Below are 72089 nucleotides of genomic sequence, written 5' to 3'. Positions count from 1 at the left end.
TTGCAACAAAATTTCTTCAACTATGATTTCGTGTTGTGGGCTTGCCTGCAACGGATCGCTTTCTATCGACTTCAGCTCATTATCTAGAAAGATGATCTAGTGATCGTCAGTACCTTGGGATCTGCATGCCTCAATGGCAGGTTTCTCGCCTTTGATGACAGTTTACATCATTGACTTTCGATCAAAGGATTCCATGATATGTTTGACATCAACACATTTACTCACATCTCATGGATTGTACTGGGTACTTTGAGAGCCATTGACATCACTGGTGGTTTCTCTCACACTTGTTAACAGTTTACATCATTGACTAGTAATCAAGTGGTTTCTACCATGTTCGACATAAACACATTTATTCTCATGGATAGAATCGTACTATTTCGGAAAGTAGAAATGAAGACCCTGGATCTAGTTCCTACCATCCAGGCTGCGAGGAATTTTGTACTCATTATGTTGTGGACTATTCATAAAAGACGGTTGTGTCCATACTTTGTTCACACAAGTCTATACTTATGATGTTTTACAAGATCGTTCCTATATCAGAGCAGTAGATAGATTTCTAGTTAGTTTTGATTTGAGTATGGAAATGCCTACCTCAACGATGATATGATCTCATATATATATCTTGCATTGAATGTTTTTACAGGTTCCGACTGGGCTCTCCACAAGATAATCCTCGAAATGATAATGTACTTCACTCTTCCTATATGATAAATGAAATCCTCATCTACTACAGACTTCACACTTTAGGGGGCAATCTGTTACACAAAAATATTGTCACCATGATTATTTGCAGTCAGTATGGGTCTATCATCACTTGTATTGTCCTCCTAAGCAAGTCTTGAACCTCAACTCTTCAAATCAAGCTTTCGAAGTGGGAGAAAGACATTAAAAATCAATGTAACTTTGGTTCCACACTTTCTCTCATGGTCACCTGCGGTCCCGCACCTTCTGTGTACAAAAGCTGCGTACCTACCCGCTCTGTTCCTAATGGTGCAGGTGCGGACCCCTGTGAAAGTCAAAAGGCGCAATTTTTATCTTAAAAAACTCACTTTGGGTTAATTCTAGAGTTTTCTAGAAGGCATTTTGACGTGGATAGTTCGCTCTGAGGTGGTTCATGCATCCCAAAAGAGAAGGAGCTAATCCCTTGACTAAAGGAGCTATCCCTTTGAAGGAGGGCTTTATCCCTTTGAAGGAGGACCTAGTAACTTCCCTCCATTGCACTATAAATACAGGCATTGGGGTGAGTACTAGGGAGGTTATAAGATGAACATTTTGAGGGTAAATGCTGGTGAAATTGAGACTCTTTGGTTGAGATTGAGAGGAAAGATCACATACCTCTTCGTTCCATTGGAGAGTGAGTGAAGCTTGTCAAAGTAGAGGAGACATCTTGTTGGACCCTGGGAGGAGCTTATACAGTGTCAAGGCAAAGGTTGTAAAGTTCTTCTTCTTTTGAATTAATACAATCAAACTCATTTTTCTCAACAAGTATCTTATGTTATTTGTTTCATGAACTCCTTGACTTTCATGTTAAATATGTTTCATGCAATTAGTTTTTCAATTGGTTTTTCAGGTGCTATTTAATTTGTTTGCCTTGTTTGTGTTTGCAGATTCGTGAAGAGGAGCTCATTTGGATCAAAAGAGCGAGGGCATCCACAAGCTTCCATTGGACCAAAGGTAGGCCTTAGAAACCATTGCTTGCTATTGTTTATTGAAGCATATTTAGAGAAAGATAGTGTCTGGTTGGTTTTCTTGTTGTTAGGTCTTCTTTAGATTCTAGGAAGGTCTATCTTGTCTGCAAGATCGACCCATTCCGCGCGACACCTCATGTTGATAGGTAAATCCCCTCTGCGGACAGAGGCGATCCCACTAGCCTAAGATAGAACTAGCCACAATCAATTCACGCTGCTATGCAAGTTCCTAGTTGTACACTAAGTGTGAATTAAGAAGACCAACCTGGAGTCCAACGCTAAAGTCGATGCAGAGTTGAAATCCTCGCTCCCTTGCTCCAGCAGGTCACAATCCTAGCGATCCTCGCGAACGGACACCTACACACACAAAGGACAAAGCAGATACAAGCATAAAATCCACCAATAGTACAACTATATTTCAGTCAGAAAGGAAATAAATCAAACATCATTATAATAGACAATGAGATTGGAACCATAACAGCAGTCGTTCATTAATAAATAATAGACGGGAAAAGATACAACCAAGGTTCTGACGTTGAACCTCTCCTCTGGCTGGGCGCGCAGCTATGTGTGTCTTGCAATACACCTTCTCTCCGTCAGCATAACCTCTCTATGCTTCACTATCACTCACGACAAGTATGATCACAACTAGCATTACTCAAAAACTCCCTTGTCTAATGCATGAGGACAGACATTTATAGATGGAGAAGGGAGGAAGATTCAATGAACCAGGACACCCATTGTGGATTGGCATTATATCTAAAAGGATAGATGTCAAGGATAGATGATGACTCTCGACCTCTATCTGATGGATTTTACCCTCAAAAGACTTCGTGATCTGAAGGGAAAAAACATATGGGCACGCGTTTGTCAAAAATCATTACCAAACTAGGTTGGCGCGGGTGTTGTTCTGTGACAGAGCGCCAATGGTCACACCCCCTTTTGAGGATCTCAGTGATTGGCGCAGGTAGGACACTGTGGACCAACGCCAATGGAAAAAGAGCACTTTTGAGGGATAATTTGTAGAAGGTGTCTTCAGGGAACATGAAGTACATACTCAGGGGAAGATAATGCAAGTATTTTTGGGTTATGTCACTGCTCACAGGTCCCGAAATGCGCCCTCCAATGTACAGAAACGGGGCGATAGGGACGGTGACCAATGGTGACAAATTACTGTGTAACAGATGCCCCCCAAAGCATGAGGCCCGAGAGGGAGAGAGGGGTGAAATGCTTTACAAGAACACATACAGCTGCCGTCGAGGATCTGCATTGAGAGGAATGACTGATAGTTCAATTACATGATGTACATGGTATGGTCGCAGCCATCCATAAGAGAGTACATAAATAATCTGGATCCATAGTATGGATGCAGCCATCTGGTTAGGATCAATGAATTGACTCAGGTATGGTCGCAACCATCCAGTGAATGAGTCATGTATCAAGAATCACGCCTGGATTACAATAAACACAATCCAGGGTCTTGCGCTCCATCTCGACCCGAACAAGAGTACAAGTTCAAGCATGCGAATATATGAGCTGAAGTCGAACATGCATGAACATCGTCTGATTACCAGTCAATAATGGAAACTGTTAACAGACGCGAGAGGTACCACCAATAATGACAATGGCCCTCAAGGTACTATAGGTACAATCTACGGCGTGCGAATTAATGAGCTGACGTCGAACACCCGTAGAATCATTCGATCGGAGGCCAATGATGAAAACCTCACGTCGAACACGAAGAACCTGCCATTGAGGCATGCAGGCTCCAAGGCACCGGAAGGGAGTCTCTAGATTAGCTTCCTGGATAATGAGCTGAAGTCGACAGGAAGATCTCGAAGGTGGGCCATAAGGTGGGCCACGTCATTGACACGAGACAAAGAGATAATGTTGTGAATCAAGATCATGTGAACTATCAGATGGAGATTGTTTCTTTTCAGAGTCAACTTCTCTTGAACATATCGGCGGCACGACAGTGGAATTGGCAGTATTTGACATCAATGGATCAGAGGTCATGATGACGAGGCAATGAGCAGATGAGAGGTCAAATAGGATTACCCAAATCCATGGAGGCCAATGAAAAATGAGATGAGATATCCCCACCCAGACACGAAAGCAGACAAGTGCCATGTTCAAGAGCGACATACTGCCGACACGAAAATAATTATGGTTCCAAATTTTTCTTTTTCCCCACCATTTCTGGTGAGTACCCTGATTATTTTTAACAAGCTTGATGGGGATAGCATATGCTTGTGGTGTGTCATTTCGACAAAATCTGATGTCATCAGGTTTTAACGAGTCTGACAAAGGAAGAACTCGGCGTCTTTTCATGTTTAGAGAGTTTGAAAAGACAGCAGAAAAGGAAACTCCAGGGGTGTCCTTTTTCGTAAAGTTGTGTCTCTCGAGCCCGAAAAAGTATAAAACAATGCTTGAAAGAACCGCCCGACCATTACGATCGAGGAGTACTTTTCATAAATAGTGATTCTGACCTAAAAAAGTAAAAAAGCGGTCGAAATCACGTCGTTTCATGACCATTAACGAGTTTGAAACGACAAAACCCGGTAATCTTTTTATGTTTTAATGGTCGATAAAAAGAACTTAAAACGACCGCCCCTTATTAGCGTTTAACGAGTCAAGAGGAGTAACTCGGCAATCTTTTCTCTTTAAACTGTCAGAAAAAGAGCTAAAAGCGGACCTTAGAGTAACCTTTTCATTTGTTTTACTGAGCCTGAAAAAGTGGGAAAATGAGCTCGTTTCGTTGCTTGAGTTGCACCAAACCCTGTCATCATTCAAAAACAGCGTAAAACCCACTTTGACATAAAAATACCAACAAAAACATTATTTTAATGTATTTTTAGGCCAAAAGAAGTTATAAATAGTGAAATGGTAAAAAATAAAATTACTTTTCACTTTTTACCTTGTGAGTTTGCCATTAGAGGGTTTTGGGTGCAAAGTTCAGCTGCTGATTGCGATCAATCCAGGAGACCATTCGAGCCGCCGTCTGAAGCAGGTAAGAGGCCTCATCCTTAGCTTTATTTTCATTCCATTTATTCAGTTTTCCATCCACAGAATGATCCTCTGCAAGGGGGATTGCAAAAACTAGGGTTGTGCCCATTGGCGCGAGTTTCCCGCGCGGGTTCGCGCCAATGGGCTATTTTCCTAAAAGGAGTCGCGCCATTTTCGCGACTGTTTTGAAAACAGTCGCGCCAATTGCGCGAACGAAATTTTCACATAATTTTGACCGTTTAACCTGCAATTTTTGTTGATTTTTGGTTTCACCATCGATTTATTGATGACATCTTCGGTTTTTTGGTTGCAGGGATTGGTCAGAATGGCTATAGAATGGAGAGAAAGGGAACATGAGGCCATAGATGGCATGGCCTTGGAGGATGATGCATGTATGGATGCTCTGAGAGGTTGCGGCTTGAAGAAATTCTTTCTTACCTCGTACTTACGTGCACAACCTGAGTTACTGAGATTTATTACGGATGCTTGGGACACAGAGGATCAGGTATTCTGCCTGAAGGACCAGACATTGGAGTTGGATGTCTTTGATGTCTACTTTATTACAGGATTATCACGGCGGGGTGCACGGCCCATCTTGACTGGAAGCAGGCCTTCCGGGGAAAAGATGGGAGAGGTGATGGCAAGAGTTTGTCCTGGGGCACAGACTGGATCCAACAGTGCCAAGGTAGATATTGTCACTATTCCGGACTTGGTGCTACGAGTGGTACTATTCACTATCACTCGGATGACTGGGGTACAAGCACCCCACGAGGCCAGCAAGAATCACTTGCTGCTGGCAACTGAGTGTCTGAATCCTACATTGTTTGATTGGGCAACGACAGTGACAACAAATATAAAGAGGCAGCTTACCAAGTGTAAGCGTGATGGCAACAAGCAGTTTGGATATGGATCCATCATAGTATCATTTTTTCTGGAGCGACTACCGATATTCCAGATCCAGGGAGGTTTAGTGGCAGATCCAGTGCCACGGGAGCCGAGGTTGGCTCGATGGGCAGCACTTATGCCCAGAACAGGAGGGGGCTAGCAGATGGCCTGGAGGCCCGAGTTCTTCATTTGGCTCCGACACCAGATGATCGTCATGGAGGACTGGCCTTATGCGGGCACTGATTTCACTGGAGACCCAGATCTTCCATTGCCTGCAGGGGAAGACTGGGACGAGGAGCTAGGTAAGAACTCTCTGTATTTTTGATGTTTTTATGTATTTAGTTTTTTTTTTGGTAATACATGCCAGTGTCTGACGACAAATATATATATGTATGCAGATGTTGGTGCAGAACGACTAGCTGACCTGTCTCATATAGCACGGAGGGCACTTGCTGCCGACCCTCAGGTAGAGGGTGCTGCAGACGATGACCTAGTACAGAACCTCGAGGCACTTACTCGAGGGATCCTAGATTATGGCAGGTTGGCAGACATGCCCAGAGCATATCAGAGGCACACAGTGGGAGTATCTACTCGCGTCCATCGTCTGCTGAGACGTGTGGTGCGAGCGGTGACATGCTATCATGAGCACCACCGTGCTTAGACGCCTAGGTTTCATTTTTGTATATTTTTGAGAGACATGTTGTCAGTGGCCGTATGGGACTTGGACATGTATTATTTTTTGGGTTATGTAATGTGCGTGGCGCAAACATTATGACACACACGTATATATATACATATGCCTATGGTTCATTATTGTGTCTTCATGTGCTTGTTTATATACTGTTTTGATTACAAATTATGCAAATGTCTATCTAATACATGATTGGCCAATGCATCAGATAATGTTTTTAATTGTCTTGGAACATGTTGATATGTGATAAAATCAAAATGCCTTTCTAACAATCTCACACGTAAATACAACCTTAGAATATGATGATTTCTGACGGAATATTTCCCGTTGAGCTGGTGGACAACAAGTTGAGAGTCCAGGTTCACTACCAATGCACGAATGCCGAAATTAATTGCTTTAGCAAGTAGCTCGATTATAGCACAGTATTCGGTGACATTGTTAGTAGTACGACCTAAACACACACCCTGACAATCTACTAGCCCGCCATGAGGATCGTAGATCACCCATGCCGCAGAGGACAAATCGCGAGTACTGCGGCAGGCACCATCAGCGAAACCAACATAAGGTGCATCTGACATCTGCACAAGAAGCGAAAAACACAATAAGTGGTTGTTATGCCTTTAAAACTGACACACACACACAACACACTAAAGTACATGTATGTACACAACAAAATGTACTAGCATCACGCATAGTACTTTTTTAAGTACAGCCGATTTTGGGGCTTCCCAAGAGGGTTCCCTTCGTAATCAATCAGCTCGTAGGCCCCTTTCTATAGAACTTTCTTGACAATGTAAGGGCCTAGCCACATAGACTCGAGCTTTCCTGCTCCTAGCTTATCTTTTGCCTGATCATAGAGCAGGACTAAGTCTCCCTCAACGAAAGAACGCGGACAGACGGTCTGATCGAAGTGAGTCTTAACTCACTTCTTCTGCGTTTCAAGGGCCAGAGAGGCCAGGCGAAGAGTCTCATCTAGTCGTTCTAAGTAAAGGAGGTGTTCTTCTAACGGAGTGGTGTTGGGAAGTAGCTCGACAGCTAATTTCAATGAAGGGATCTCACATTCAATTGGAAGGGTAGCCTCTAGTCCATAAACTAGTTGAAATGGAGTGAAACCAGTGGCATCCTTAACGGAGGTTCGATAAGCCCACAAGGCAGGGAACAACATCAAATGCGAGTTAGACTTATGCACGCCAACGATACATTGAAGCATTGTAACCAAGACCTTATTGACCGCTTCAACTTGACCATTGGACTGAGGGTAATATGGGGTTGAACTATCGTGTTGTAAGCCTAGCTGAGTTGTTAATTCCGACATCATATGATTACGAAAATGCTTTCCGTGATGAGTGACAATGGCTTGAGGGATGCCGAATCGTGAAATAACATGATTGAATAAGAATTGCGCCGTTGTGTGACCGTCTTCAGTTAATGTAGGCATCGCCTCGGCCCATTTAGTAAAATAATCGACGGCAACGATGATAAACCCATGCCCCCCGGCCGAGCGAGGGTTACAGATCATATAATCAATGCCCCATTTTGCAAAAGGGCCGACGGTGACAACAGGGTGCAATGGAGCAGGAGGCGCTCGCATTTTGTGCTGGTATATCTGGCACTCATGACAAGAGCGGACGGCAAGGATGCAATCCTTGAAGATAGAGGGCCAAAAGTAGCAAGCACGAAGGATTTTTTGGGCAGTAGCATATCCGGACATATGTCCGCCACAGGCACCAGAGTGGCAGTCATTCAAAACCCGCTCAGCTTCCTCGAGAGTAGGACAACGGCGGAGAACAGAGTCAGCGCTGAGATGATATAATGTATCTCCAATGATACGGTATGGTTGAGATTGATGACGAATCCTTCACCGAGCGTCTTTAGACACACCCGGGCGAAAGGAGGACGTTTGCAGATATGTGATTATATCTCCATACCATGGATCGAGGGTGCTAATGAGGAACAGAGTTTCATCCAGAATTTGATCCTCTACAGGCGAGGTCGAGGAAGAAGATGGCAAAGAGCAAATTAACTTAGCAAACACAAGGGATTTCTTAGACTTGGCAGTGGTAAATTCCAAGTCAAACTCCTGGAGGATAACAATCCACTTCGAGTATTTGCCCCCCAGCAACTGGCGTGACAATATATATGTCATGGGGTTGCAATCAGAAATCACGGTAGTTGTTCGTAGCAGGATATAATGACGGAAACGTTGGACAGCACAAACCACGGCTAAAGCCAACTTCTCGACATCAGCATATCGAGTTTCCGTATCTAGAAGGTTGCGGCTGAAATAATAAATAACATGTTCGGTGCCATCATCATCAGCTTGAACAAGAACCATGCCGATAGTGGTTTCAGCGGCAGCCAAATACAGCGTGTAATCGTGATAATAATTCGGAGGACGGAGTAATGGAGCAGAGACAGGGAGACCCTTGAGACGCTCAAAAGATTCCTGAGCAATGGTATCCCAATGAAAAGGGACATCGCGTTTTAATAACCGTGTAAAACCTTTGGCTACCTCAGCACAGTTTGGAACGAAGCGACGTAAAAAATTTGCTTTACCCTGAAATCTTTGCAATTGCTGTAAAGAAGCAGGGGGAGGAAGATTCACTATGGCCTCAACTTTAAGGGGATCCAAACGGATTCCCTCTCGGGAAACAACAAACCCGAGAAGTCGGCCAGATTCAACGCAGAAGACACATTTGTGAGGATTAAGCCTAATGCGGTAGTATCGACAGCGAAGAAAGATTTTGCGAAGGTGTTTAGGGTGGTCCTGACGTTTAGCTGAATGAGCAGGGAGATCATCCAGGTAAGGCTGTACAATGTGTCGAATGTCATGGAAAGCATAAGACATTGCACGCTGGAAGGTAGCACCGGTATTTTTAAGACCGAAAGGGAGCTTGTTGTAGGCAAAAGTGCCCCATGGGCAAATAAAGGCAGTCTTGTGTTGATCGATGGGAGCAATATTAATCTGGTTATAGCCAGAAAAACTGTCCATAAAAGAATACATTTCACTTCCTGCACACTCGTCAATAATCTGATCAATGAATGGTGTGGGAAAATTATCTTTAGGAAAGGCTCGATTTATATCACGATAATCAACACAAACCCGGATTGTACCCTGTTTTTTGGTCACAGGTACAATATTAGAAACCCAATCTGTGAGAGGAATAGGATAAATAAAACCGGCGTTAAGAAGCTTCTCTACCTCGGCCTTAATCGCTACAGCCTTTCAGGGATGTACAGGGCGTAAACGTTGACGAAAAGGCTTAGCTCCTGGGTACGTGATTATCTCATGCACCTCTATACTAGGATCAATGCCGGGCATTTCTTCATAGGACCATGCGAAGACATCACGAAATTCGCGAAAAAGGTTGGAATAAAGTTGAATCTCCTCTAGAGTACAAGTGACTCCAATGTGAAGATGCTCGACAATCCCTGGTTTGACAGAGATGTCGATGGGTTGGGTTTGCGTAATGTTCGCCATATTCCCTTCAGAAAACACCTGATCAATCTGAATAGGCGTTTGAAGGATTTATGATGGGAGACAAGGAGCAAACCGCTCGAGGCAAGTCAGAAAATTCTGCTGGGCAGGTAGAAATGAGGAACGATGGTGAGAATCATGCCAAGGAGGTTCCTCTAGAGACATGGTCTCAATAATGGCTTCGTCGGAGAGGAATGTTTCTCTTAAGGAATCCGAAGAAGCCTCGTCTAGAAGCCCTGAGGATGGAGTAAGCGTAGAAGAGGGAGCCGAGGCAGCAATGATTTCAACATAATTAAGCTCGGTAGGACTCAACGGCATCCGGTCGCCCCAGGAATCTACTTGGTATGTGGTAGGTATGATCCACGGGTCAGAACTAGTACTGATCATATTGACAGAGGCGATATTTGGAGCAGGGAGTGGAAAAACAACCATAAGAGTGGGATCTTTAAAAAGTCCAGCTCCCGGACTTTCAGATAATTTGGAGGTATGCTCCACAAACGGGATGGTGCCTTCGGAAGAAGAAGCAAAGAAGGATAGCTGGTCAACGGTAACGATCTTCCCTTGATGAGGGAAACGAATGATACGAAAGAAAGATGAAGCGACAGCTTGCATCGCGTATACCCAGCTACGTCCAAGAAGGAGGTTGTAGGTTAGAGTAGCATCAACGACTTCAACTTCCATCTCGGCCGTTTTCCCTTCCAAAGAGATGGGTAAACGTTGGAGTATACCGTAAGGACGGGACACTCTTCCATCAAAAGCTTCCAAGGTAGTAGGAGACTGGCTTAGCGTTGGAGATCCAATAGCTTTCCAACAGGCAACAGACATGATGCAAGTTGAGGCGATTTGGGGAGGCAGTCTCTGAGTATGGCGTTCTAAGTCAAAAGTGATTAAATCCGAATCAGCCAGGTCTATGCCACCAATGGCAGATAGCAAGGACTTCCTCTGAGAAGGGCAACTCTGGAGAACTTCTAAGGCGGACATAGCTGACGGAGTCTGTGCTAAGTCCTCAACGATATTGTAGTGCTGTGCAGCACGAGCATTCGAATTGTAAGAAGATTTCCGGAGTACTCCTTTTGGAGGGGGTCAAAGAGGCGTCTCAGTGGTAGGCCTCTCAATGTGGAGTGGACCTGAACTGAATGGAGGAGCACTAAAGGGAATCTCAGGCTCCTTCCCGGCAGATGGCGGATAATATTTAGTTCGAGTACTGATATTGATAGGTACTGTACCAGCCATAAACACTTGAGAACCAAAGGAAGAGGGAGGCTGAGAAGGGTCAGCCACCATCTGAGTCTTTTGAGTTTGTTGGGTGGGAAAGGGCTCTTTGAGCACCGCAGGAGTCCCAGGGGCACCTTTCAAAAAACGACTAACTTCGGACCGCCTCGGGTAGTCCTTGGTATAGTGATCCTCATCACAGATAAGACAAGGATACTTGGGTTTGCGTTTAGTGCCATCTTCGGGTGGAGGTTTCGGGGCTTCCTGTTTGGGTTGCTCTGGTTTATTTTTTGCTTTCCCTTTCTTCTTTTCTTTTGAGGCCTTGTTTACCATATTGGATTGGACGGCATTAACCTTGGAAGTGACATTTGAAACAGGTGGCACCTGGGAAGGTTGTTCGTTCGAAGCAATCGATTTTTGCTTCCCAGGGTTCGCGGGATTTTTCTTTGAGGATGAACTAACTGAACCAATGATATCGTCAACAGTTGGTGTTGGCGGGGCTTTAGACATTCCTGGTCTTGGGGCATTAGGCAAATAATCATATAATGTACCTGATTGAGAATAAACTAAATCAAGGTACTGAGTGTGCACAATAGCTTGCTCTTTAGTGACACACGCCCCCATGGCGATATCCCGGGCTATCGGAGGAACGAACGAAGTCGTAAACCAATCAGTAAGAAGCTGGTCGGGAATCCAAAATTTGATCATACGTCTACGCCGTCTCCATTCATGGATATGATCAGAGATATGCGTAGCCGTCGTTTGTCTTAAGGAAGTGAGGAGGTGTGTACCCATTTCATATCGAATGGGTAACTGGAAATGAGTGAGAAATGCCATAGCTAAAGAATTGAAATCCTGAAAGGACCCGCGATTAAGTTCGATATACCACTTAGCGGCAGAGCTAGTGAGAGTCCTTTGAAAAAGGCGAAGCCGAATTGAATCATCAAGCCATGAATTGGATGAATACCACAAATGATAAGTCATGACATGCGCTTGCGGATCTTCATTAGCTTTGCCATCGAATTTTGGACAGTCACCAGGAATTTTGGTTGGAACCGGAGGCCAATAAGGGTTATGAAGAATAGGATCATTGGTCAATTTGGACACATCCGGTAATTCTAAAGTCACTAAGAATGGTAATTGAGGATTGAAAGACATCTGGGGCTGCTGATAGGATGGAGCACCAGGGTTCCAACCAGGTGGTGGTTGCCCCCATGGGTTCTGCCCGGACGGATTTGGCCCCATAGTGTATTGGCCATAGGGATTTGTATTTTCCCCCCAGCATAAGGATTACCAAATGATACTGCAGATGCACCATATGGCTGTTGATACGTCTGCGAAGGATTCACCTGCAGTTGTTGGTAGTTCTGGTATGGGGCGAACAAAGGTTGCTGGTAGCCATACGGTGGTGGGGCTCCAAATTGAGTTTGAGCACCAGGCTGGGTTTGATAAAAAGTTTGGGATTGAGCTCCAACCTGCATTTGAAGACCAGATGGGTTTTGGGGTCCCGCTTGGGGCCACGGACCGGATTGAGCAGCGCCAGTAGTCTGTCTTGTAGGTTGGGTTATCTGGCCAGAAGGATAACCCTGTTGATACTGAGGTTGGCCTACCTGCTGGGAAGGTTGTACCTACTGACATTGAGGTTGGCCAACCTGCTGGGATTGGAGCTGTTGTTGCGCAGCTGAAGGTTGTCCTAACAGAATAGATGGCTGAGAGGGATGGGCAGTTGGTTGGCCTAACTGTGGTTGAGGCTGACCGGCTTGCCCAGAAGGTTGAGTATACTGGACAGTAGGCTGACCAAGTGGTTGAGTAACTTGTCCAGATATTGGACCATACTGAACATTGGGTTGATTTAGATTAACAAAGGATTGACCAGTGTGTCCAGTAGGGGAACCTTGCTGGATACCAGGTTGGGTTTGTTGCATAGAAGGTTGACCTGGGTTACCAGTAGGTTGAGAGATGAAAAACAGACCACCAGAGGCAAAAGGATTTCCTTGGAAGGATTGTCCTTGTAAGTTTTGCTGAGGTGGTTTGTCGGGTTGAGCATACGAGGCTTGACCACCATGAAAAACGGTGGAACTCCAATCGATTGACAATGGAACTGAGACCTCAACCATCGGTTGACCTGTCAAATACCCATGAGGTGGCAAATACTGATCGTATTGGCCTTCAGGTGGGGCGTTCGATGTAGGATCAAAACCTCCGAATAAAGATTGACTAAACATAGGAGTCGATGAAGCCACAGACACCGTTGGAGCGGTTGTGACTGAGGTAACAGATGCACTGTAACTTGGTGGAGTCAAAAGTCCCGTGTTGGAAAAACTGGGTTGCGACCAAATAGAGGTCGGAAAGGGAGAAGACATAACATGGCTTATTGCTCTGTAACCTGGAGGTAGCCTCTCAGCAGTAAGAGTACCACTGACAGGTGTAGAGACCATGACGGTGGGATTTTCACCACCTGGCATACCGGATTCGTCAGTCATAGTAGGGGATGTGTCTTCCATGTCAGAAGGAAATGGAGGTGGTGGAACCCGAGGAGAAGTGTATTCCCAAAAAGGGATACCATTTTCAGAAGGTTCCCAAATAGGGTTCCAATGAAACTGATAAGTCTCGTCGCCTGGAGCACGCGAATCGAGCGGTTGTATACTTGGAACAATAGAAAGTTCACTCACAACCGGTATCTCGGAAGATGAAATTGGTAATTCCGCCAGGATGGGACTTCACAAAATCCTAGGTAGTCTAACGAGACAAGACCCTACTCAGACTAACGCAAACAAAGTCTAACCAGGTAATGTTATCCTGGAAAATAAATTTTAAGACACTGAACTTAACCTTTTCATTTTTTAAGAGTCGAGAAAAGGACAAAAAGATGACTCTAGTCTCCTTCGAATATTTAATGAGCACGAAGTGACAAGAAGCTCACTCGCACCTTTTCTTTTAGAGAGTCCGAAAAGGATCAAAAGTGACTGCTCTGGAGAACTAGGCAAGAGGTTTACCAAACAATCCGTAAAACTGCTTATACACCTTGGCAATCAGATGAAAACCAAGGACTTCCCGTATGGCAGTCAATCTTCTCGAATGCTATGTTCAGTGCATTACGGCTTGTAAGGTGGTAGACTCGGCTTCCTATGGATAAAAGGTTTTAATCCTATAGGGGTCTCCCAATGTATACGCGACGGTACGTGGGAGCACAATCCGTACTGGCACCTATCGTTTCACCGTGGAGGAATCACCCAACCACTCAACGGTAAGCTACTAGGTTTAAAGACGCCGGAACACGTCTCTAACCTAGACCTCTAAAATTTTTGCGTTAGGTTCCAATGCGTTGTTATGTTCATTCAGTGGATTTTAAAGTTTATCTTCAATTATGTTTCAGTTTTTTGGTCCTACTGTATGTGATCTCTCAAAATTTCCTAAATGCAAACTACATGCCAAAATTATGTCATTTCATTCAATGAATTCTATCTACAGGAGGGTTGAGATCTTTACACAAACAAAATGATCACTCAGCAAACAACAAAGATCTTAATGTAGCTAATAACAAGAAATGAAAATTTTTCTTTTTCTTTTTAAAAGCAAGAAATAACAATAAATGCTAACTAATATGATGCAAAAGATATTTTGTTTTTCTTTCTTTTAAGATGGCATGATGCATTTAAACAAATCTTAAGAGATATTCACAAGTATAAACAAACCAAGTTCACTCATTGAAATAGAACCAATTCTGAAACACCAAGATGAACTATCCAAGCAAGGAGAAACACAAAGACTTTTAATGAACCATGTGATCTAAGTTCAAATGAAGTCAAATAAAATCCAACAAGCTAGAAGTGAACTGCTCGAAGCACAGAATAACAAGCTTTAACAACCACTAGTTATGTGCGAAAAACAACCAAAAGGTTGACTAGAAAATCAAAGAACCGGCACTTCCCACAGAAGGCTCGACATGCAAAGTCACTAGAAATAAACAAAGTCGATAAAAATAAGCAAACAATTGAAGGATAAATGCACAACCAGTCAAACAGAGTTTCAACACACTTCCAGAAGCTGCAAAAGATATAAAAGGACAAAAATCCGAGTCGAAAGAGCTTCCAAAACACGCACAGGCAAAATTCACAGGGCTGGCGCGACTGTCAGCCTGCAACTTGCGCTACCAAAAGATTGGCGCGGGTTGCTGTTGGGCAACATGCGCCAACTGGCACGACTGTCAGAGTAAAAAACCCGCCAACAAAGCTTGCCGGCTTAAAAAATAAATAACATGACCCCATGTCGGGCCGACAGTGTTCAGATGGATCAAACAGTAAATAACAATCTCAAAACCGACCCAGAAAGCTCATTCACTCAAGCAAGCAAGAGAAAATTAACATGCAAGACAAACTCCAAATAGCTTCTCCCCAGTGGAGTCGCCAAATTGTTGGATAGGTAAATCCCCTCTGCGGACAGAGGCGATCCCACTAGCCTAAGATAGAACTAGCCACAATCAATTCACGTTGCTACGCAAGTTCCTAGTTGTACACTAAGGGTGAATTAAGAAGACCAACCTGGAGTCCAATGCTAAAGTCGATGCAGAGTTGAAATCCTCGCTCCCTTGCTCCAGCAGGTCACAGTCCTAGCGATCCTCACGAATGGACACCTACACACACAAAGGACGAAGCAAATAGAAGCATAAAATCCACCAATAGTACAACTATATTTCAGTCAGAAAGGAAATAAATCAAACATCATTATAATAGACAATGAGATTAGAACCATAACAGCAGTCGTTCATTAATAAATAATAGACGGGAAAAGATACAACCAAGGTTCTGACGTTGAACCTCTCCTCTGGCTGGGCGCGCAACTATGTGTGTCTTGCAATACACCTTCTCTCCGGTAGCATAACCTCTCTATGCTTCACTATCACTCGCAACAAGTATGATCACAACTAGCATTACTCAAAAACTCCCTTGTCTAATGCATGAGGACAGACATTTATAGATGGAGAAGGGAGGAAGATTCAATGAACCAGGACACCCATTGTGGATTGGCATTATCTCTAAAAGGATAGATGTCAAGGATAGATGATGACTCTCGACCTCTATCCGATGGATTTTACCCTCAAAAGACTTCGTGATCTGAAGGGAAAAAACATATGGGCGCGCGTTTGTCAAAAATCATTACCAAACTGGGTTGGCGCTGGTGTTGTTCTGTGACAGAGCGCCAATGGTCGCACCCCCTTTTGAGGATCTCAGTGATTGGCGCAGGTAGGACACTGTGGACCTGCGCCAATGGAAAAAGAGCACTTTTCAGGGATAATTTGCAGAAGGTGTCTTCAGGGAACATGAAGTACATACTCAGGGGAACATAATGCAAGTATTTTTGGGTTATGTCACTGCTCACAGGTCCCGAAATGTGTCCTCCAATGTACGGAAATGGGGCGATAGGGATGGTGACCAATGGTGACAAATTACTTTGTAACACCTCATTAAGATTCAAATTTTTGTTGTAAAAATCTAAGTTATTTTCGAGCTTCAAACTTGTGGAAGATTTTTATGAAAGTTTTTGTTTTGGTAATAAGAAGGAATTTTGTTTTGAGGCAGCACTAAGTTAACTTAGAGGGCTGAACCTCTTAGGTTAGGCCCCAACCCTAGGAGAGAAGGCTCCTATTATTGTATCTGTATGTTTACACTGTAGAATTTCCCACTGTAGGTCAACAGATTATGCAATATACTAAAGCAACATACAAGATGTACTTCTACTACAAACTTGCAGAAGCTTAATTGATTATGAGCAAGATCAAATAGAAAATATATAATTGAGAATGAGAAAGCAATCACACATGAACACAGAATAATACTCTCGAGGAAAGCCTCAGCTAAAAACCCCAATCTCTGTAATATCATACAAGTGGAAATATGTTCGGATTACAAAGCCTTAGCTCACAAGCTATCCAGCTCTGAGTACAATCCAACAATACAACTCACAGACTGAATAGACACAACATATGCCTTCCTCGAACCGTCCAAGCCTCCTATTTCCTTGCGTACTTTCTCTTGGGGTCCAATGCTGCCACCTATTTGAATTGGCCTCATTACACAACAATCAAACTCAAAAGTAACTACGCAATCTCCAAGGAATGAATTCCTTTTGCATGCAAGAGATATACTCCATGGAATATTCCTGCAACTGATAGTACACTGTCCCATCATTTGATCTCAAGTGGGTCTCTGACTGAAATGACATGCATGAGTTATTTATGAGATAATATTCAGTTATATGAAGTGCAGCAATTACATGCATGCATGCATTAACTAACAAAACTCACAATCAGTTCCACAAATTGTTGGAACTAATCTAACTGGACTTAACTCAAATAATTGAGCTAACTAATTTCAACTCAATGTACAACTCATCCTGATCTCCTTAATTAAGGGATAACTTCCTCGGTCAATGGAGAAACTGTTGCATGTCTTCACATAGACTTCATGTTTGATTTCCTACAACTAATTAACTCAAGATGAATTAATTAATTAGTTTACAAACAACTGCTAAGTCAAATTTAAATTTGAATTCTCAATTGTAGTTCAGGGACTAACTAAAATTGGGATCTATCCAAAAATTCTATTTATAGCAGTGTTATTTTTAGCACTTCTATTTTTAGCATTTCTTATTGCTATTTTCAACATAAAATTAGTTTCATAGATTCATTGTTAATTTGTATTTAGAGATATTTTCATTGCAAGTAGTATAGATTTGATTAGTCGTTTAATTAGTTTTCTTCCATTTGTGACACACTCTAGTAGCAGGTTAGTAGGGATAAATGAATCACCACGAGGCTATCAGTAGGTGTCTTGGCCTCACTTCTTCCCTCTAGGATCATGATTTGAGGAAGGGACCCTTATACAGCCCAAAAAACACATATTTCTATTTCTTTCATAAGCTATAGAGTTCATTGTATTTAAGCTAACATTTGATCAGTTTTGTGAAGGAGGATTTCATTACCATCTCTTCTATCTTCATTCTTGTAGTAGACCTCATCCATGATTTCATTCCTTTCAATAACCTTCCTCATGCATAAGGTAGACAATTAGTTCAGTAATTCTATTTTTCTAGCTTATGAGAATGCTCCTTGTTTACATGATGTTTTGGAAATAATACATGTTTTATGTAGAGAAAGTTCTTCAAGAGTAGACAGAGACCTTATAGCCAACAACCACCTTCTACTTCACCCACCATAATCTTTCCTTGCTTTCACCATTGTGTTCACTAATTTCATCATTTTACATAGAAATTATTCCAAGCACATTGAGCAAATCTAGCCATCTCCTAACCTTGTTGTTGACTTCTGAGTTACCCTAGGCATTTTCTTTCTCCATTACACCCATCAGACACCTACCCTAAGACTTCAATCACCTGCAAGACCTCTCATTCCCCCCAGCTATATCTTGTAGGTTTACAGGGAATCCTGTAGCTTTCTAGTACATCCTATACGTTTTCCTGTACTGGCCTGTTTTGAGGCTGAATTGAGCAAAAACCTCTAAGAAGGTCACAAAGGTCACTTGAAGGTCTCCCACACCATCCAACCATCTCCTAAGCCTTCCATACATCCTCAAACATCACCAAAAGAGGTCAGATTTCACACTTTTCCATAAAAAAATACAAAAGGAGAAACACATTTATTTTATTCATTTACATGCACAAGAGTATAAGGTTTGATGGTTTGAATCTGCTTGCTTAGGATAGTATGATTGCATACATGTTAACTTAGCAATATTTTGAAGCAAATCCTCTTAGAAGTTATTTAGAAAATGGTGTGTTTTAGCATTTGATTTCAATCTCTTTCCTTGTACTTTCCTTGTTGCAATAGGTTAAGGTTCCATTTTTAATATTTCATTTGCTGCAATTAGTTTAGGATTTGGCTTAAATACATGCACGCCATTGCATCTGAAAGAAAAGGAAGGAAAAATTGTATGCCACACATATAGTTTCGATAACTCTTAAGTTTGTACGAACCCTGTTCAACACTAGAAAATGTATGTAATTACCACTTATTTTGTCATACTTTCCTTAAATTCATAACTTCCTTGCATTATGAAATGAGCATGTGGTGAAAGATTATGATAAAGTTTAGAAGATTTATGAGCAACATAAAATGACTAATAATTACATTTTCCTAAGGAGAAAAAGAAGAAAACGGAATATCGCCATTCCAAAGGAAAAGACAAGACAAAATTAATTGTTGTCCCTTTGACAATGAACTACATCCAAACGAGGCAATCCAAATTGGAGTGTATAAGCTGGTAAAAGGAAGAGGAGATACCAAATCGTTGCAAGAGAATGAGAAGATAACTAAGAGGTAACAATATGGCAAATCCATCGGGATCCTTTGATCCTGAGGGATCGCTACCTCAAAGGTTATATGTATCATTGATATTTCCGCTTGGCTGCTATAAGAAGGGATAGTGTTGCCTGCCCAAAAAAGGGGGACTATTGTTGTTTTTATGAAATTCACTATTGTAATTGAAACTTTGATCATCGACTCTCTTTAAAAGATCAGTTACTATAACTCTATTTTGATGTTTAATATATTAATTCCATTAGCATTTCGTCTTTGATTCTGGAGTAATCATAAGTAGTGTGTCCCTGGAGGCTAAGGGCCTGGCCCTGGTGGATCACTTTCTTCCTATACCATTATTTATGATTCTAAGTTGTGTGTGCTTTGATCTCTCTTATTCGCTTTGTTTAGTAATTTGTTGTTCCTTATTATTTCATGCATTGGCTCTGTTATATTTCATTCATATTTGAATAGTAATGTTGTCTTCAGAAATTGGAATGTTATGCTATTCATTTTAAATTTATATTGCATTGTCATTCCTTTATGGATTTATATTATTGTATAACATTGTGTTCCTTCCATATTGCTATTGTTGTTCAATTACAGAGTAACAATGCAGTGTATTTATAAATCAGTATTATTGTGTATTTATCTATGGTTTACTTCCAAACATGATTGCTGTTCATTTGGGATTGTTGTTCCACCATGACTGCAATTGTTGTTTCTTCATAACCGTGATTAATCATTGTCATGCCGAGACTCAGATTACTATTTCTTTTGATATAGATGTGTTGTGTGCTATAATCAGTTTAGTTGCTGTGCATTTACATTTGATTCAGGTTGCTGTTAAATATTTCATAACTTCCTTTAGTTTGCTGTCCCATTTCTGTTTACTGTTCAATTCATTTCTGAGATAAAGATTGTTGCTTAATTCCGGTAGATTGCAATTACTACTTCATTCATTTCTGTAGATTAAAGATTTGTTGTTGAATCTTGTTAAATAGATTAGTTGTTGTTCCTTTTCCTATTATTTGAATCATCATTGCTTTGGTGTGAACAGAACGATCTGAAACTGTAGTGAACACTAACTATTGTTGTCAAGTTCCCAAATTGATGATATTTTCCTTAATTGCTTCTCAATTACATCAGTTTACAAAGGGAGGAGTTATTGTTAATGCACCCTTGACTGATGAAGTATTGTAGTTTCTTCATTGAATGATTTAGTTACAAGAATTTCTAGTTCTTGCCATTACATTTAGAGGTTTGTTTTCATCATTTAGTTACTTTTGCAGAAACACTATACTACCAGCATTACACTGAAAAATGACCACCTCAAGCTGAGTACACTCTTTAAGATAACAAATCATAGCTAGATTGATAATTAATGTAGGGTAGATAGAGGTGAAAAAGACCCTTTTTACTGCTCGACATTTTGGCATCGTTGCCAGGTAGAGTGTAGCCATTTGTTTCTTTTCAGAGTAGTGTAAGTACCTGCTAGGAGAGAATTGGGTTTTAAAAATGGAAGGTAAGAATCTGCTTACGAAGCATGTAAAAGCCTTGCTCCCCTGCCCACATTCCTGTAGATTTGTTGTTGTTTTGGGTAGAAATCAACATTTGATTTGTGTGCATGACTAAGTAGAAAAAGCCTGAAAAGAATCCTAAACCACTACCCAAGCCTGATAAAGCTAAGGGGTCGGTGACCCTTGGTCGATCGACCTTTATAGATGAAATCCTCAAAAAAACAGAATCTCAAACTTTAGTAGGACCTAGAAAATTTGCTTCTAGACAACCTACAAGTTCCCTTCAGGCCACAGGATCGCCATTTGTAGCCTTTGCTGAGGTGCAGAGCTAAACCGAGGAGCAAGACTTTCAATAAATTGAGAATTCTAGCCCAAAATCATTGCAAGAAGGGAACCTTAGTAATCTTCAAGAAGGGGGAGGAGAAACAGGGGAAACTGAAGAAGCAAGATCTCCTCTTGGAGTAATTTAGCCATTAAGCAGCCCAGATAAGGGAAGTGCTACAAAAATCATTCATAATGAAGTTGAAGAACCTCAAGAGCTAAAATCTCCCTAGACATTAGGAACTCTCATCATCCTAGACAAAGGAAGTTCTGTTAAGGCCATTCCTGTTAAGGCCATCCCTGCTCTGTCTAACCAACCTAAGAATACCCTCCTAGAAATCCGGAAAGGTTTTTGGCACATAATTAACCAAATGGCACAGAACTAGCCAAACACTCAAACCTCCACATTGTAATATCCCATTGTAGACACTACAGTCAATGCACCTATGAAGGCAATTCCTCTCCAGCATATGCCTACATTTCATGGCCTAACATTGGAAGACCCAGATGCATTTTTGTTTGAATTCGATGTGCTGTGCAGAGGATATGACTATACCAATGATCCCCAAAAACTGAAACTATTTCCCTCTACATTAAAAGGAGCTACTTTATGATGGTTTATGGGGTTGGGTGGAGGTGTTATAAATGACTGGGAATAGATGAAAGGTGCTTTCTTGAAGAAATATCAGGATTATTATAGATCTAGAGAATTAAATGATGAAATATTTCAGATGGTAGCTAGACCTAATGGAACAATAGAAGAATAGTTGAACGTTTTCAGTATAATCTTCAAATATTTCCTTATGCATCATTACCCTTACCTGACAATGTATTAAAAACAACATTAATTAAAGGTATGAAGGAATAATGGATTGAAACATTGAATATTATGGGAAAAGGGGACATCTACCAAGAAAATTTTGCCAACATCATTGATTTATGTATCAGGGGCTCACGAGGAAGTACAAGGCTAAGACCAACGGAACATGATAGGTTTACAAGGGACAACAATATCTCTCGAGAAGGAGTAACTCATGCGGAAATTGGAAATTTATTAGAAAATTTCAAAACTGATATATTGGGAACTCTAACAACGCAGCTCGATATTATGCAAGCCAAATAGAAACAAGCAGTGGCAGAGCAAAATATGGCAATATTTTGTCGCAGATGCAGAAAGAAACATAGCCAGAAAGAGTGCCCATTATATGAGTTCAAGTTTGCACCATTTGTACAAAAGACCACTCTACAGAAAGTTGTCCCTCACTTCCTTGTTTGAAAGCACCATACAAAGGAGTGGAAGAAGAACCAGAACCGGTGTACCTACTTAATCAGTGCCATTAACGACAGACGTGACAATCAGGTATGCTCCCTGATCCAACTTCTTCTTTCTAGCCTTCACAATATCATGCTCAACAATATAACACAATGTGGCAAAATCAACCCCCCTTCTCAAATTGGTCACAACAACCATTTCCTTCATCATCACCATGGCCGAATCAAGCCAGCCAATCTAATTGGCCAAATTTTCTTTACACCCCACCATATTGGCAAAACAAGGCGTACCCAGCACAATGGTCCCCTCCCAATTCACAAATTCAAGCCTGGTAGACAAACTGGCAAAGACCGATGAATCAGCCAGTAGGAACCATTCTGCTCCCTCAACCTACACTACTAGCACTACAACAAAATCCCCAGTCCAATTTAAGACCGCAACTCCCAGCCCAACCTAACCCAAACACAAATAATAGACTGGTCCAATATGTTCAAATAATTGAAACACCAGAGCTAGGAACCGATCTAAGGGAGTGCAACGATCTTCAATTAAGGTCTGGGTGCATTATAGAAACCGAGGGAGATAAAACTTTTCAAGTTGAAAATTAATTACCTGTACAACAACCATTACAAGAAGAAGTTGTGGCCAGAAAACAGACTCTCGATCAAGCAACCACATTTTCTCCCCCATTCCGAGAACTATTAATTATACCATGATCTATAGAACATCTTGACTTTGATATTCTGAGAGAACTTAAGAATTTGTACATAAAAATTTCACTCCTCAAAGCTATCCAAGATATCCCAATTTATGGAAAGACCATCAGAGAACTATGTTTAAAAATCCAAGGAGGAGAATAACAAATCACCCAATAGTCAAAGTAGTTGTTACCTTATCTGACCTATTATCAGGTAGAGAAGCACCTGTTAAATATGAAGACCCAGTAAATCCAATAGTGATAGTACAAATCAATTCACAAACCTTTTCAAATGCCTTAATTGATTTAGGGGTTGCAGTTAATATCTTAACAACCACCACTTGTCAAAAACTGGGCATTACATCAGTAGAACCGACCTCCACTTTATTAGAATTGGCCGACCAATTAGTGGTTAGGCTAGAAGGAACACTACATGATGTCATGGTATCTGTTGATTCCTGGGAATATCCTGCCGAATTTATGATAATAAACCCCAAAATCCGACTTGATGGACATCTGTTAATTTTAGGCATACCTTGGCTTGCAATCACTGATGCTTACATTGGTTGCCGACAAGGCAGTATGACCAGAACTAGAGGGAGTAATATCAAGAATCTAGCCCTATACCCTCCAGCCTAGCCAAGTGTAACAATAATAAAAACTAAAAAAAAGCCTGTATTATACCTTATTGAAAATATTAGATCCCCATTAACTATAGAAGATGCCCTCAATTTCAAAGATCAAACAGAGGATGATGTTATTAACAAATTTATTATCCAAGCTGAATCCAGATCTCACATACAATGTCACATGATAGAGGCAGCATTAGATAATGAATTAGAAGAATATCCTCTCAAATACACTCATGATCAGACAATACCTACTACCTTTGTTTCAAATAGCAAAATTGTGGAGATTGAGATAGGGAAAATTTTAAAAATCAATAGTAACCTGACTCCTGAACAAGAAGAGAAGCTGATCCAACTACTGAGAAAATACATGGAAGCATTTGCATGGGATTATCTGGACATGAAGGAAATCGATCCCTAGTTATGTATGCATTGCATTTATACAAAAAAGGATGCAACACCTATTCACCAACCCCAAAGAAGACTTAACACTCATCTAAAAGACATTCTGAAAGGTAAACTACAAAAACTTTTAAATGCAAAATTTATTTATCCTATCTCTGATAGCAAATGGGTCTCTCCACTTGTAGTGGTGCCAAAGAAGAATGGGAAGTGGAGGATTTTTGTAGATTACAGATAATCAAAATAAAGCAACCCAAAAATACCACTTTCTCCTTCCATTCATTGACCAGGTATTAGATACATTAGCAGGAAAGAAATTCTTTTCTTTCTTGGATGGCGTCAATGGATACAATCAGATTCAAATTGCCCCTGAAGACCAAGACAAAACTACTTTTACCTGTCCTTCGGGAACATTTGCCTACAGATTTTTACCCTTTTGCCTATGAAATGCCCCTGCCACATTTCAAAGGGCTATCCTCAGCATCTTTTTAGATTTAATAAATTAAGGGCTTGAAGTATACATGGATGATTTCACACCAGACGGAGATGATTTTGACCCAGCACTAGACACATTGGAAAAGGTGTTGCAACGATGTATCACTACCAGGCTTTGTGTGAGCCATGAAAAATGCTATATGATGACGACTGAAGGAATCATCCTAGCTCATTATATCTCAGCAGATGGAATACAGGTAGATCCAGCCAAAATTCAAATAATTTTGTTAGTACCTATTCCTACCACATAGACAGAGGTACGCAGTTTTCTTGGATTTTTTGGTTATTATAGGAGATTTATAGAACATTTTTCTCACATTGTTGCACCTCTATACGAAATAATGGGGAATGTTGACTTTGTTTGGACAGATAAATGTAACCATGCTTTTGAGGATCTGAAAAAGCTTGTGTCAACAGCACTAGTACTCAGAGGTCCAAATTGGGACCTGCCATTTCAAATTTCATCAGATGCTTCAGACACAGGTATTGGAGTAGTCCTTGGGTAGGAAGAAGACAAAAAACCATATGCAATTTATTATATTAGCAAGAATTTGTCTCTTGCTGAGTTGAACTATACTGTTACTAAAAAAGAATTTTTAGCTATAATACATGCTGTAAATAAATTTAGGCATTACATCACTGGATATCCTATTGTTTTATATACAGATCACTCTGCCATAAAATATTTAGCAAATAAAACAATCATAAATGGTAGAGTAAGAAGATGGATGATTTAATTGCAGGAATTTGACATCACAATAAAAGACCGACCTGGAAAAGTAAATCCTGTAGCTAACTTTCTCTCATGATTGCCAAAACCAGTGGATGTAGCAGCAGTCAAAGATCAATTTCCAGATGAACATTTCTTCGCTGTTACTATCAAAACACCCTGGTATGTTGAGGTTGCGAATTATTTAGCAGTAGGAAAATTACCAAAACATCTGACTCCCAATGAATGAAATCATATTGTCCAGCGTCGTACTCGATTTTCTTAGATTGGGGGCTACCTATTTCATACAGGAGCAGATATGCACATCAAAAGATGCATACGTGAAGATGAAATTTTTGATGTTTTGAAAGCCTGTCACGATGGACTGTGTGGTGGACATTTCACATATTGAATAACTGGTCACAAAGTTTTGTAAATAGGGTATTATTGGCCCACAATCTTCAAATATGCAAAGAAATTTGTTCAAGGTTGTGACAGTTGCCAAAGAGTAGGATGCCCTGGACAGTCTGATGAAATTCCCCTGAACCCGCAGTTAGTCATTGATCCATTCAAGCATTGGGTGATAATTTTTGTTGGTCTAATCAACCCATCATGAAATCAGAAAACATATATTTTGGTAGCAATGGAATATGTGACCAAATGGGTTGAAACATAGGTGCTGCCAAGAGCTATAGAGGATTTCGTCATTCATTTCCTGTTCTAGATATTTGTGTAATATGGCCTCCTAAGAGACATAATCACGGATGGTAGACTGCAATTTGTTGGTATTAAAATTGCTGAAACACTAAAGAACTATCATATTCAGCATAAAATTACGTCTCCATACCACCCACAAGCAAATGGCCAAGTAGAGAGAATGAACAAGGTAATAGAAGCAATACTAACAAAAGCCATTGCGTCAGACAGACACGATTGGGCTAAAGATTGTCAGAATCCTTGTGGGCATACAGAAAAACATGGAGAAGCACTACTAGTTATTCACCATATCAGCTAATATTTTGAAAAGAGCCCATATTTCCAATATAATTCGAAATATAGACCTTGAGAACATCACAAGAAGTCGGTCTAGATTTAAACGAGGCCCAGATTAATAGACTACAACAAATCAATGAGCTGGATGAAATCAGGCTCTCCACTTTTCAACACACCGTGTTAATCCAACAACAGAGAGCCAAATGGCACAATGCCCTCATCAAAAAGAAAGTCTTCTGCAAAGGAGATTGGCCGCTCCTATACAATTCGAGGTTTCAGGATTTTCCGGGGAAACTCTAGACTCACTAACTGGGACCATACGAAATCGAGAAGGTACATGACATTACTTTAACCACCATTGATAGATCAGGACATACCTTTAAGGCAAATGACCATCAAGTTCAATTGCACCACAAACCACTTACTTGGGAATCCTTCTACCAGCAACTCTAGGAAGACTCCGACATGTAGATTCTGGTTGAGGAAGAGAGCTCTTCCTCACTGTTGGTTCATTAAGTGATTTGATTGCTTTTAAATTTTGTACATAATTCTTTTGTTTTCTTTGTGTAAATTAATTTGTACATAGATTTCTGCGTTTCTGAAACTTTTACGTTTTTTTGTTCCTTTCGGATGGAATAGCATTTTCATCGTTCTGCTGTTCATTTTCGGAGGAACAACATTTTTTCATTTTGTTGTTCCTTTCAGAAGGAACAAATTTTTAACCACTGTGTTGTTCCTTTCGGAGGAACAACACTTTTGAATTTTGCTATTCCTTTTTGAAGGAACAACATTTCCATCATTTTCCTGTTCCTTTTCGAAGGAACAACACTTTTTCGTTCTACTGTTCCTTTCTGAAGGAACAACATTTTCATCATTTGTTGTTCCTTTCCAAAGGAATATCATTTTTGCATTCTGTTGTTCCTTTCAGAAAGAACAACACTTTGACGTTTTGTTGTTCTTTTTCGAAGGAACAACACTTCTGCATTTTTGTTGTTCCTTTCCGAAGGAACAACACTTTCATTTTCTGCTGTTCCTTTCCGAAGGAACCACACTTTCATTTTTTCTGTTGTTCCTTTCCAAAGGAACAACACTTCCATTTTTATGTTGTTCCTTTTCAAAGGAACAACATTTTCGCATCTCTTTGTTTTGCGCTTGTTTTCTTTGTTGTTCCGATTAAGGGACAACTGTTGTTCCTCTCAAAGAACAATGGTTTTGAGCATTTTGTTTCCTTTTGCTTGCGTTTTTTGTGTACAATAGCTATTCTATCTTAAGAACAACATTTTTGAAGTGCATTTTCTTCTTTGTGTGTTTTACCATTTAGATCATTTTTGTGAGTCATGGTCATTTAAAGCACATCTATACATTTATGCGACAATAAAAAAACTAGAGGATACTAAAATCAACAGATTACATAAAAATTGGTATCTTTAGAAGAAATTGCTTTGAATTGATAAGAGGAAAGAAGAAAGGACACAACTATTATCACTTTGCTGTTGTTATTTTAGTAATACCAATATGATTGATTATTTTTATCATGATGGTTCTTCCTAAATGCCATAATTCTCTTTGATCATTATTACTGAATAAGAATAAGGGTATATTTTTCTCTATTGAGATGTTAAAACCTCTTCCACCATCCCTACTCTTAAGGAGTGTTGAACCACCCTCTGTATATAAAGAGGAAGAGGTGCTATATAAAAGAACAAAAAGAAGAAAAAGAAAAATGTTTATATAATTTCTAACATGATTTCTCAGATGAAGGATAGGGGGTCTCATCAAGAGCTAGCCTACAATGATCATAAGGAAGATAGTGAAGTGGCATTCCCACTATGGCCTCCATACCAGGGATATGATCCAAGCAGCACATCAGAAAAATAAAAAGTCCATGGAACAGGAGGTCTCATAACGAGCTGGCCTACCCACCTTTCACTCCTTCCTGGTGAATGGCATTGTGATTCATCTGGTCACCAATCCAGCATAATGGCCTCCATTCTGATACTACACAACACTTTCCTAGGCATACACAAAGGATTATGGTTCTAAGGGTGAAATAAACAACTCTATCAATGTTATGAATGTTAGAGTCAGTATTTTCACCACTCCGTCAGAGATCAAATCCTCTTGTTGCATTTCATATTAGGTGTCCCACCCAGTCATTTGAATTCCATTAGGTGCATGGATCATCTGATGGTAGTGGAATTCCTACAGTTTCCGTCATGTTATCTACCCGCTGGCTCATGTTTGTTCTTTAAAAAAAACATATACAGTCTTCTTTTTATCTTAAGATTGCAAAGGCTGTCTTTAGGGTTTCATTGTCAATTAGGTCTACGGTTTCATTAGGGCTTTTTCAAAAAATATTTCAAAGTGTCCAATAACAACCAGCAGGCCATGAGGAGGTTCCAACATCTATTTAGTTCATCTTCAATTGTTCGAAAATGTGTTTTTCCTCAAAAATCTATTTTGAGGAAAAAAAACAGAGTATTTAGCCTTTATTGTACAAAAGTCATGAAATTTTTTTTCTTCGTTGTATATCACTCCATCTACAACCATGGTTTCTTTCCTTAGCCCCAATAGCTCCAACAACTGCAAAACAATCAAAGCTTAGGTCATTTAGTTCATCACAAAGTTCAAATAAGTGAAAAAGTACAAAAAACAGAGTTTGAAAATAAAGTCATTTGCAAAACATTATGAAAGTGGGTTTGGCAAAATTAAAATTGAAAAGCTCCATGTATAAATCATTTCTGCAAATGCTTAAAGCTCATTTTCACTCCAAGAACAAAGAGAAAACAAAGCAAAGTGGTTGTGATGAGCAAGTAAGAAGTTTGGGTGAAAATCGCTCCAAGTTGACCGGCGCGGCACACTAGGCAGGAGGCGCGGTGCACTCACCAAGCGTGGCGTATTGGGCCACATTTCACAGTGTAAAAAAGAACGGGCGTGGCGCATACGCTGGGCATGGTGCATTGGGTTGGACGCAAGGTGCTCAAATCACCCAAAAACGCACGGATTTGTCTTGTTACAAGTAGTTAGAGCCTCCAATACTGTTTTCTATCCAAGTTTGATGCTTGTTTAATGGTTCTTGTTTCATGGTGCTTGTTTAAATAAACCAAACCCTACTTCTTCAAAATTTCTAGAGCTACTATGATAGGGTTTCGATTAGTTGTTTTGATACCAAGTCTATCATTCCTCCATCACTCCCTTATGCCATTTGTCCATTGATTTCCTTCTTCCCTAAGTTCTCATATCCCCTAAATTCACTAATTCCCTAATCCCCTATCACGATTTCCCTTTCCCAAAATCCCAAATGCACTAAACTCTAGTCTCATACTTAAAGTCCCAAACTACATTCTAAATCCATGTTCCCTTAACTAACCCTACCCTAACAGTCCCGAATTCCCTATTTCCCTATATTACCCCTCCATATTCCCTCATTTCACTATTTTCGCTTGGTGGTAGAGGTCAAACACATCACCAAAAATAGTTCAAAACAATTTAACATATCAGCACCTAATTCTCCAAGGCAGTTTATCTACCAGCAGCCATGGCATATGATCCTTCATATGATTATGAAGTGGAGACCCAAAGTGACTCACCTGCAGAGTGACATGCACCCAAGAGGCCTCATAGAGGTGGTAAACATATCAGAGAAGAACCAACCACTCTTTTCGAATTACAGGCCTACCCCCTTGCCATCTTTTATTTCTAGCATTAGTCATGTTATGAATTTTGTGAGAAGGTTGCTAATATTCAGTTTCATCATGAGTTGGCCCGCTTGTTTGTACTGCATTTACATGGTGATCAAGTCACTCTAGCTGGTGTCACTTTCACATTAACACCAAAATCCATTTCATTAGCGACCGGCATACCTAACATTGAAGAGCCATGGAACAAGAGGTAGAAAATTGACCAGCAGCATTATGAACCGTACCTCAAGCCCGACTTTTTGAGATAGCTCAAGAGAGTGTTTCCTTTTCAGTATCTCAAAGATGAATATGTTCCTTTAATGAAACTCATCATGAAGTATTTCAGCTGTGAGGGTTGGTTCTCCCACTTATATGCTTATCATATTAGGCTTCTGATGCATTTTACCCAGGTACGGATGATGAACATCCCTTACTTCATGTGCCAAAACCCAGAGAAGATGACCACCCTTGTGCAACACAAGAATCCTTAGCAGCAGTTGAATAGTATTTATCATTTTGCTCTCATCAAAATTGTGGTCATTCATTAGCTTGGTTTACAGGGCATCACTTGGGATGACTTCATCTCTCGTGAGCTTTTCAAAGCTTCACAAGGAACTTCAGAGACTAAGCATGAGAGAGGTGGACCTTCCTATGAGCATGAGGGCCATGAGACACAGACCGCTAGTGTGCCAATGTTCATCACCTATCAGAAGGGCACTAGATGGTTGTTTGCAGCAGCAAAGCGAGTGTTACCTCCACCTAGGGTGTAAGGGGCCTCGCTTCCATCATTAGCACATCAAGTTTAGGACCGAGGCAAGAGGCCACTATAGGAGGAATGACCATCAGGTGAGCGGGATACTGATTTCATCCTCATTGAGCATGATGATACTGATATGGGCCCGCAAAGCACAAATCTTAGAGAAATCATTAAGGAGCAGCAAGCGGACATTGATGCCTTATCAACCAACTTGGATAGAGCCAAATGGACTATACAGTAGCTGGAGCAGAGGAATAAACAGCTTGAGGACCAGCAGGTGATTATGGAGTTGCAAAACATTCGGGAGAATCGCCAAGCTGCCCAACAGAGGTTGGTGGAGTTCACTTCATTGGAGCAAGAGATCAATGCTGATAGGGAGTCATGGCTTGAAATATTCAATATGCACTTAGAGAGGAAGCTGGAGAAGGCCATCAATGAAAAGAATATTCTTAGAAACCTATCATATCATTACTTGTCATGGAACTTGGTGTGCCAAGCGAGAATCAGGAATTTGAAAGCAAAGTTGAAGAGAGCATCAAGGAGGAAAAAAGAGGATGAAGGACTTTAGATATTGGTTGAGGCTTCCTTGGCCCAAAATCATGCTTGATAGAGAAGACTCAGCCCAAATTTCAAGAAATTTGGAGCAATTTTTTCATTTCGGAAATTTTTGGCACAAAAAACAGGTTTTTCTGCCCTATGCGCCACACCATGTGGCGCTCGCTTTTGCTAGGGGCCTCCAAATCACAAAAACTTAGTATTTTTGGATTTGGCATGAAAAATTACAATTGCCTACCTATGGCCAAGAAATTTGGGCAGATTTTGAGCTCTCAAAAAGGTCAAAAGCACTCAAAAAATGACCTCATTGCCCCTATTTTGACACACAAGAAGCAGTGTCGGGAGAATGGACTTTTGGAGGGGAAAATTGAGTCCAAATTGAAAAATTCCACTTGGATTGGAAAGTAGACAGGAAACAATTTCTAGAAAGCACACCTGGAGTTCATTTGGACATCGTGAAGGCCTCCAAAAGTGGTTCCAAGCAGGTACGAAGCATAGAGAATCAGGTGTGGCGCATATAGGAAAAATTGCCAGTTTGACAAAGTTTTGCTCTGTTTTTCACCCATCTTTGGCTAGTTTCACTTTTTCACTTTCCAGATGGAAAATGTATGATGTAATTTGATGAAAAATAATGGATCATGATGTAAATATGTTATATTTTCACTTGTAGAGGTAGACTCATTAGTTTAGAGGTTGTTTGAAACTGAATGAATCAGTTCACTTGTTTCTAGAGGCATGCTGTTAGTTTCCTATTTTCTAGTTCCCAGTTTAGAATCAGTTGGATTAGCTCCTAAAAATGTGAGCTCGACCCCTAGAGGAAAGGATGAGCTATGTTTTTCTATATTATGTTGTTTTTCGGTCATTAGCATGGTTGGACTCTTGAGAAAGAGAAGAGCTTCATTGTACACTCATATTTTCATTTTCGTTAAGGAATTGAGACCAAGATTTGCTGCACTCTTTGGGATTCATGTGGCAATTTGTCTTGGTACAGTGATTTCTTTTGTAATTGTGAATTTTCTTATGTGTTATGTATGCCATTCTCTATCTTGTTTCTTCTGAACTAAAAAAACAAGAGTGTAAGTAGAATCCATTGAAATTGGAGTGCTTTACTTGAAGTTTGCTTTAGTTATTTGATGTTTTTAGCTATTTGGGGAGGATCAATGATTTCTCTTGCCCTCTTCAACACCTCACCTATCTATTCATTCCATATCATTCAATTCTAAGTGCCAAAAACAATTGCCTACCTTGCCCCATTGAGATCTCTGTAGGACTAAGCCTCAAACCCCGCACCAAAAGAAGTCTTTCCATCTGAGCCAACAAAATAATCATTTTATGAAATCAAACACTCTTGCACATATACCTAGCATAAGATCAGAAGATATTTCAGTCATCTCAAGCCCTCATCGATCATAATTTTCTGAGATTGACTCGGAGAGAGCCCTCTTCTGTCCTCGTAGGGCTAGCTACCAGGCTGAGCGTGGTTTGATGTTGGCCCTGGATCGTACCTTTTCAGCCTGAGGTAGATTTACGCACTAACATAGTGGTGACCATACTAGGGAAGAGATTGTTTGTTTGTTATTGTTCTTCATGTTATAAACTATAGACGAAGTCTGAAGATTAGCTAGGTAGGCTTCGAAACGCTTTTGCTTTGCATTAGCGCAAGTAGATAAAAGCTACTTCAGTCAATCTCTGGTCTAGTCTTATAAACGGAACATTTGGCATGAAAATTGCATCAGTACATGTATCAAGTCAGATCTGATTGTTGATGGTGGACAACGATCAGACACAGGAGGGTTGAAATCATTCACCTGGGACTCTAGTGTCGAAGAATCCAAAGCTTCAAAATTTTATGGTGACTCTACCCTTCAAAAATCAGTAGCCTAAAGAATTAATTGGTGAATTCATTGTTATCAAAATGGTTTTTTTGGATCGAAGGTATGCTCCCATGAGCCAGGATCACATTCCAGGTTTTCCAAATAAAATTCCTAAGGTAGATTGGCAAAGGAATTTGCCTACATTTAAATATGATGATAGGAAGGATGCTGCTTTACATATGGTTATATTGCACATACATATTCGGAAGTTGAAGGTTGATTTTCTTGAAGATTGCTTAATGAAGATATTCATGGCCACTCTGGAAGGTGAAGCCTGATCTTGGTATGAAAGTTTTCCACCTGCTTGCATTTACTGTCTGAAGGGTTTTCATACCATGTTCTTTGAGAAGTATAAAGAATCTTATCCATCCTTAACCTTAGATCAAAACTTTTGTAGCCATAGTTTTATTGAAAATCTTGCAAAGGTTTATGAAGACGATAACTTCATGGACGATGAGATCATGTAAGCTCTATACGAAAATCCATTTCAGCAGCATAAAGAGAACTTAGAGGATACTCATCAAGATGCTCAGGAAACATTGCAGCCAGATCAAGATCTTAGCATAGTGGAAAATGATGAAAGAGAAAGTTTTATTTCAGATATGTCCATAGAAGAAGACAACATGCATGAAATTCAAGTTTCAGTTTCAGATTGTGATAAAGTCAAGTCGGTTATTTCAGATCTAGATTTAGATCATGATGATCAAGACAACCTTGTTCTAAATCCCATGAAGGAGAGCTTTGTTGATGAGATGATCTGGAATGAAGAAGACAACGTTACTGACCCAAGCGTTCAAGAGCAGGTAATCTAGTCCTTTCATGAAAAACAAGATGAGATCTTTGTTCAAGTAAGTGAAAAATATTCTTTCAATAACTCAGTGGTAAATGATAATTTGGTTGCCATGTCATATGAAGATGATCAACAATGTTTTCAAATTTCAGAAGATTAGGGAATTAAGGACTGTCAGTCAGGTTCTTCATGTTTAGAAATGTTATTTCAAGAAGACAATACTTGCTTGAGAAAAAGGAAATAGAAAGTCTTATCTCCTCTATCTAAAGATGAGACAGATCAACTCCTGAAAGGTCATGTTACAGCTCAAGTTAATGTAGGTCTGCAGTGTGCAGATGGTCAAGAAGGTGATGGTGGAACTTCTTCCTCTTTTGAAAATGATGACAGTATTGTAATTAGCTTTATAGATCAGCAAATAGATAATATTTTCTTTCATGAATATCATAAGGCTGTCATGTTTGACAATCTTGAAGATTGTTTTCTATTTAAGAATGACCTAGACCATGAAGTTGAGGAATATGAGCTTGAGAGAGACAATATGCCATAATTTCTCATGGTCAAGGAATTTACAGTTAACACTCATATGGCAAAAGCTTATACCTCTCTGTGCCTTCCTATCACTCAACAAGCAGTTGTTCTTTAAGATCAGAATGAAGGGAGTACTTGTATTTTTGATGTTCGATCTCAAGACAAGCTAGTGCTTCAAGATTTTCAAGATCCCTTTGGCATTCTTTTGCAAGCATTAGAGAAAATGAATGTTTCCTGGCTTGTTAGCATAAGCCTTGGTTTCAGTTGTTATAGTGAGTTGCCTACATGTACATTTTTCTACTTGCTCAGGGAAAGTGAGAGCATAATTTCAGTACGTAGCCATTTGTTGGATTGGTTACATTTGAAGGCCCGCTTCACATGGTTGTACATATTTCATTAGTAAGAAGGTAGTTGTTATCATGATTTGAAGCCCTCAAATCTCGATGGACTGCTGCCCTTTGAAATATTTGTAAGTACTTGTTTCACTTAAGTAAGTCTTGAGTCATATTTTGTTTTCGTCAGTTTTGAGTGTCTAGTTTCAGTGGCTAAATGTCTAGTTCTAGCTTTTGAGAGTCTTGTTTCAGTTTTCAATTAGTCAGTTCAACTATGAGTCTTGAGTCAAAGTTTGATAGTAATTGGTTTTTGGTTAGTCGAAGCTATTGACTCCATAGCCCAATGGACGAAGGCACTGCCCACTTTCCCAGAGATCTGTAGTTCTTGGCACCTCCAAGGAGCTACCATCCCCATTGGAGCTAATGTTAGAGTTGGTATTTTCATCCCTCCGTCAGAGATCAAATCCTCTTGTTGCATTTCATATTAGGTGTCCCACCAAGTCATTTTCATTCCATTAGGCACATGGATCATTTGACCGTAGTGGCATTCCTACAGCTTCCCTCATGTTATCTACTTGCTAGCTCATGTTTGTTCATTAAAAAAAAGCATATACAGTCTTCTTTTTATCTTAATATTGCAAAGGCTATATTTAGGGTTTCATTTTCAATTAGGTCCAGGGTTTCATTAGGGTTTTGTCAAAAAATGTTTCAATGTGTCCAATAACAACCAGTAGGCCATGAGGAGGTTCCAACATCAATAAATTTCATCATCAAGTGTTTGAAAATGTGTTTTTCCTCAAAACTCTTTTTTGAGGAAAAGACAGTTTATTTAGACTTTATTGTACAAAAGTCATGAAATTTTGTTTTCTTCATTGTATATCACTCCATCTGCAACCCTGGTTTCTTTCCTTAGCCCCAATAGCTCCAACACCTGCAAAACAAGCAAAGCTTAGGTTATTTAGTTCATCACAAAGTTCAAATAAAGTGAAAATGTCCAAAAAACAGAGTTTGAAAATAAAGTCATTTGCAAAACATTATGAAAGTGGGTTTGGAAAAATTAAAATTGAAAAGCTCCATGTATAAATAATTTCTCCAAATGTTTCAAGCTCATTTGCACTTAAAGAGAAAAGAGAAAACAAAGCAAAGTGGTTGTGGTGAGCAATTAAGAAGTTTGGGCGAAAATCACCTGGCAACGCACTGGGCAGGAGGCGCAGTGCACTCACCAGGCGCGGTGCACTGGGCAGGAGGCACGGTGCACTCACCAGGCGTGGTGCATTGGGCCGTATTTCACAGTGTAAAAAAGCATGGGCATGGCGCATACGCTAGGGGTGACACATTGGGTTGGATGCACAGCGCACACAGCGAGAGAGTCCAATAACTTCCAGAACTCGCTCAAATCACCCAAAAACGCATGGATTTTTCTTGTTAGAAGTAGGTATAGCCTTCAATACTATTTTCTATCCAAGTTTGATGCTTGTTTAGTCGTGCTTGTTTAAATAAACCAAACCCTACTTCTTCAAAATTTCCAAAGCAACAGTGCTAGGGTTATGATGAACTGTTTTGCTACCAAGTCTATCATTCCTCCATCACTCCCTTATCCCATTTGTCAATTGATTTCCTTATTCCCTAAGTTATCCTATCCCCTAAATTCACTAATTCCCTAATCCCTTATCCCAATTTCCCTTTCCCGAAATCCCAAATGCACCAAACCCTAGTCTCATACTTAAAGTCCCAAACTACACTCTAAATCCCTGTTCGCTTAACTAACCCTACCCCAATAGTCCCTAGTTCCCTATTTCCCTAAATTACCCCTCCATAGTCCCTCATTTCACTATTTTTCCTTAGTGGAAGAGGTCAAACACATCGCCAAAAATAGTTCAAGACAGTTTAACATATCAACACCTACTTCTCCAAGGCAGTTTATCTACCAGCAGCCATGGCATCTGATCCTTCATATGATTATGAAGAGGAGACCCAAAGTGACTCACGTACAGAGGGACATGCACCCAAGAGGCCTCATAGAGGTGGCAAACATATCAGAGAAGAACCAACCACTCTTGTTGAATTACATGCCTGCCCTCTTGCCATCTTTTGTTTCCAGCATCAGTCATGTTATGAATTTTGTGAGAAGGTTGCCAATATTCAGTTTCATCATGAGTTGGCCCACTTGTTTGTACTGCATTTACATGGTGATCAAGCCACTCTAGTTGGTGTCACTTTCACATTAACACCAGAATCCATTTCATTAGCAACTGGCATACCTAACATTGGAGAGCCATGGAACAAGAGGTAGAAAATTGACCGGCAGCATTATGAACCATACATCAAACCAGACTTTTTGAGATAGCTCAAGAGAGTGTTTCCTTTTCGGTACCTCAAAGATGAATATGCTCCTTCAATGAAACTCACCATTAAGTATTTCAGCTATGAGGGTCGGTTCTCCCACTTATATGCTTATCATATCAGGCTGCTGATGCATTTTACCGAGGTACGGATGATGAACATCCCTTGCTTCATGTGCCAAAACATAGAGAAGATGACCACCCTTGGGCAACACAAGACACCTCAGGAGCAGTTCAACAGTATTTATCATTTTTCTCTCATCAAAATTTTGGCGTTCATCAGCTTGGTTTGTAGGGCATCACTTGAGATGACTTCATCTCTCGTGAGTTTTTCAGAGCTTAACAGGGACCTTCAGAGGCTAGGCATGAGATAGGTGGACCTTCCTGTTAGGATGAGGGCCATGAGACACAGACCGCTAGTGTGCCAGTGTTCATCACCTATCATAAGGGCACTAGACGGTCATTTGTAGCAGCAAAGTGAGTGTTATCTCCACCCGAGGTGGAAGGGGCCTCACTTCCATCATTAGCCCGGCAGGTTCAAGACCGAGGCAAGAGGCCACTACATGACGAAGGACCATCAAGTGAGTGGGAAACAGATTTCATCCTCATTGAGGGTGATGATACCGATATGGGCCCACAAAGCACAAATCTTAGAGAAATCATTAAGGAGCAACAGACAGACATTGATGCCTTTTCAACCAACTTGGATAGAGCCCAATGGTCTATACAGTACCTATAGTAGAGGAATAAACAGCTTGAGGACTAGCAGGTGATTATGGAGTTGCAAAAAATTCATGAGAATTGCCAAGCTGCCCAAAGGAGGAGGGTGGAGTTCATTTCATTGGAGCAAGAGATCAACACCTATAGGGAGTCATGGCTTGAAAGAGTCAATATCCACTTGGAGAGGAAGTTGAAGAAGGCCATCAATGAAAATAATATGCTTAGAAACCTGTCATATCATTACTTGTCACGGAACTTGGTGTGCCAAGCGAGAATCAGGAATTTGAAAGCAAAGTTGAAGAGAGCATCAAGGAGGCAAAAAGAGGATGATGGACTTCAGATATTGGCTGAGGCCTCCTTGGCCCAACATCATGCTTGATAGAGAATACTCAGCCCAAATTTCAAGAAATTTGGAGCAATTTTTGCACTTTGGAAATTTTTGGCGCAAAAAATAGGTTTTTCTGCCCTATGCGACGTGCCACGTGGCCCTCGATTTTGCTAGGGGCCTTCAAATCACAAAAACTCAGCACTTGTGGATTTGGCATGAAAAATTACACTTGCCTACCTATGGCTGAGAAATTTGGGCAGGTTTTGAGCCCTCAAAAAGGTCAAAAACACTCAAAAAATGACCTCACTGCCCCTATTTTGACACACACGAAGTAGTGTTGGGAGAATGGACTTTTGGAGGGGAAAATGGAGGCCAAATTGAAAATTCCACTTGGATTGGAAAGTAGAAAAGCAGAACTTTCCAGCAAGAACACCTAGAGCTCATTTAGACATCAAGAAGGCCTCCAAAAGTGGGTTCAAACAGGCATAACGCATAGAGAATTAGGTGTGCCGCATAGAGGAAAAATTGCGAGTTTGACCAAGTTTTGCTCTGTTTTTCGCCCAGCTTTGGCTAGTTTCACCTTTTCACTTTCCAAATGGAAAATTTATGATGTAATTTCATGAAAATTGATGGATTATGATGTAAATATGTTATATTTTCACTTGTATAGGTATATTCATCAGTATAGAGGTTGTTTGAAAACAAATGAATTAGTTACCTTGTTTCTAGAGGCATGCTATTATGTTGCCTATTTTCTAGTTCTGAGTTTAGAATTAGTTGGATCAGCTCCTAAACATGTGAGATTGACCCCTAGAGGCAAGGATGATCTATGTTTGTCTATATTATGTTTTTTTCAGTCATTAGCATGGTTGGACTCTTGAGAAAGAGAAGAGCTTCATTGTACACTCATATTTTCATTTTGGCTAGGGATTGAGACCAAGATTTGTAGCACTCTTTGGGATTCATCTGGAAATTTGTCTTGGTACAGTGCTTTATTTTATAATTTTGAATTTTCTTATATGTTATTTATGCCATTCTCTCTCTTTTTTCTTCTGAACTAAACAAACAAGAGTGTAAGTAGAATCCATTGAAATTGCAGTGCTCTACTTGAAGTTTGCTTTAGTTATTTGATGTTTTCGACTGTTTGGGGAGGATCCATGATTTCTCTTGCCCTCTTCAACACCTCATCTATCTATTCCTTCCATCTCATTCAATTTTAAGTGCCAAAAACAATTGCCTACCTTGTCCCATTGAGATCTCTGCAGGAATGAGCCTCAATCCCTGCACCAAAAGAAATCTTTCCATCTGAGCCAACAAAATCATCATTTTATCAAATCATACTCTCTTTCACATATACGTAGCCTAATATCAAAAGATATTTCAGTCATCTCAAGGCCTCATTGGTCATAATTTGCTGATATTGACTTAGAGAGAGCCGTCTCCTGTCTTGGTAGGGCTAGCTAGCAGGCTAAGCATGGTTTGATGTTGGCCCTCGATCCTACCTTTTCAGCCTGAGGTAGATTTAGGCACTAACAATGGACACCTGTGGGTAATAGAGCTCTTTTGATGGTATTGAAGCCATATTACTTATACACCAATAGTAATTATAAAACCCTTCTTCTTATATATTTATCAATGGTTCAAATGAGATTATGTATATAACCCTTACAAACCTTTGATACAAGAAAATTAATTACAAATGAATTATGACAGTAAAAGTTGATAATGACCACACAAGACATTTTATTCATGTCAGCTATCCTATCCTCCAATTCTCGCATCATATCACCACATTTCCTTATTTATTAAGTGATGCTATTATATGCCTCGATTTCAGAAATTCGCTCATCATTGTAAACATGGCATTTCTATATATGATGTTCCTTTATGACTCTATATTAGGGCAGTGCAGCATGCTGCTCCTTCATTCGACAACTGAGGATGGCCTATCATATTGCAAGGGGGGCACAGGTGATCCCCATAATTCGCTGACATATGTTTCAAGTCATCATTCAGAAGAATTAATGACTTGGGAATAGAAATGCTTAATGGTATTTTGTTTCCCAATATGCATGGCTTACGGTTCCAAAGCTATTTCTGTGTTTTGCTCTACAAAAATTAGCAGTAAGTTTGAACTTCGAATAGCTTGTTGTTCCATCATCTTCTCTGTGTTTGCTAACTATGAGATAAAAATTTGAAGAGCCTGATATTCCATTATCGTCTCTGTGTTTTTTACAGTGTGCTAAGATGGGAGGAAGATCAATTCGTAGTAAGCCACAGGTGTTGATGGTCTCTGACACTGCACGAGAGATCCTAGTGAGGGTAGGATGCATAACTTATCTTAACTTTCTACAAAAATCTAGTGAGATGGTGGCAATTGAGTTTCTACAGAACCTGCATGAACATTATTCCATGGTAAGAGGGAGAAAGATAACAGTCACTGATGACATAATTGCAGAGGTTTCAGGACTGCCAGCCATTGGACCTATGTGGACTCTGAAAAAGGTGAGACTGCGAGATGCCATAAAAATCTTCTAGGATGAAGGGCAGAACCTGACTGTAAAAGGGAAGGGAGTTCTGCCAGCAACCTTGGGAGAACCATGGGTAGAATTGGCAAGAATTATCCAGAGTTACATCACTTGTGATGGTAGGAAAGACATGGTAAAACCACGCCATATTAAACTTTTAGCTATGTTAAAGCAAAAGTGCACTGTGAATTTTCCTGTGTTTTTAAATTCTTTATTACACGATGTTGCTCGAAGTATGAATAAATCTCTCCATTTACAGTCAGTAGTAAGCCACCATGGGTTAATACAACTTATAGTCAGCCACAGTCTTGCCCAACAATAAAGAAGTTGGGAAGAATTGATTTTCGCAATAGATAGGGGACTGGCTTTGCCAGCCCCAAAACGAAAACATGTTGCCTGTACATCGAGCAGACTACTGAAATGAAGGAAATCTGTTAGACTAGCAAGGATCAAGGGAATGCTGATAAATTTCCAGGAATACAGTATTCAGCCTGTGGAGATACACGATTCAGGAGACAAACAACCCCCACAATTGGAAGCTGGGGAGAATGAAAAATAATTGGAGGAAAATGATGAAGGAGAATTAGAAGAGGAGACTGAGCAATACGATTAGGAAAAACAGGGGCCAGAGCGACACAGTGAAAGTCCACTGCAAAACCCACCACAAGAAAATGAATTGGCCCAGATTTTGGCCAATATTGGTGAATATGTCCAAGCTCATAGGCCACCTAACCCCCACACCGAAGAAGGACTGCAGGAGCACTCTGGCCATGATAAAAGTGCATCCGAGGAAGTGTGTGATGAGGAGGGAGGAGAAGAGGACAACTCTGCTCATAACGAGAGCATATCTAGGGAGAAGAGTGATGAGAATGAAGACGGGGAAAAATCTGTTCCTAATTAGAATACACCAGAAGAATTTCTCGATGAAGAAGGGGTAGAAGAAGAGGTTACCCAGGAAGTAGCAAAGCAAGCTAGAGTTTCTACCCCTGGACAACTTGATCAGCATAGCATTGAAGAAGCACCCCAAGAAGAAAATAAGGAAATTGGGCAAGACAAAGGCACAACACTTGAGGTACAAAGCCCATGCCCTAGTAAACGAATGGTTGTTCCTTCCAAGAAAAGAGAGGAAATTAAAAGATTGCGAAAGGAACATCAGAGATTGCTTAATGTAGTTAAAAAACTTTGACAAAAGTTAAGGGTTTTGAAAATGGGGAAGAAATCAAAAGGGACTATTGTGGCAAAGAATGCAATTTCCCAAGAAAAATCCCTTAAGAAAAAGATCAAGAGGACTCAAGTCCTACCTGCCATTCAAAACTGAAAGGTACAACATCTAGTTGTTGGCCATGTCAAAGTACAAATGGATAACGTATTGGCCTGTGATAAAAAGATCCAAGTAGATCTCCCGCCTACAACTATTATGTTGAATAAGGGCCCGAGGATAGTAACTCTGTCGAAAGATTTTGCACAAGCCCAACAATGATCTGGATTTAAACAGGAACGCAACAAATTACAAAGATAACCATATACACAAAGATGCAGCGGAAATAATACTTCATTTCATTAATGGAAAACACTGAAATATGCTTACAATCAGAAATGGAAATAAACTAGCTAGGGTAATGGTAGCTTATCTCTGAGAAGAGATGTGGTGGCTACATGCCTCTGAACTGTGTTACAATGAGGCTCGAAGGCCTATTTATTGTTGAGAAACAATGGAAAACCCTTAACACTCCAAAACATAACCCCAGGAGATGAAACGCCAAACTGTGGGCCCCGTTTGGGGTAAATTGGTACATCAACTTCCCGGGGTCGTAACTTTGGCATATGATCTCCGTTTGACGCGTACAATAGCTCATTAGAAAGATCTATCTGAGCACTATCATTGTTGGAACAGGCAACATCGGTCCATTCTATGGACCGATGTTGCCCCCGGATTCCCCAAAAAACGTCGTTTATGGCCTCAAAACGGCTCCGGAAGTTGAGGACCCGAAAAACTTCTAAAAATAGTAAGTTGTGCTACAATTAAGGAAACTGAAAATGCTGAGAAAGACAATGGTGGGGGTCTAGGTGGACTTGGTAGGTGGCCACCAATATCCACCTGGATCATTCCTCCCCCCTTAGGAAGCAATGGTCCCCATTGCGTTGAGCTCCTCCATGAGATGAGGAAACTTCTGCTGAACTTGTTCCCTGGTGAGCCAGTTGCCCTGCTGAAGGAGTTGGCCTGCTTTGACAACTCGATACAGTTGGATATTCTATTGGTGAGTGTTCTTGATCTGTGTGTCCATGATCCGATCAGTTGCAGCTTGTTCCATGCAATCTGGATTTAATTCTGTGGGTTTGAGCTGTTCTGCAATGTCAGATGTGTCTAGCAATGGTGGAAAGTATGGCCGAAGGCCAAGGATAATTTTAGGGGCGAATGTTCGCCCTTTGGCAAAATTAAGGGGTTTTAAATTTTTAGTGGGCGAATATTTTGTATCATAGTACATTTTTACAAATCACCTCAAATAGCCCACCTTATTTTAAGGGAGAGGGTAAAAAAGGTAAATTTAGCCCTTCAAATTAGGACTTACAACCTTCCATTCACCCATTTTCAAGAATAGGTTTTATTTAAGTGAATCCATTCGCCCATTTTTCAAGAATAGGTTTTATTTAAGTGAATCCTATGGGCCAAATACCATATTTATAAAAGAGGAATGGTAAATTAATAAAAATATAAATAAATGAGAGGTATGGTAAATAAATAAAACATTTTTTATATTTACTCCATAAATCACCTTATATACATGTAAGGGTGTAAACGAATAAAAATATAAGTAAAGTGGAGGTATGGTAAAAAAATAAAACGTCTTTTTATACTTACTCAAAAGGTATGGTAAATAAAAAAAAATATAAATAAACTAGACGTATCGTAAATAAATAAAACCTCTTTTTATATTTAGTCCATAACTCTCGTTCTATTTATGAAGGCTCAAGAAAGAGGTTTTATTTAAGTGAATCCTATGGGCCAAATATCATATTTGTAAAAGAGGAATGGTAAATTAATAAAAATATAAATAAACGAGAGGTATGGTAAACAAATAAAACATTTTTCTATATTTACTCCATAAGTCACCTTATATTTACGAACACTCAAAAAATGGGTTCTATTTAGGTGAAACCTATGGCCAAAATACTATGGGACAAATACCATGGACTAGATTGTTATTAATACCATGCAAAAAACCATTATTAACCCTAATATTAGAATTAATAAAAATAAAAATGGCACATGGTATTGACCCATGGTATTCACCAAAATGGCACATGGTATTGACCCATGGTATTCACCTGGAATGTAGCCTATTTAAATGGGGGAATTAAACCAACATGTAGCCTATGCTAAGATTCACTAGGACTTTACAAAGTTTTATTATTTAGTGAAAGACTCGCCAAGATCTTACAAGATTTTATAATTGAGTAAAATATTTGCCATGCCTGGTGAGGGATTCGCCAAAAAATTATATATACATATTATATTATTGATAAAATCGCCTTCCATTTTTCCTATATATCATGGAGATTCGCCCATTTATTATATTTATAAATTTAGGGGGGGTTCTTAAAATTTTCCCTGCCGAAGGCGGTCCACATTGAACACTGGGTGCAGGCCAAGGAATGGGGGAATGCTGAGCTCAAATGCATTGTCTCCCATAGCCTTAGTAATGGTGTAAGGACCATATCGGAGTGGTCTCAATTTCTGATAGGCTCCAGTAAGGTGTTCCTTTTGCAAATGCAACCAAACTTTGTCGCCCACCTGAAACTTGTGTGGCACCCGATGTTGATCATGTCGCTGCTTGTACTTGGTATTTGATTTCTCAAGAATGTCATGGACCTATTGGAGAATATGTTGGATGCACTCAATGAAGCTGGTGGCCTTGTCTGTTTCGGACTGGACATGAGCTGAATTCATGTGAGTAGCCGCAAGTGGCATGGCCACATCAATGGGGCATAGTGGAGCTGGAATCCCAAACCCACCTGAAAAGGGCTATGGCCAATGGAGCTGTGAAGAGCTCGGTTGTAGCTGTGCTGAACATAGGGGAGGCTCTCGTCCCATGTGCGTGGATGCTTTGAGTTATACATGCGCAGAATGTGCACAATCATCCTATTGACAACCTTTGTCTGGCCATTAGTTTGAGGATGGAAGGCTGTGGAATTCGTGAGTTTGGTGTCCAGCATTGACCAGAGACTGGACCAAAATGTGCTGAGAAACCGACTGTCCCGATCTAAGATGATAGACTGTGGGATCCCAAAGTGCACCCACACTCGTTCAAAGAAGAGTTTAGCAGTGGCTTCTGCTGTGATATTCTTCTTGTAGGCCACCATGATGGCCATCTTCGAGAACCTGTCGACGACCACAAAAGCATAGTCATTTCCATGCTTAGTGGAAGGAAGGCCTGACATGTAATCCATGGAGATGGATTCCCACGGTCGACTAGGGGTAGGCAACGGGGTATAGAGGCCGTGCTTCTTAATGGTCGGTTTGGCAATGGCATAGGCAGTACATGATCAGATGTACTTCCCAACATCCTATCGAAGATTCGGCCAATAGAAATAATTTTGCAGTACTGCCACTGTTTTCTCAACCCCGAAATGCCCAGCAGCCCGACTATAGTGTGCTTCCAAAATCATCTTGGCACGCTCGCTTGAAGGAACACAAAGGTGACTGAGGTGGCATAATAAGACATCTTGGAGGTGAAAATCTGCAACATGCCGACCCTCCAAGAGTGTCTGGTATGTGTGGCCGAATTCTGGGTTGCTTTTGTAGAGAAGTGGCCAATCAGAAGTCTCGTGCCCACAAGAGTTGAGCACGGTGGTTAGCGCCATGATCGGTGGTCGACTTAGGAAATCTACAACATTATTGGTGCTGCCCTTTTTATACTTGATATTCAAGTGAAACTGTTGCAGGTATGTAGACCACTTCAGATGGCGATCATTCTGCAATTTCCCTTGGGTCTGTATGAACTGCAGAGGTCGATGGTCTGTGTGGATGACCGTTTCCTTCCCCAATATGTAATGCTTCCATTGTCGGCATGCATGTACAATGGAATACATCTCTTTATCATAAGTGGGGTACTTCTGGACTGTGTCTGAAAGTGTTTCACTGTGATATGCCACTGGATGTCCATGTTGAGTAAGGACTGCCCCAATAGCATAGTTAGAGGCATCTGTCTTGACCTCAAATGGTTGTTGTAAATCTGGTAACGCGAGCACTGGTGCCGTGCAGAGGTGATCCTTCAACTCCCTGAATTCCTTCTGTTGAGATTCAGACCAAAAGAATTTTGCTTTCGCCCCGCCCTTGGTGACTTGACTCAAGGGCCAAGAAATATGAGAAAATCCCAACACAAACCTGCGGTAGAAGTTGGCAAGACCTAGAAAGCTGCGGAGCTTTGTTAGAGTGGTTGGAGAGGGCCAATCCCAAATGACTTGGATCTTGGCTGGATCGACATGCACCCCCTGTTCATCAATGATGTATCCCAGATACTGAACCTGGGTCATGCCAAAAGTGCATTTCTCCAAATTGGCACACAGCTTGTGTTGCCGCAGTGTTTGGAGAACCTCTCGGATGTGGTGAAGGTGCTCTTCCCAACTCTAGCTGAAGATCAAAACGTCATCCAAGTATACTACTACAAAGGAGTTGGTGAATGGCCGCAAGATGTCATCCATTAGCCTCATAAAGGTTGTAGGAGCATTCGTCAATCCGAAAGGCATGACCAACCATTCGAAGAGGCCCTCCTTGGATTTGAAGGCAATCTTCCACACATCGGAGGGTTCGATTGGTACCTGGTGATATCCTGACTTCAGATCGATCTTGCTGAAATATTTCGCCCCCTTTAGTTGGTATAGGAGGTCATCAATCCGCGGGATCGGGTACCTATTACGGACAGTGATCTTGTTCAGCGCCCGATAGTCAATACAGAGTCTCCACGTCCCATCCTTCTTCTGTACCAACACGATCGGGCTCCCACAGGGCGATGAACTCAGACGGATGTGACCTTTCTGCAGGAGCTCCTGAATCTGCCTCTTGATTTCATTGTTCTCCAGAATGGAGCGCCGATAAATTGGTCCATTGGGTAGCGGCACACCTGGGGTCAGATCGATGGAGTGCTTGACTTGACAGTGCAGAGGAACCCTTGCTAGGGAGGTGAAGATGTCCTCGTACTCCTCCACAACCTTGTCCATCTGTAGTTGTCGTGCAGAGGGACCCCGTTTGGAGGCCGCGGCCACTGTCTTCTTCTTTCCTTGAGGGCGTATCATCAGGAAAACAAATTTCCTGGTTTTGGAAATGATCTTACTGCATTGTTTCACAGTAATCAAAGAGATGGCGGCAGGTGGTGCTATCTCTGGTATCCTGAACAACTTATTTCCCAATGTAATAATAACAGCACGGGGCCTTAATTCATACACAGCATGTCGCTTCCACAAGTATAGTTGTCCTAGTAATACATCACAAACTTCAAGGGGAGCAATGTCACACAATACCTCATCCGTGAAGGGCTTGATGTTGTATGGAAGGCGACACTGCTGGCTCACGCGAAGATCTCGTCCTTGGTGAAGCCACCCAATGGTGTATGGTTGTGGATGTGTTGTGGTTAGTAAGCCCAACCGCTTCACGACCTCTGCCGAAATGAGGTTCGTTTGACTCCCTCTATCAATAATGAACTGTATCGGGGAGCCCTTTACCCACATCTGGGAGTGGAAGAGATGCTCCTCCTCCTCTGGATCTTCGGGTTCATTTTTCTGGATCTTTGTAGTAGCAACAGTGGCGCTGGGATCTGCATCAATGATCTGCTTCCCTTTTTCATACCCCTTATCGGGTTCTGACTCAGAGTCGGAACATGCATCTGATTCTGAAACCTTTAGCTCAGCCACCAGTGACTGCTTGGCCTGACACTCACTTGTGTTGTGAGTGGAGCTCTTATGGAAGTCACACCATTTTCTAGTGTCCTTTATCGGCTTCGTGGCGCTGTTCTTTGCTTGTAGCTTCGGCTGGTTGTCTTGGGCTGTCCCACCTTGGCTTTGTCCTTTCTTCTGTGGTTTCAGGGCACCTTTCCCCTGCTTTGGATTCACAGATCCAAAGTCTCGCTTCTTTTGTTTAAACTTCTGCTCGACCTTGACGGCATATCGGTATGCTGCGCCGAGCGAGGGGATGTTTAGGAATTGTATTTCTTCCTGGATGTACTTATGCAGGCAGCCACGGTATTTGAGTATCAAATGTTGCTCCGAATCCTTGATACCCAACTTTTTGCGAAGGGTATGGAAAAGATTGGTGAACTCCGACATGTCTTGGTCCCTTCCCTGCCGCAGCGTGATCCACTTTATGTATTCATCCTCATAGCTTCCGATAGGGTAGTATTGCTCCTTGATGGCATCCCGGAATGAATCCCAGGTGGGTGCGACTGAAAATAGTGAGCCAGTACTTTCATCCTTCTGCTCGCAGTAGGTTTCCCACCAGTCCTTGACGTGGGGGGCTGCTTTGAGAAGAGCAAAAACAATCTTTTCCCGACTCGAAAATTCATGAACAGAAAAATAACCCTCTAGCAGATTTAACCATTTATCTACGGCATCTGCGTCTATCTGACCCTCGAATATGGGGATTTCAAAATTAACTTGTACCTTAAAGGGTGTGGCATTTCCAGAGTAGCTTCTGGAAGCCGATGCACCGCTTCTGGGTAGCCGCTCAAGGATCTAGGCAAAGTTGTCCATCATCGCGTTCTGTTGTCGCTCGAGGGCTTCTTCGAGCAAGATTTTGATGGGATCTCCTGCCCCCTCGTCTTTCTTCTCGTCCGCCATGGGAGGCCGTCGGGATTTGCGAGGCTGGTCTTGCAAAGGTTCAACCAGTTCAAGCCCTAACTCCTTATATCCCGACCTTGTTGGGGACATGCAAAGAAAAACAAAGAAAAAGCAGACCGCTCTGATACCACTGATCCGGATTTAAACAGGAACGCAACAAATTACAGAGATAACCATATACACAAAGATGTAGCGGAAATAATACTTCATTTCATTAATGGAAAATACTGAAATATGCTTACAATCAGAAATGGAAATAAACCAGCTAGGGCGATGGTAGCTTATCTCTGAGAAGAGATGTGGTGGCTACATGCCTCTGAACTGTGTTACAATGAGGCTCGAAGGCCTATTTATTGTTGAGAAACAATGGAAAACCCTTAACATTCCAAAACCTAACCCTAGGAGATGAAACGCCAAAGTGTGGGCCCCGTTTGGGGTAAATTGGTACATCAACTTCCCGGGGTCGTAACTTTGGCATATGATCTCCGTTTGACGCGTACAATAGCTCATTAGAAAGATATATCCGAGCACTATCATTGTTGGAACGGGCAACATCGGTCTATTCGATGGACCCATGTTGCCCCCGGATTCCCAAGAAAACGTTGTTTAGGGCCTCAAAAAGGCTCCGGAAGTTGAGGACCCGAAAAACTGCTAAAAATAGTAAGTTGTGCTACAATTAAGGAAACTGAAAATGCTGAGAAAGAAAATGGTGGGGGTCCAGGTGGACTTGGCAGGTGGCCACCAATATCCACCTGGATCAAACAAACAATAGAGAAACTTACGGAGCAGACTATCCCTCGAGAAAAACATGAGAAATTACATCAGCAGCTGAAGAGCATTAACGTATCAAAAAGCCAGGCCTTTGAAGGATGGAAAAAGGCAAAAGAAAGAGTAAAAAAGGTAACCCATAGACTAGACATAGTCATCAAACAAATGGATACCTTATGTTCTTTATATACTGGCATTCTAGCATGTAGGGCACCTGCTAGGAACTATGCTTTATTTTTAATGGAAAGATATTTACAATTGAAAGTTAAAGTTGTCAAAGCAGGAGTACATATAGAGATAAAAACCATTGATGACTTCATAAACTATTGTAAGAATTACGGGGAGAAGGTTCAGCGACCGTTATGTGAATTCTATTTGCACAATCTTGTATTAGAAGGAGAAACAAAAAAAAAACCCTAGCCCTTTTGTGGGTGATGTCCAACTGCAGGTATTCATTTCTTTTGGTGTTAATCAAATAAAGTGGCTTAAAGCCTACAATGTCTTCCAAAGATAGGATAATGGATTAGATTTATGGGTGAGAGGTGAACCTAGAGACCCACAACAATTATGGAATAAACATAGGAGCCTAATGAGAACTCAAGGAATGATCGAGGCATTGGGACCTATTCATATAGCACTCATCTAGCAAGGTCTAGAATATTTATTTACCATCAAAGACCTTGCCATAGCATCAGCCAAATTCCTATACCAGACTTCTAATTGGAACATCCAAAATCGAGAACCATTCAATTATGAGAACTTTAAGCTAGCTGCTGACTGCTTGGGTATCTACGGTGACCTCATTTCGAGAGAAGGCCTGTCTTGGTTAGGCTGTAGGTTCAGAAGTCCAATTTTTTGGCACCCTGCACCAGGATATCAAGCTTTATATGAAATGCCTGAAGGTCAAACAGGACATTTTTTTGAATTCCTAGCTAGCCATTATGGTTGTAGACCACCTCATGAGATCCCTTCTCCAGCCTATTCCCTAAATTCCTTGCATGTAAATTACAATGTTTTCATGAGGGCATGAAAAAGGGTAAGGAGGGGGTGTGTTGAGCACTAGAGAAGGTATGTAATTACCACTTATTTTGTCATATTTTCCTTAAATTCATAACTTCCTTGCATTATGAAATGAGCATGTGGTGAAGGATTATGATAAAGTTTAGAAGATTTATGAGAAACATAAAATGACTAATAATTACCCTTTCCTATGGAGAAAAAGATGAAAATGGAAGATCGCCATTCCAAAGGAAAAGACAAGAAAAGATTAACTGTTGTCCCTTTGACATGGAACTACATCCAAACGAGGCAATCCAAATTGGAGAGTATAAGCCAGGAAAAGGAAGAGGAGCTACCAAATCAGCGCAAGAGAACGAGAAGATAACTGAGAGATAACAATATGGCAAATCCCTCAGGATCCTTTGATCCTGAGGGATCCCTACCCCAAAGGTTATCTGTATCATTGATATTTATGCTTGGCTGCTATAAGAAGGGACATCATTGCTAGCCCAAAAAAAGCGGTACTATTGTTGCTTTTATGAAATTCACTATTATAACTGAAAATTTGATCATCAACTCTCTTTAAAAGAGCAGTTACTGTAACTCTGTTTTGATGTTTAATATATGAACTCTGTTATTGTTCCATCTTTGATTTAGGAGTAATCATAAGCAGTGTGTCCCTAGAGGCTAAGGGCCTAGCCCTAGTGGATCACTTGCTTCCTGTACCATTATTTTATGATTCTAAGTCGCGTGTGGTTTGATCTCTCTTATTTGCTTTGTTTAGTAATTTGTTGTTCCTTATTATTTCATGCATTGGCTCTATTATATTTCATTCATATTTGAATAGTAAGGTTGTCTTCAGCAACTGGAATGTTATGTTGTTCATTCTGAATTTATATTGCATTGTCGTTCCTTTACAGATTGATACTATTGTATAACATTGTTGTTCCTTCCAGATTGCCATTGCTGTTCGATTACAGAGTAACAATGTTGTGTATTTATAAATCGATATTATTGTGTATTTATCTATGGTTTACTTCCAAACGTGATTGCTGTTCATTTGGGATTGTTGTTCCACTGTGACCGCAATTGCTGTTTCTTCATAATTGTGATTAAGCATTTTCATGCTGAGACTCTGATTACTATTTCTTTTGATATAGATGTGTTGTGTACTATAATTGGTTTAGTTGTTGTGCATTTACATTTGATTCAAGTTGCTGTTAAATATTTCATAATTTGCATTAGTTTGTTGTCCCATTTCTATTTACTGTTCAATTCATTTCTAGGATAAATATTGTTGCTTAATTCCAATAGATTGTGATTACTACTTCATCCATTTCTATAGGTTAAAGATTTGTTGTTCAATCTTGCTAAATAGATTAGTTGTTGTTACTTTTCTTGTTATTTGAATCATCATTGCTTTGGTGTGAACAGAATGATCTGAAGCTATAGTGAACACTGACTATTGTTGTCCAGTTCCCAGATTGATGATATTTTCCTTTATTGCTTCTCAATTACATCAGTTTACAAAGGGAGGAGTTATTGTTACTGCACCCTTGACTGATGAAGTATTGTATTTTCTTCATTGAATGATTTAGTTACAAGCATTTCCAGTTCTTGCCATTAAATTTAGAATTTGTCTTCATCATTTAGTTACTTTTGCAGAAACACTATACTACCAGCATTACTCTGACAGATTACTTCCTCAAACTGAGTACACTCTTTAATATAACAAATCGTACCTGCATTGATAATTAATGTAGGGTAAATAGAGGTGAAAAAGACCCTTTTTACTACTCGACAAACCCCGGGTTGATAATTAAAGTCAGCAGCCTTGGGAGTTACATCATTCATGTTGCAATACTGAGGCTCATCACTTAAATCTCTTAGCTTGGCATTAGGGTCCCATAAATTCATGTCTATTAATGTCATGTTATGCAAATAAAAATCAGACATCTTGGCCCTATATTCTAGTGTGCTCTAATAAAAATGGTCGATGAACTTCCTGTAGTCCTGAAATGGCATAATGTCCCTCTCTACTATGGTATTAATTTGGAACTACAACCTTTGTTCCTTAAGGTATAGGGCATAGGACTTAGATAGCATCTTGCATTGGATTTCTTCCACAGAGAGACTAGCCATGAATTCTAATTGATTCTCTCTTTCTTGCAATTGTCCTTTCAATAATGCATTTTTTGTCTCTAACTGATTCTTCATTATGGCCTCTTTGTTTCTCAAGCTACTTAGCCCTCTTCCTATCTCTTTGAGATTCTCCTCCATGTGACCAATATCTTCCACCCCCTTAGATTTGGAAATCTGCATCCATCAATGTGTTCTGGTTCTATCATTTCGTTTATAAACCAACTTACTCGTAACCTTTACATGTTTTGATTGCATTATGCAAATGAGAGAGTGAGAAGGATACTTACCTGTCGTGCTCATACCTTGATGCAGTTGTTGAAGACCAAATGTTCTTGCTATGTGTTGGATGCATGATTTTTTTCCTTCTTTGTTGTTCTGTGATTACTCCTTTGATTTGCAAGTACCTAGTGTTCAAGATGATGGCATTGTTGCTGCTTTGGGGATCCTTCTGCTCTTGGATCATCATGCTGGAAGCTTTCTATTCTCATGATTTCTATTTTGTGGGATAGGTTGCTATAGGATTTCCTACAGGATGTCCTATAGTTTCTTCTCCCTCGAAACACTCAATCATACACTCTGCTGGATTTTGAGGATGGTGAAATGGATTGGGAGGGAGACTATGATTGTGGAGGATGTGATGGTATCTATTGACTCTTGGGAGTACCCTACAGATTTCCTAGTTCTCCAGCCTAAGCCTAAGATTATTGGTTACCCTCTCATCCTTGGGAGGCCGTGGCTGGCCATTGCAAATACTTACATTAGTTGCAGAGCTAGGAATATGACCATCAAGAATGGGCATATGTCAAAGGAGTTAGTCCTATACCCTCCTGCTCAACCATCTCTAGAACATGATTTTTCTTTATGGTTGGAAGAGGAGGAAGAAGATGAAGCTTATATTTCCCAATTGTATACCTTAGAAACAAACATGGGAGGAGGAAAATAGGATGAAGACAATTTGATTGCACACCTTCTCCAAAGTCCAACTCTGAATACATTTTCCTTAGAATATGTAATAAAGGAAACCCAGAACAATCTTCCAATTGATCTGTACTTGGCCAAATCCAACCCTCTCCATGTTAAAACCATAGAATTCGACCCTAAGAAAACTTTGAAAGTCAATCCATCTCTTTCTACTCTCCAAGAAGAGATGTTACGCAACATGATAAAGGAACATCTAGAGGCCTTCACCTGGAGTTACAAAGAAATGAAGGGAATACACCCATCAGTGTGTACTCAGTATATTTATATCAAGGAAGGTTGCAAGCCAGTCTGAAAACCCCAAACAAGGATGAATCTAGCTCTTAAAGATATCGTCAAAGAAGAACTACAAAAACTGCTAGATGCAGGATTCATTTACACTATCTTCGACTGTGAGTGGTTCTCTACTTTGGTGTTAGTTGCAAATAAAAATGGTTAGTGGATTATTTTTTTCGATTACAAGGAGTTGAACAAAGATTAAAAAGGACCATTTTCCTCTACCTTTCATCGAACAAGTGCAAGATGGCTTGGCAAGGAAAAAAAAATTCTCTTTCCTAGATGGATTCAGCGGGTACAACCAAATCTCGATCAGCCTGGAAGACCAAGATAAAACCACCTTCACTTATCATTTGGGTACTTTTTCCTATAGGGTCCTTCCTTTTGGCCTATGTAATGCTCTTGCCACTTTTTAGAGAGCGGTCTTGAGTATCATTGTTGAGTTGGTCCATGATGTGGTAGAAATCTATATGGATGATTTCACACCTTATGGGGGTGATTTCGAGGAGGCTTTGTCCAACTTAGGTAAGGTATTGCACAAATTCGTTGAGATGAGCCTATCTCTTAGTCTCGATAAATGTGAGTTGTCGATGACTAAAGGGACCATGCTGGGTCATTCAATATCTCAATAAGGACTACAAGTGGACCCCAACAAAATATGTATTATCCAAAGGGTCCCACCTCCTTAAAAGCAGAGAGATGTCAGAACTTTCCTAGGATTAGTTCGATATTACTGAAGGTTCGTAAAGTACTTCCACAAGTTGTCCTCTCCTTTATTTTGGTTGTTGGCCAAGGACACTAAGTTTATATGGTCAAAAAGTTGTCAAGAGGCCTTAAGACATCTTCAAGAACAAGTTAACCACTGCCCCAATTCTACGACGACCAAATTTGGCCCTTCCTTTTAAAATTCATTTTGATGCCTCACACAAATCCATAGGAGAAACCCTAGGTCAGATGGATGAAAAAATTCCTTATGCCATTTAATTTATCAGTAAGAATTTGTCAAAGGCCGAACTGAAGTACATAGTGACCGAAAAGGAGCTCCTAGTTTTTGTGCATTCATTGAACAAATTTATGAATTATATTATAGGCTACCAAACATTTGTCCATACTGACCATGCTACAATCAAATATTTAATTAATAAACCCAATTTGAATGCCTGTATTATAAGATGGTTTCTTTTATTACAACAGTTTGATCTAACTATTGTTGATAAGCCTAGTAAGGAAAATGTTGTTGTAGACTTTTTGTCCAGATTAACTCTTCTTGCAGGTGAAGAGGGAATGGCCGATGACCAGTTATGGGATGAGCACTTGTTCACCATTTTAGTTCTCTCCCAATGGTTTTTTTACATAGGAAACCATTTGGTATCTGCACAGTTCCCACTAAACGTTTCCTCCAAAGAGAAAAGCAAGATTATAAGGAAGAGTGCCCCCTTTGCTTGGATTGGGGGAGATCTCTTAAAACTTGGACTAGATCAAATCTTGAGAAGCTGTGTCAGGGATGAGGAAGTCTCTGACATCCTTTTGACCTATCATGATGGGCCTTATTGAGGCCACTTCGCAGAAAAGAGGAAAAAATTCAAACTATTACAAGAAGGCTATTATTGGCCCACTCTTCATAAGGATGTGAAAAGATATACTATTCAGTGTGATCAGTGCAAAGGATGGGAAAGCCCACTCTAAGGGATGAAATGCCCCTGCATCCTCAAGTGACTTTCAAGCCATTTGATAAGTGGGGCATGGACTTCATTAGGCTTATTGACCCTCATTCCAAGAAAAAACTATACATCATTGTGTGCATTGACTATCTGACTAAGTGGGTGGAAACCAAGGCAATTAAGGCAGAAACTGAGGAGAAGGTGGCTGAGTTCTTAAGAGAGAATGTATTTTACAAATTTGGGTACCCTAGAGAACTCGTCACTAATCAAGGAAACCAATTTACCTCCAACATGATTGAAGGGTTGCTCAGCCAGCACAAACACCGGGTTTATAATTAAAGTCAGTAGCCTTGGGAGTTGCAATGTTCTTGTTGCAATAATAAGGCTAATCACCTAAATATCCTAGATTAGCATTAGGGTCCCATATATTCATGTCTGTTAATTCCATGTTATGCAAATCAAACTCAAACATATTGGCCTTATCTTCTAGTGTGCTATGATCACAAAGATCAATGAACTTCCTCTAGTCCTCAAATGGCATTGTGCCCCTCTATGCTAGGGTCTTAATTTGGAACCTCAACCATTATTCCTTAAGGTATAGGGCGTAGGACTTGATGGAATCCTACATTGGATTTCTTCCAAAGAGACACTAGCCATGAATGCTAATTTGTTATCTCTTTCTTGGATCTGTCCTTTCAAAAATGCATTTTCTGTCTCTAACTGATTCTTCATTATGGCCTCTCTATCTCTCAAGCTACTTAGCTCTCTGCCAATCTCTTTGAGCATCTCCTCCATGTGACCAATATCTTCCACCCCCTTGGATTTGGAAATCTTCATCCATAGATGAGTTATGGATCTCTCCTTTTTCTTCTAAACCAAGTTACTCATAAACTTTACATGTTTTGACTACATTATGCAAATGAGAGAGTGAGTGGGATACTTACTTGTGGTTCCAATACCTTGCTGCAGTTGTTGAAAACCGGAGGTTATTGTTGTGTGTTGGCTGCATCACATTTTTTCCTTTTTCGTTGTTCTCTGATTATTCCTTTGATGTATAAGTACCTAGTGTTGAAGATGATGGTGCTGCTACTACTTTGGGGCTTCTTCTACTCTTGGGTCATCATGCTAGAATCATTTTGTCCTATAGTTGGTTCTCCCTCACAACTCTTAACTATACACTCTGCTAGGATTTTGAGGATGGTGACATGGATTGAGAGGAAGACTAGGATTGTAAAGGATTTGATGGTCTCCAATTAATCTTTGGATTACCTTGTTGATTTCCTAGTTCTCCAGTCTAAGGCTAAGCTTACTGGTTACCCTCTCATCCTTGGGAGGCCCTAGTTGGCCACTGTCGATGCTTACATCAGTTGTAGGGATGGAAATATGACCATAAGGAATGGACATATGTCCAAGCCATTAGTCCTATACCCTCCTGATAATCCATATATAGAACATGATATACCTTTATGGCTGGAAGAGGAGGATGCCCAACTATATACCTTAGAAGCAACCATGGGAGGAGGACAAAAGGATGAAGACAATTTGATTGAACACCTGCTTCAAAGTCCAACTCCCAGTACATTTTCCTTATAATATGTACTAAAGGAAATAGAGAAAAATAATCCAATTGATCTATACTTGGCTGATTCCAACCCTCTCCATGTCAAAACCATAGAGTTCGGCCCTCAGAAAACTTTGAAAATAAATCCATCTCTTTCTTCTCTCCAAGAAAAGAAGTTATGCAACATGCTAAAGGAACGTCTAGATGCCTTCACTTGGAGTTACAATAAATGAAGGGATTACAACCCTCAGTGTGTACTCACCATGTTTATATCAAGGTAGGTTGCAAGCCAGACTGACAACCCCAAAGGAGGATTAATGTAGCTCTTAAAGATATAGTCAAAGAAGAACTGCAAAAACTGCTAGATGCAGGATTCATTTACCCTATCTCTGACAGTGAGTAGGTATATCCTTTGATGTTAGTTCCAAAGAAAAATGGTATGTGGAGGATTTGTGTCAATTATAGGGAGTTGAAAAAAGCCACAAAGAAGGACCATTTCCCTCTACCTTTCATCGACCAAGTGTTAGATGGCCTGGAAGCAAAAATGTTTTCTCTTTCCTATATGGATTCAGCAGGTACAACCAAATCGAAATCAGACCGGAAGACTAGGATAAAACCACATCCACTTATCCTTGGGGTACTTTTTCCTATAGGGTCCTTCCTTTTGGCCTATGCAATTCTCCTGCCACTTTTCTGAGAGCAGTGATGAGTATCTTTGTTGAGTTTGTCCATGATGTGGTAGAAATCTATATGGATGATTTCACACCATATGGCCATGATTTCGAGGAGGATTTGTGAAACTTAGGTAAGGTACTTCACAAATTCATTGAGATGAACCTATCTCTCAGTCTCGAGAAATGTAATTTTTTGATGATTGAAGGGACCTTGTTGGGTCATTTAATGTTGGGTATATGACCAAAGTCCCACATTGACTAGAGGTGGGGAGGATCATGGATATATAAGGATGGACAAATATCTCCATTGGTATGAGGCCTTTTGGGGTAAGTCCAAAAGCAAATCCATGAGGGCTTAGGCCCAAAGTGGACAATATCATACCATTGTGGAGATATGTGGTGTCCAGAGTCCTAACAACTGGTATTAGAGCCGAAGGTCTATTTGGCTAATAAACTCGCAGGAAAGAAGGGTTCCTGGTTCGAGTGGGAGCAATGGCGGAAGATGGTTTCCTGACATAGAAAACTATTTGGTATCTGCATAGTTTCCGCCGAACTTGTCCTGCAAAGGGAAAATCAAGATTATAAGGAAGAGTGGTCCCTTCACTTGGATTGGGGGCAATCTCTTCAAACTTAGCCCAGACCAAATCTTGAGAAGGTGTGTTAGGGAGGAGGAACTCTTTGACATCCTTCTGACCTATCATGATGGGCCTTGTGGAGGACACTTTGCAGTAAAGAGGACAACATTCAAAGATTTACAAGCAGGCTATTATTGGCCCACTCTTCATTAGGATGTGAAAAAATATACTAGTCAGCGTGACCAGTGCTAAAGGATTGGAATGCCCACTCCAAGGGATGAAATCCCCTATAGCCTTAAGTCACTTTTGAGCCATTTGGCAAGTGGGTCATCTACTTCAGTGGACCTATTGACCCTCCATCCAAAGGAAAAACAATACATCATTTTATGCACTGACTATCTGACTAAGTAGGCTGAAACCAAGGTATTTTTGCTATAAATAGAGGAGAAGGTGGCTGAGTTCTTAAGGGAGAATGTATTTTAGAAATTTGGGCACCCTCAAGAACTGGTCACTAATCAAGGCAGGCAGTTTACCTCAAACATGATTGAAGACTTACTCAGCCAACACAATATCAAGCATAGGACCTCCACTCCCTATCACCCACAAGCTAATGGGAAAGACGAGGTGACCAACAAAGCATTGGAGGGAATCTTGATCAATGTGGTTAACAAAAGCAATAAATATTGGGAATATAGGCTAGTTGAGGCCACTTGGGCCTATAATACCACCTGGAAGACCACCACTGGATTCACAGCCTATGAACTGGTCTATGGGAAAAAGGCCTTGTTGTCCATTGAGTTTGAGTATAACACACTAAGTATGACAACCCAACTAGATCTAGATATCAGCAGTGCATAAGAAAAGCGATTGTTGTAGTTAAATGGTTTAGATGAGTTTAGAATGCAAGCCCTCCTACACATAGAGGTAACCCAACTTCAGAGGAAGATATAGCATGATAAACAAAATCAAGGATAAATAATTTCAAGAAGGTGATTGGGCCTTGTTATATGATTCTAGATATAAATTCTCTAAGGACAAGTTGAGGACATTATGTTATAGAGAGATGTCATGAAAATGGTGTAGTGTAGATTGAAAGTTTACAAAAGACCATTGTCAAAGCAAGAGCTCATTGATGGTACCAATAAAATAGTGATGGTAGTGGAGCAAGTTTCAAATCCTACCTCATCAAATCACTGAGAGAGGAAAAAGAAAAATAAGGACTCATGTGAAAACCTCCATGAGGTGCCTGAGTCCCACTATTAGGTTGAAAACCTCCTGGGGTAGCCCAATGGTGTCAAGAAAAAGGAGCAAAAAAGGAAAATAAGAAGATCCCTAGGTGAAAATCTCTCTTGAGGTGCCCAGGGCAAACAACTAGGATGAAATCATGTCAAAGGTAGCCTAGTTATTTTCAAAAACGTAAAAGGGAAAAAGGGAAAAAAAGGAAAAAGTCATGAAAATTTCTATTTGTAGGTCAACAAGGAGGACGATCAGAGGACAAAGGAGGATCAAAAGGGGACCTATTTCAATCACATTTTACTTTTCCACTCATTGTCATTCATCACTCCACCATTTCTTTTATTTTTTTTTTGCTCCTTTAGTTTAGTTTACAAGGGGAGTGTGTTTTCTATTGGATCCTGTCTAAACCTACAGGATCCCTTGAAAACCTACAGGATGATCCTGTAGGAATTACAGTGACACTGAAATCCTATAGAAAATCACCCTAGAAAAAAAAATTTGACCTTCTATGTTAAGGAAATAACACCCCTACATCACCATTTCATTACCATACCTACATCCACCTTCATCACCCCTGCATTCACCATTCAAAAAAATTAGTTTCATTTTTTTTTCACTATATTTGGAAAGAGAAGGAAATAGAGGGCATAAGGGAGCATCACGTGAGTATTTCTCATTATCCACCTCCTAGTCTCCCTCTCAATCCATGTCACTATCCTAAAAATCCCAGTAGAGTGTATGATTAACAGTTCTGAGGGAGAAGTAGCTACATGACATCCTATAAGAAGTCCTATAGCAGCCTATCCCACAGAATACAATTCATGAGAACAGCAAGCTTCCAGCATGATTATCCAAGAGCAGAGGGAGGCCGCAAAGCAACAACAACACCATCATCTTCAACACCAGGTACTTTCACATCAAAGGAATCATCAGAGAACAAAAAAAAAGGAAAAAATATCACGCAACCAACACAAAGAAAGAACCTCCGATCTTCAACAACTGCAGCAAGGTATTATCACCATAGGTAAGTATCTCGCTTACTCTCTCATTTTCATAATGTAGTCAAAACATGTAAAGGTTACAAGTAAGTTGGTTTATAAGTGAAAGGTGGAAAGTTAACTTGGCCACCTTTGTTCAATCAACAAAGAAAAATCAATTTATCTTCTCACACGTGGCAGTAGTCAAGTCATAAATAGAGAGGAGAAGGACAAAAGCAGTTAAGGCTACATATGCATGAAGTGGGATTTAATTATGAGTAGTGGGGAACGATGAGGTGGTAGTGGAGACCAATGGTACAAAAATGGAAAATGCACCTTGGCTTCCAGCACACCACCTCACCATACTTGACCATAAGAGGAAATAATCGTCGATCCCCATGCATTCATGCATTCATTTCCTCAAGGATTTCTCTAACAAGTCACTCTCATACCCAGGCAACCTACAAAAAGCAAAACTCCATCATTTTTCTACACAGGACTTCCTATAGGATTGCACAGAAACCCTACAAGTTTGCACACATGATTCCTACAGGATACACAAAGACAATCTATAGGATTGGCTGAGAGGACTTTCAGAGGGGAAAACACAGGAGTTGGCCACAAAAAAAACTATGAAGAGGTAGCATTTATATTTAATTCCCTTTTTCCAAGTGAATTGAGAAAGAAATCCTCTAGTTTGAGTGAATTTGGCAGTTGTGTAAGGGCATTGTCCACACAATCATTTGAATTATTTACTACTGCATTTAAAATTGTATCAACCATCTCATTTCCTCAAACTTCACAAACCAAGATGACAGGATGGTTTAATAGAATGGAGCCCATTAACACTGTGAGAATCCAACAACACCCTCACATGCTAGAAATCTTCACAAGGCATAATTGGGTGGGGTATTTCCAAAAATAACGAGGGTATGATGATGAATTGGCCGGATATTTTGTTCTCTCCCTCATTCCACTTACTAGAGTGCATGCCACTGTTGTGCTAAGAAGCCTCTCCATAGATCTCACCCCTGAACTCATCAGCAGAGTTACCACACTTCCCCTAGGAATACCATGGAGGAAAGAAGACAAGGGAGATAACCATATTACCACGAGGAAATTATTTTTAGAAGGTGAGGAGACCATTGAGGACAAGAATGGAGGAAGGAGAGAAAGCCTGCCATAACCCTAGAATGAGGTGAGATACTGACTTATCAAATACACATCATGTGAGGGTAGGTATAGTGTGCTCTATGGCTATCACTTCAGGCTTCTTGGAGAGTTGAGGTTTGGAGAAGAAACACCTCCTCACCACAAGCTCAACATACCATACTCCCAGCTGCAATCACTGATAGATGTGGCCATAAAGGTGCAAGATGGAAATTCCCAACAATTATCTCATCATGGATTAATCAAAATCAACATAGAATATACCCACTAAAACTTCATAATTACTATCCAATGGTCAACTCTCAAAGACATGAAGATGGAGAAGGACATCAAATCTCTCACATATGATGTTATTCTTACTATTAGTGAAAAGGATGAGGAAGAGACTAAAGTAGAGGAAGAAGAAGCAGAGCAAGATGAAGGTGAGATAGATGAGGAGGAAGATGAAGAAGAAGAGGAGAAATAGATAGAGAGAATTATGAAGAAACAAAGGAAGATGTTAAGGAGGAAACTAACAAAGAAGATGAGGATCTAGAAGGAGAATAAGAAAGGAAAGACATAGTTGAAGAGAGAAATGGGAAAGAGGGGGCAGATGACAAGAATAAGTCACCTAAGGTGTCTCCAAAACCCACTAAGAGAGAGGCAACAACTCACCTCACTGCTCTTAGCACCCCCATCAAGCAAAAAGGAAAAAGACAAAGGGAGACCCCCTTATATTTCAGGACAAGGAAAAGCACAAGAATAAGTAAGGGGAAACCCAAAACACCAACCAAAATTCCCATTGTGATTGAGGACTCACCTAAACAGCAAGAGAAAATGCCTTCTCCTATGTCCCTTATCACCTATATGAGATGTCCTATAACTAGATCCACCTCATCCAAGGGAAAATCAATCCTACAGGATACACAGTAAGACCTACAGGAAGTTGAAACAGTTCTACAAGATACTCTACTAAACCTATAGGAGACTCAAAAATTAGATAAGGAGGGAATCCTATAGCAAGAAACTAAAGAAGAGGACCCAGAGTTAAAGGAACCTATCCTTCAACCAAACCTTGACTCTTACTACAGATTTATAGAAGGAGGCAGGGTCATTCCACAAAAATTTGCTATTCCACTATTCTTTGAGCTTGAGAAGGAGAGAGCCACAACTCGTCGAGGGATGCAGGATGCCACTAAAGTCCTATTCCCTATAACTTAAGGAATAGATGATGTAATTCCAAATTAAGACCCTTGCACAGAGGGGCTCTATGCCATTTTAGGACTACAAGTAGTTCATTCCTCTTTGTGATCAAAGAACACTAGAAGATAGGGCCAAGATGTATGATTTTTATTTGTAAAACATGGCATTAACAAACATAAATGTATCAGACCCTAATGCCAAGCTAGGAGATTTATAGTTGATGGCTTTGGTATCATGGATGAATCATGAGGAAGAAAGGGTTGTAGAAATGAAGAAGACATTGGTAAGAGAGAAAACATAACCTCTTATGATCAAAGTTATGCAGTGTAATCCAATCGCTCTCGTCAACACACATAATGTAATTGAAAATGATACTCATCTTGCACCGAGGTATCCTTCTGCCCAATAGCAAGCAATTTGACATTTTGAGGACATGTTCAGGTTGATAGGGGATGAAATAATACATGCTTGTCTGAGGAGATGGAACACATTGCCATACAACTTAAAGATAAGAGAATACCACTCTCCTCAAAGAATGATAGAAGAATTGAACATAACACCCATGCACAAGAAATATATGCAAAGGCTCAATGTCCATTGGATTGGCTTGAAACTCATCCCACTACTACTCTTAGGAATGCTAGAAGGAAGGAAGGAAGAAGAAGATAAGAGGAAGTGGGAGGAGGTAGAAAGGAAAGAAGGTTTCTATGAACAAGAAGGGGAAACCACAACAAAGGCATGTGATATCAGGTAGGCCACTAGAGCTACGAAGGATATGGATATTTATTGAGTTGCTTAGATGATGAGCAACACTTTTAGTAGGGGGGTGATGATGACCCTCATCATTGGGTAATTATATGGGACTTAATTCACCTACTATCTTAGTCAAACCATCTTTTCTCACAACTTATTAAATGTTTTTTATTATATTTTGTTTATGAGATGAGTTAGAGTGGGATATTATGCCTAGTGGACTAATATGCACTGAATGTGGGTTTGAAATATAAAATCAAGGGATTTTGGAAAAGAATAAAAATGAAACTCGAATGGGACAAGGGAGAGGGATTGTAGGAGGTAAATCCTCCACATTTACTCCTCCCCCATTCGAATATTACTCCATTTATCACACCAGCTCAGAGTGCAAACAACCAAGTCATGAGGATTAGAAGGCAACTGAGCAAGTGAGAGACAAAGAGCTAGTTTATCTTGAGTTTGGGAGCCGACCCTCACTAATTTTAGGGAATTCATTGGGGACTTCAGTTGTATAAGTAGAAAGGCCTAGAGCCACATTAGGATTAAAATTTTTGTTGTATAACTCTACGTTATTTTTGATTTCCATACTTCTGGAATATTTTGATATAATTTTCTATTTTGGTAATAAGAATGAGTTTTGTTTTGAGCCAGAAATGAGTTAACTCAGAGGGTTGAAGCTCTTGGGTTAGGTCCCAACCCTAGAAGCCAAGGCTTCTCTTCTTGTATATGTATGTTTAAACTCAATTTCATAGATTCATTGTTAATTTGTCTTTAGAGGTATTTTCATTGCAAATAGTGTAGATTTGATTAGTCATTTAACTAGTTTTCTTTCATTTTTACCTTACTCCAGTATTAGGTTAGAAGGGATAAAATAAGCACCAAAAAGCTATCAAAAGGTTTCTTACCCTCACTCCTTCCCTATGGGATAATGATTTGAGGAAGGGACCCTTATGCAGCCCCAAAAATACAGATTTCTATTTCTTTCATAAGTTGTAGAGTTCATTGTATTTAAGCTAGAATTTGATCAGTTTTGCGAAGTATGATTTCATTGCCATATCTTCTATATTCATTCTTATATTAGACCTCATCCATGATTTCATTCCTTTCAACAACTTTCCTCATGCATAAGGTAGACAGTCAGTTCATTAATTATACTTTTCTAACTTATGAGAATGCTTCTTGTTTACATGACTTTTTTGAAATGATACATGTTTGATGCAGAGCACTTGCTTTAGGAGTAGACAGAGACCTCATAGCTAGAAACCACCTTCCACTTCACCCATCATAATCATTCCTTTCTTTCACCATTGCCTTCACTAATTTCATAATTTTACATAGAAATTCTTCCAAGAACATTGAGAAAATCCAACCATCTCCTAATTTTGACTTTCAAGTGATCCTAGGCCTTTTATTACTCCATTCCACCCAGCAACCACCTTCCCTAAGCCTTCCATCACCTCCAACACCTCTCATTTTTCTCTCATCTGTATCCTGTAGGTTGAGAGGGAATCCGGTAGGTTTCTAGTACATCATTTAAGTTTTCCTCTAGTCGCCTATTTTGAGGTTGAATTTAGGGAAAACCTCTAGGAAGTTCCCAAAAGTCACCCAAGGGTCTCCCACACCATCCAACCATGTCCTAAACCTTCCAGCCATCCTCAAACATCACCAAAAGAGATTAGCTTTCACCCTTTTCCATAAAAAAGACAAAAGGAAAAACATATTTATTTAATTCATTTACATGTGCAACAGTAGAAGATTTGATGGTTTGAGTCTCCATTCTTAGCACAATATGATTGCATACATGTTAATTTAGCATTATTTTGAAGCAAATCCTCTTAGTAGTTAGTTAGAAAATGGTGTGTTTTAGCATTTGATTTCAATCTCTTTCCTTGTATTTTCTTTCTTGCAATAGGTTAAGGTTCCATTTAGAACATTTCATTCTCTACAATTAGTTTAGGATTTGGCTTTAGTACATGTGCTCCATTACATCATGATAGCAAAGGAAGGACACATCGTATGCCACACATATAGTGTCGATACCTCTTAAGTTTGTACGAACCCTGGGTTGATAATTAAATTCGGTAGCCTTGGGAGTTGCAGAATTCTTGCTGCAATACCGAGGCTCATCACTTTAATATCCTAGCTTGGAATTAGGTTCCCATACATTCATGTCTGTTAATGCCATATTATGAAAATAAAACTCAGACATCTTGGCCCTATCTTCTAGTGTGATCTGATCACAAAGATCAATGAATTGCATGTAGTCCTGAAATGGCATAGTGCCCATTTGTGCTAGCGTATTAATTTGGAAATACAGACATTGTTCCTTAAGGTATAAGGCATAGGACTTAGCTAACATCCTACTCTAGATTTCTTCCAAAGAGAGACTGGCCATGAATTCTAATTAGTTCTCTCTTTCTTGCAATTGTCCTTTCAACAATGCATTTTATGTCTCTAACTGATTCTTCATTATAACCTCTCTATATTTCAAGCTACTTAGCTCTCTACCCATCTCTTTGAGTTCTCCTTCATGTGACCAATACCTTCCACCCCCTTGGATTTGGTAATCTGCATCCATCGATCAGTTTTGGCTCTCTCCTTTCGCTTATAAACCAGCTTACTCATAACCTTTACATGTTTTGTCTACATTATGAAAATGAGAGAGTGGGTGGAATACTTACCTGTGGTGCTAATACCTTGCTGCAGTCATTGAAGACTCAAGGTTCTTGCTCTGTGTTGGCTGCATGTTACTTTTTCCTTTTTCGATGTTCTATGATGATTCCTTTGATGTGCAGGTACCTGGTGTTGAAGATGATGGTGTTGTTGTTTCTTTGGGGCTCCTTCTGCTATTGGATCATCATGTTGCAAACTTGTTGTTCTCATGATTTTTATTCTGTGGGATAGGCTGCTACATGATTTCCTATAAGATGTGATGTAGCTGCTTCTCCCTCAGAACTCTTAATCATACATTGTTTGGATTTTTAGGATGGTGACATGGATTGAGAGGGAGACTAGGATTATGGAGGATGTGATGTTCTCCATTGACTCTTGGGAGTACCTTGCAGATTTCCTAGTTCTCCAGCCTAAGGCTAAGCTTACTGGTTACCCTCTCATCCTTGGGAGGCCCTAGTTGGCCACTGCTGATGCTTACATCCGCTGTAGTGCTGGAAATATGACCATCAAGAATGGGTATATGTCTAGGTAGTTAGTCCTCTTATCACCCCAAGAAACTCTCCTAGGTTGTATATCAGAGATGCTCGGGAACATTACAAACTCAACAAAAAGTTGGAAAATTGGTGGATGAATGAAATAAATGTTGCATATTCAAGCCAGATAACTACTTCTACTGTGCTTGATCCCACACATGGGTGAACACCGCCCGACTACAAGGCTTTTAACCACCAATTACTCACAGTTTAAGAAAAATGTGATGATGGAGAAGACTGACCACACCAGTAGATGCACAGGACCCTGTGATGGCTGGCTGCAACCAGTTAAAAGGTCTATAAATATATTTTCTAATACACAGAGAAGATGACATCTCTCTGGCATTAAAATAATAGAAAACAACAAACAAATTCAATGATACATGCTAAACCTAACACAGAGGTGGGATGACAATCCCTCTAATGCTAAAAATTAACAGCACATGAATGAATGCAAAGAAAGCATAGTCTGGAACAAGAATAAGAAGTGGATAGTGAGCAATTAAAAACAAAAGAAGCTTGCATTAGCTGAAAATGAAGACAAGACGCTGCAGGTATCATAGCAGTTACAATCTCCAGAAGCTGAACCTTACAACAAAATAACACTCATCAACCTCTTACATTCTACCTTCTGGATATACATAAAGTTTGTTTAGAAAATTTCCCTCCTATGTTACATGGGAAGGGGTCATAATGGACCACCTAACATATTAATTCTAAGATATGGGCTCTGCTGACATGATTTGCTACTTTAATGGACAAATTGACCTTTCTCTGGCATTCTGTGGTCCTTTTTGGGTAGATGAAGTAAAATGTGAATGAAACCCACAACCTTTGAATACTTTTAGCTACTCGAGAGTGGTCCTCTTTGTCCTTCGGGTGTACTGTCTCTTGAATGCAGTGGGTGAAAATTAATTGTGCAGAGAGGAGGTAGATCATCCCCTTCATCCTTCGAGACCACAAAACAAGTTACAGGAGAGAACAGAATGGCGGGGGCAGACTAAGCGGGAGATAGCGCAGACAGGCGAATGAACATTCATCGTCGGATGATAAAAATCAACGGCGCAGAACTGATCAGAGAGGCTATCGGGAGATAGTGCGGACGAGCGAATGTGGACCATCAGATCATATGATGGACGATCGGATGGCTATTGCATGAGGAAGATGTGCGGTTATTAACGTGCGAGAGAGCGATTTTGCGAGGCGGGCGGTATTCCCCGCACCGCCTTACGACATTGGGTGGTTTACATACATGAAGGCACGATTGAATGTTAATACACCGCATGGTAGGAAGGTCTAGTGGGAAACTGCCTTCCCCGCGGGCTATCGCGTATGTGGCTTGCGGGGAAAGAGATAGTGAAAGGCATTGGATTATATAGCAGGTGCAATCGGACGGCATAAAAGGTCAAGGGTTAATGGGGGAAATGTGACAGGGAAAGCCGCGGCGGTAATGTTTTTTATTTAATTATTTTATGGGTGTGGCTATGTAAAAAACTTCACATGGGCTTTGAAATTAAATGAATAAGGGATTTAACCGAATAAAGGGATCTACATGTGTTTAATAATGTTAAAACAAAAATACGTGGGGACTAAAGGGAAAAGGGGTAAACATGGTTTTTATAGGTTTTTAGACAAAAAGAAGCCCAGGAGCCCCAAATAGGGTTTAAAAGGAAATAAGGGGAATTTATGGGAAAGGAGGAAACAGAGGTGCCGGGAGCTATAAGGGAATAATGCAAATGAAATGGAAGGAATCAAATAAACTACTGTTAGCCCCTCCTTTTTTAGAAAACACCATGGCCAAACTGCCCTTGACCCTAAAAAATTCTCCACCATGTATTAGAGCTAACATTTGGCTCCTTCCGGGGATGAGATCCTCCCTGTAAGGTCTGAAGAACCTCCAGACCAATGCCTTCGTACAAAATAAGCTTAAATTTTTTTTCCTAGTATCCATTGGGCATGGAGTCAAACTAGGTCTACAAATAAAACTGAACAAGAAACTGTTTACAATCATTAAAGCTTGAAAACTCAAAACTTCAAAAACTGCCCATCTACTAGGCCATCAAAATTGCTAACTATCATTCAGTTCATCATAGATCAGCATGACAGGATTTATTTGATCCTCTACCTCAAACAGTTTAGGACATTTGAGCTTAGTAGGTAGAAATGGATCAACCTTCAACTCCCTTTTGTATATTTTCCTCCTTGAATGCTCTTTGTAGGAGCCTTTCTACACCTGCTAAATAACCACTGCTGTTGTGTACATGTCTATGTCTTATGTGGTTTGTACAACCAATATGAATGATGACCCATTTTTTTCTTGTGCAGGGGACACAAAGACATTATCATCTCCTACATCTTTCTTTGTACAGTGCTCATCCAAGGAGGAGTCCCATAACTGCAAATTTTCTTCCTCTGTCACCTGATAAGCTGCCCTTTTATTCTGTATGGGGGTCATCTGAGCAGGTATTATAATATCAAGACTGAGATGATTAGTTTCAGGCTTCAGCATTGAATTTTTTTCTGCCTCAATGTTCAAGGGGGAACTTTGAGGGATTGTTATTTGATCAGATAAAGAAGCAAAAGATGATGGGGATCTTTCTTCTCCCTCTAGGACCACTGGGTCGGGGACAAAAGTAGGCTTGAAAATTTGCAAATCTGCATAATCATGGGAGATGATCTAGAATCAAGTTCTTGGAGGATGAAGGTGCCTTTGACTGATTGTTGCTGCTGATAAGCCTTTTTTTCTGCAGGCACAACAAACTGACAAGGAGTGCCTCTGGATATTGCTTTCTCATAAGAAGCCCTTGTTAAGAAAGGTGCACCTTCCAAAACATGGACCTCCTCCTCTTGTTGCACTCCTTCCATGACTATTTTCTGTAAAAGGGGCCTCAGCCCTTTATCTTCATTTGTAATCTTATTTCTTTGCAAAATCTGCAAATGCTCATTTGCTCCTCTATATGAATTTGAAGTTGACAAAGAAATGGAACAATGAGCTCCTGCTTCTTCAAAATGTTGCTCAGCCTTTAGCTTGGAAACTTCTGAAGCCAAGAACTCAATAATCCTAGCTAATTCATTTATCTCATGCTCTGAGGTTGATGAGGATTCACCTCCCTATCTTCTGATTTCAACATCTCCTTCAAGTCTCTCTGCGGCCATAATGTTTGATTCAACTTCAAAAGCTGCATCTTTCATATCAGCCAAAGAAGTGCATCCTCCTTCTCTCAACAACAAGAAGAATTGAGAATCAAAGGCATTAGCATAAGTAATCATAGCAGAAGAAGGGGTAGATATTATTTCATCTGGCATTCTGCTATACATATGATTGAATCTAATGTTAAAATCAGACAGCAGCTCATCATCTTCTCTCTGCAAGTTCCCAAATTCATCATGATAAAAGAGCAGATATTTATTATTCCGCCAGTGCTTTAAAAATACATCATCTAGAGCATCAATGTCTACAATAGACCTAGGGGGTAATTCTCTAAACCATTTTCTAGCCTCACCATCTAGGCTTTGAACAAAAACCCTCATCCAGACATCCTCTTCATTGATATCTAAATTATCAGCATAACTGTAAAAAGCTTCTAGGTTTTATTCAGCAGTTACTCATTCTACACCAGTAAACTTAGGCATAAATTCTGGATAATCTCCTGTAGGCATGGCATTCAAAGGTGTAGGCAAGACTAAGGGTCCATACCTAGCAGCAACTATTCGTTTTATCTTGGTGAGAGCTTGCTGACTTGCCATGACTGAGGTATACGAAAGGGATACTGGTGGACTAAGTGGAATGAACCAATGAAAAGAATGACAGAAACAAAGGAATATGATGGAAAACATGGATGATTTTTTCAACTTAGGTATGCAAGGGAAATGAATAACTAAGGAGCTGTATGAATCTCTGAAGGTATTTCTACGCTTGCAGAGATACATAAAAATTCCAAGGCTTACCAGATCTTGACACTCCTTATTGTGATATTTTCTTCTACTGAACGATCTTCTAAGGATCAGGCACTAGTTCAGTTGATGGCTTCTAAGGATTTCTGTGAGCATACCTCACCAATTGGGCCAGAACTACATTCTGAAGTCGGCAAAATATGGTCGTCCTCCAATGGAGTCGCCAAATAGATGATTACAACCAAAAACTATGTCCAAACCTTGTCTATCATCAAAGCTTGGAACTGTGTCGTTCTCCCAGGGGAGCTGAGCTTTGATTCTCCACTCCCCAGCAACGACACCAATTAATGTTATCACCCCAAGAGACTCTCCTAGGTTGTATATTAGAGATGCTCGGGAACATTACAAACTCAACAAAAAGTTGGAAAATTGGTGGATGAATGAAATACATGCTACATATTCAAGCCAGATAACCACTTCTACTATGCTTGACCCCAGACATGGGTGAACACCCCCAGACTACAAGGACTTTAACCACCAATTACTCACAATTTGAGAAAAATGTCATGATGGAGAAGACTAACCACACCAACAGATGCACAGGACCCTGTGATGGCCTGCTACAGCTAGTTAAAAGGTTTGTAAATCTATTTTCTAATACATAAATAGGATGACAACTCCCTCGCATTAAAATAACAGAAACCTGAAAACAAATTCAATGATACATGCTAAACCTAACATAGAGGTGGGATGACAGCCCCTCTAATGCTAAACATAAACAACACATGAATGAATGCAAAGCAAGCACAACCTGGAACAAGAAGAAGAAGTGGACAGTGAGCAATTAACAGCAAAAGAAGCTTACATTAGCTAAAAATGAAGACCAGATGCTGCAGGTATCACAACAGTTACAATCTCTAGAAGTTGAACCTTACAACAAAATAGCACTCATCAACCTCTTAAATTCTACCCTCTAGATATATATAAAGTATGTTTACAAAATTTCCCTGTTGTGTTACATGAGAAGGGGTCATAATGGACCACCTAACATATTAATTCTCAGATATGGGCTCTGCTAACATGATTTGTTGCTTTAATGGACAAATCGACCTTTCTCTGGCATCTGTGGTCCTTTTTAGGTAGATGAAGTAAAATGTGAATGAAACCCATAACCTTTGAATACTTTTAGCCACTAGAGAGTGGTCCTTTTTGTCCTTCGGGTGTATTGTCTCTTGAATGCAGTGGGTGAAAATTAAATGTGCAGAGAGCAGGTAGATCATCCCCTTCATCCTTTGGGAGATCAAAACAGGTTACCGGCGAGAACAGAAGGTAGGGGCAGACTGAGCGGGAGAAAGCAGAGACGGGCGAATGAACATGGGTCATTGGATGATAAAAATCAACGGTGGAGAACTGATCAGAGAGGCTATCAGGAGATAGCGTGAACGGGCGAAGGTGGA

Source organism: Pinus tabuliformis, chromosome X (assembly GCF_031772625.1).
Source record: "Pinus tabuliformis cultivar Carrire ecotype Pingquan chromosome X, CPIR1, whole genome shotgun sequence".
Lineage (NCBI taxonomy): Eukaryota > Viridiplantae > Streptophyta > Pinopsida > Pinales > Pinaceae > Pinus > Pinus tabuliformis.
This window is presented reverse-complemented; position numbering follows the sequence as displayed.